The 60,369-nt window shown below is 41.9% G+C and overlaps 2 protein-coding genes across 5 annotated transcripts; one reads left to right on the top strand and one right to left on the bottom strand.

Annotated features, from left to right (window-relative positions):
• Window positions 1-3,448: 3,448 nt before the first annotated feature.
• Window positions 3,449-22,154, top strand: LOC132768067 (adenylate kinase isoenzyme 1-like). The gene is made up of 5 exons (XM_060763643.2): window positions 3,449-3,692; window positions 5,925-6,124; window positions 8,553-8,666; window positions 10,826-11,020; window positions 22,021-22,154. The coding sequence occupies exons 1-5, from the start codon at window positions 3,632-3,634 to the stop codon at window positions 22,108-22,110; spliced, it is 660 nt and encodes a 219-aa protein (XP_060619626.2). The 5' UTR covers window positions 3,449-3,631; the 3' UTR covers window positions 22,111-22,154.
• A 3,014-nt stretch (window positions 22,155-25,168) lies between these two features.
• On the bottom strand, window positions 25,169-55,457 carry KHSRP (KH-type splicing regulatory protein). 4 transcript variants are annotated; one of them, XM_060763645.2, is made up of 20 exons: window positions 55,105-55,457; window positions 42,332-42,428; window positions 41,952-41,990; window positions 41,630-41,675; window positions 41,005-41,054; window positions 39,879-39,950; window positions 38,701-38,758; window positions 36,819-36,990; window positions 36,463-36,561; window positions 34,858-34,956; window positions 34,602-34,704; window positions 33,165-33,265; window positions 32,233-32,374; window positions 31,989-32,149; window positions 31,775-31,890; window positions 30,161-30,249; window positions 29,813-30,031; window positions 28,164-28,241; window positions 27,817-27,977; window positions 25,169-25,730 (listed from the first exon to the last, which is right to left on the bottom strand). In XM_060763645.2, the coding sequence occupies exons 1-20, from the start codon at window positions 55,336-55,338 to the stop codon at window positions 25,722-25,724; spliced, it is 2,145 nt and encodes a 714-aa protein (XP_060619628.2). In that variant the 5' UTR covers window positions 55,339-55,457; the 3' UTR covers window positions 25,169-25,721. The 4 variants fall into 4 exon arrangements, with proteins under 4 accessions (XP_060619628.2, XP_060619631.2, XP_060619630.2 ...); XM_060763648.2 differs by having other exon boundaries at window positions 29,813-30,007; XM_060763647.2 differs by having other exon boundaries at window positions 27,817-27,974; window positions 55,105-55,456.
• Window positions 55,458-60,369: the final 4,912 nt, after the last annotated feature.

The raw sequence follows: 60,369 nt of genomic DNA, 5'->3' as shown, positions 1-60,369 counted from the left end.
GAATCATATCTATATCTATATCTATGGCTGGATGTCTCTTTGTCAGGAGGGCTCTGATTACATTTTCTTGCCCTGGTGAAGGAAGTTGGACTGGATGGCCTTAAATATTTTCTGTTGGTTATGGGGGTTCTGTGTGGGAAGTTTGCCCCAATTCTGTCATTGGTGGGGTTCAGAATGCTCTTTGATTGTAGGTGAACTATAAATCCCAGTAACTACAACTCCCAAATGTCAAGGTCTATTTCCTCCAAACTCCATCTGTGTTCATATTTGGGCATATGGAATATTTGTGCCAAGTTTGGTCCAGATCCATCATTGTTTGAGTCCATAGTGCTCTCTGGATGGAGGTGAACTACAACTCCCAAACTCAAGGCCAATGCCCACCAAACCCTCCTAGTGTTTTCTGTTGGTCATGGGAGTCCTTTGTGCCACGTTTGGTTCAATTCCATGGTTGGTGGAGTTCAGAATGCTCTTTGATTTTAGGTGAACTATAAATCCAAGCAACTACAACTACCAAATGACAAATTCATAATTTTTTGAGTTAAGGACATACATTGGGTTGTTAGGTGTCTTGTGTCCAAATTTGGTGTCTATTTGTCCAGTGGTTTTTGAGTTCTGTTAATCCCACAAACGAACATTACATTTTTATTTATATAGATAAAAAGGTGAGTATTAGAATCAAGTAAATACGGTATCTATTTATCTTTGGTTGGAGTTACACTTCAAACATCCCTGTTCCGACTTACATTCAAATTCAACTTAAGAACAAACCTATAGAAACCTACCTTGTCTCTAACTTGGGGACTGCCTGTGCAGGTTGAGTATCCTGTAATGCTTCAAAATCCAAAATTGTCCACTCAGATAGCTGAAATTGCAAAAGGCTTCCATTCTATGAGTTGATTGTACACACATTGTTTCATAGTTTCAGGGACAAAACAATACGGTATCTATTTATTTATCTTTGTTTGGAGTTATAAATAAAATTGTAATGTTCGTTTGTGGGATTAACAGAACTCAAGAACCACTGGACGAATTGACACCAAATTTGGACACAAGACACCTAACAATCCAATGTATGTCCTTCACTTAAAAAAATGATTTTGTCATTTGGGAGTTGTAGTTGCTGGAATTTATAGTTCACCTACAATCAAAGAGCATTCCGAACCCCAACAACAATGGAATTGAATCAAACTTGGCACACAGTTCTCCCATGACCAACAGAAAATACTGGAAGGGTTTGGTGGGAAGTGTCCTTTGGTTTTGGAGTTGTAGTTCACCTACATCCAGAGATTACTGTGGACTCAAACAATGATGGATCTGAACCAAACTCTACACAAAGACTCAATATGCCCAAATGTGAACACTGATGGAGTTTGGGGAAAATAGAATCTTGACATTTGGGAGTTGTGGTTGCTGGGATTTATAGTTCACCTACAATCACAGATCATTCTGAACTCCACCAATGATAGAATTGGGGCAAACCTCCCACACAGAACCCCCATGTGGGCCACAGCAACGCGTGGCAGGGGACGGCTAGTATTGTATAAAATGGCCTTCAGGTGACATGCCTTAGGTGTGTATGAAACACAAATGAATTCCCTTTTTAGAATTCTCATCTCCAAGCTATCTCATTATGTGTGTATCCAAAATCCCAAAACACTACTGGTCCCAAGGGTTTCAGATAAGAGCTACTCAACCTGAACTGCAGAAGACAAAGCTTGAGTTGGGAGAAAGGTCAAGGCGTGCTCGCTCCTCCAAGATTCATCATCACCTCCATACTTACCTTGTGTTGCCCTAAAGGTTCGACTTTAGTTTTCACCTTCAGCTTTTCTTTACATTGGAAGAGTCATCCTGTGAAGGAAGATCTGTTTCTTTCTCATCTTCTCTCACACCATAGACTAGGCTAGGTGTGTATTCATGTGTGTCTATATATGTATCTGTATCATCTATCTATCTATCTATCTATCTATCTATCTATCTATCTGTCCATCTTAAATTAACAATGTTGTTGTTGTTCATTCGTTCAGTCGTCTCCGACTCTTCGTGACCTCATGGACCAGCCTACGCCAGAGCTCCCTGTCGGCCGTTACCACCCCCAGCTCCCTCAAGGTCAGTCCAGTCACTTCAAGGATGCCATCCATCCATCTTGCCCTTGGTCGGCCCCTCTTCCTTTTTCCTTCCACTTTCCCCAGCATAATTGTCTTCTCTAGGCTTTCCTGTCTCCTCATGATGTGGCCAAAGTACTTCAGCTTTGTCTCTAGTATCTTTCCCTCCAGTGAGCAGTCGGGCTTTATTTCCTGGAGGATGGACTGGTTGGATCTTCTCGCAGTCCAAGGCACTCTCAGCACTTTCCTCCAACACCACAGTTCAAAAGCATCGATCTTCCTTCGCTCAGCCTTCCCTAAGGTCCAGCTCTCACATCCGTAGGTGACTACAGGGAATACCATGGCTTTGACTAGGCGGATCTTTGTTGCCAGTCTGATGTCTCTACTCTTCACTATTTTATCGAGACTGGACATTGCTCTCCTCCCAAGAAGTAAGCGTCTTCTGATTTCCTGGCTACAGTCTGCATCTGCAGTAATCTTTGCACCTAGAAATACAAAGTCTGTCACGGCCTCCACGGTTTCTCCCTCTATTTTCCAGTTGTCAATCATTCTTGTTGCCATAATCTTGGTTTTTTTGACGTTTAGCTGCAACCCGGCTTTTGCGCTTTCTTCTTTCACCTTGATTAGAAGGCTCCTCAGCTCCTCCTCGCTTTCGGCCATCAGAGTGGTGTCATCTGCATATCTGAGGTTGTTAATGTTTCTTCCAGCAATTTTCACCCCAGCTTTGCATTCATCCAGACCCGCACATCGCATGATGTGTTCTGCATACAAGTTAAAAAGGTTGGGTGAGAGGATGCAGCCTTGCCGTACGCCTTTCCCAATCTTGAACCAGTCTGTTGTTCCGTGGTCAGTTCTGACTGTTGCTACTTGGTCCTTGTACAGATTCCTCAGGAGAGACACAAGGTGGCTTGGTATGCCCATCCCACCAAGAACTTGCCACAATTTATTATGATCCACACAGTCAAAGGCTTTAGAATAGTCAATGAAGCAGAAGTAGATGTTTTTCTGAAACTCCCTGCCTTTCTCCATTATCCAGCGGATATTGGCAATCTGGTCTCTGGTTCCTCTGCCTTTTCTAAACCCAGCTTGAACATCTGGCAACTCTCGCTCCATGTATTGCTGGAGTCTTCCTTGCAGGATCTTGAGCATTACCTTACTGGCATGAGAAATAAGGGCCACTGTACGGAAGTTTGAGCAGTCTTTCGCATTTCCCTTTTTTGGTATGGGGGTATAAGTTGATTTTTTCCAGTCTGATGGCCATTCTTGTGTTTTCCATATAATTAACAATAACTGAGGTTATATCCGGACAAGTCTGGCTTGACATTTTTTCTCTGATCATCCCAGAGCCCAACAACAGTCCAGTGACAAAAGCAACTGCCTGCCCAGCTTTGCCTGCCTCAGTTCAAGGGTCTGTGACATCAGAAAGACAGCAGAGAGGAGTGATGTGTCAATCAAGCTCAAAGGGAGAGATTAGTTTTCTACAGGAGCTCAAAGTCTGCTGTGCCCATGGCCTGGGTTGAGCCATCAAGATGGGGAATTGCCAGAACAGCCTTCCCAAAACCCCCAAGCCTGTGAAGCGTGAACTCAAAGGTAACTGGCTCCTGTCCTGCCTGTTAAGCACTCATGATAGGCTTTCAGAATGAGAGATTGGCAAAGGGAATATTTTTATACTCTTTCAGATTCAGTGAATGGAGTCTGATAGCAAATTGTAAACAGCAGTTATTTTAAAGACATATTGGTGTCATAGAATCATAGGGCCCTTCCAGACAGGTCCTTATCCCAGGTTTTCTACTTTACACTAGATTATATGAGTCCGCACTGCCAGATTATCTGGGATAAACAGAAAACCTGTGATCAGATCGTGCGATATAGGGCCTGTCTAGAAGGGCCCATAGAGGGAGCTTTCGCACAATTAAAACTTGTGCGCCAGCTGCGCCTGTACCTTGGGAAGTCTGATTGGCCACAGTGGTCCACGCTTTGGTTACATCCCGTTTAGATTACTGCAACGCTCTCTACTTGGGGCTGCCTCTGAAGATTGCCCGGAAGCTGCAGCTAGTCCAACGTTCGGCAACCAGATTTCTAACGGGTGCTGGGTACAGGGAGCATACAACCCCTCTGTTATGCCAGCTCCACTGGCTGCCGATTAGCTTCTGAGCACAATTCAATGTGCTGGTTTTGACCTACAAAGCCCTAAACGACTCTGGCCCTGTTTACCTGTCCGAACGGATTCTCCCCTACGAACCATCAAGGTCTTTAAGATCTTCCGGGGGGGGGGGGGGCTGCTCTCGATCCCACCACTGTCACAATCGCGGTTGGTGGGGACGAGAGACAGGGCCTTCTCGATGGTGGCTCCCCGGCTTTGGAACTCCCTCCCACAGGAGATTAGAACTGCTCCCTCCCTCCTGACGTTCAGGAAGCTAACAAAGACTTGGCTATGGAATGCGGCCTTTGATAACTGAGTCAACTTTGGTCCACATGGAAGGAGAATGAATAACTGTGAATTATGACCAGGAATGCTTTGACGACGTGGCTATATAAGTGTGATGATGACGATATTGTATTGTAATATGTTTTTAATTGTGTAATGATGATGCATTGTGTGGTTTGTGTTTTTGTATATGAACACATGTTGTGAACCGGATCTGAGTCCCTCTTGTAGGTGAGAAGATCGGTATAGAAAACTTTTAAATAAATAAATAGAGTTGGAAGGGATCCCCCCAGGGCCATCCAATCCAAACCTTTCTTCCATGCCAGAACACCCAATCAAAGTACTCCTAACAGTCGGCCATCCAGCCTCTGTTTAAAAAACTCCAGAGAAAGAGACTCTGAGGCAGGGATCCTCAACCTTTTTAAACCGAGGGCCAGGTCACAGTCCCTCAAACTGTTGGAGGGCCGGATTATAATTTGAAAAAAACATGAATGAATTTCTACGCACACCGCACACATCTTATTTGTAGTGCAAAAAAAAAACACTTTAAAACAATTAAATAATTAAAATGAATATCAATTTTAACAAATATAAACTTATTAGTAGGTTCTTGTGGGTTTTTTCAGGCTATATGTCCATTGAAATACACAAACATGTGGACAATTTCAACAGAAAGGAGGAAACCATGAAAATGAACAAGATCTGGCTACCAGTATTAAAAAAATTCTAAAATTGCAACAGCAAAAACAGCAGAGAGGAAACAGGCAGGGAATCTAATTATCTTTCAAGAAGAGTTTGCTCCAGGCACAGTCAGCCCATTGTATGCTAATCAAGGTGGTCAGTTGAAATATTCACACCTAGCCCAACTGACAAAAGTCCTTTGTCTCACCCTGGTCATTCCACAGATATATAAACCCCTTCCCAGTTCCAACAGACCTCATCTCTGAGGATGCTTGCCATAGATGCAGGCGAAACGTCAGGAGAAATGCCTCTAGAACATGGCCATATAGCCCGAAAAAACCCACAAAACCCTAGCGATTCCAGCCATGAAAGCCTTCGACAATAAACTTATTAGTATTTCAATGGGAAGTATGGAGCTGCTTTTGGCTGATGAGATAGGGTGGTTGTTGTTGTGTGCTTTCAAGTCATTTCAGAAGGTTAACTCTGAGCGAGGGATGGGTAAATGACCTTGGAGGGCTGTATCCGGTCCCCGGGCCTTAGTTTGAGAACCCCTGGTATATACAGTATGTGTGTGTGCTATCTGTCAGAGGAACTTTGTTTGTGTTTTTCCTGCATTGCAGGTGGTTGGAATAGATGGCCAATGTGGTCTCTTCCAACGCTATGATTCTATGATCTATGTCCCCTTTCATGAGGCTCCCTTCCTTTTCCTGCAGAGAAGTTGGCAACAACCATTATCATCTTCACGATTGGAGGCCCTGGTTGCGGCAAGGGGTCCCAGAGTATTCGGATGGCTCAAAAGTACAACTTCACCCACTTGGCTATTGGAGACTTGCTGCGGGAAGAAGCCATCAGGCCCACCAGCAGAGCCAAATCTATCAGGGATATCATGCTGAACGGAGCTCTGGTGCCCTCGGTAAGAAACCCCCAGAATCTCTTCTCTCTGCAAATGTTCTCTCTGTCAAAATACAGGGCTGCATCCAGGCTTAGGACTTTAGTGCACAAGGCAGGGAAACCGGCATGAATGTTGCACCATCTCCTTTGGTGACAGTCCCTATCACAATGTGTGCGCCCCACTGCTAGTCTGCCTTCTCCTTGTGGTTAACCTGTCCCCCATCAACTCATAAATACTGGGTTGTTGCAGGTTTTTTGGGCTATATGGCCATGTTCTGGAAGCATTCTCTCCTGACGTTTCATCTGCATCTATAGCAGGCATCCTCAGAGGTTGTGAGGTCTGCCAACAGATCTCACAACCTCTGAGGATGCCCGCTATAGATGCAGGCAAAATGTCAGGAGAGAATGCTTCTAGAACATGGCCATATAGCCCAAAAAAACCTACAACAACCCAGTCATTCTGGCCATGAAAGTCTTCAACAATACATTACACTCATAAATAGTTCACAATCCTGCAATAGATTGGTGCGATGGATCCCTTCCGCTTCTGTGCCAGTATGGCAGCAGTAAAGTGACGTCAGAGTGTGGAATTACCCTCCTCCACGGCTTTCCCCACTTCCATCTCATTATTTCTAAACTGTTTATTTTATATTTGATAGTTTTCTTTCATTGCTAAAATTGTGAAACTATTCTTCGAATAAATAGTAATAATAATGGAGCCGCAGAAGTGTGGGAAGTCGAGGTTATAAGGGTATACAGAAGTATGATTGCAGAATGACTGGTTTTCAAACGCGCAGTTGCATGAATATATAGTTTTATATGTGTGTTTTAATGTTAAACATACAATTGCATCCTGGTATGTCCCCTCTATCCATGATAGTGTGACTGCCATGGATTAGCATTTTCATGTGGTAAAGTACTTACTTAGTACTTACTTACTTACTTAGGCAATCCCTCGTTGTCCGAGTGGGATAGACTTCCAAGATCAGTGTGCTAGTGGTGGGTCCATAGGTGACTGTGGAGCCCTATTCTTGACCTGCATCTTCTCCTCCAGGGAGGGCATTGGTTTCCAGACGGAAGGTTTCCAGTTGGGGTTTGCTTGATGCACCTTCCTCTTGGCACGTTTCTCTGTTTCGCCCTCCATTCATGCCTCTTCAAATTCTACAGCACTGCTGGTCACAGCTGACCTCCAGCTGGAGTGCTCAAGGGCCAGGACTTCCCAGTTCTCAGTGTCTATGCCAGAGTGTTTAAGGTTGGCTTTGAGTTCATCTTTAAATCTCTTTTCCTGCCCACCAACATTCCATTTTCCGTTCTTGAGTTCGGAGTAGAGCAACTGCTTTGGGAGACAGTGGTCTGTCCAGCAGAGTTGATGGCGGAGGACCATCTCTTCAATGCTGGTGGTCTTTGCTTCTTCCAGCACACTGAAATTTGTCTGCTTATCTTCCCAAGATATTTGCAGGATTTTCTGGAGGCAGTGCTGATGGAATCGTTCCAGGAGTTGCATGTGACGTCTGTAGACAGTCCACGTCTCGCAGGCATACAGCAGGGTTGGGAGGAAAATAGCTTTATAAACAAGCACCTTGGTATCCCTATGGATGTCCTGGTCCTCAAACACTCTCTGCTTCATTCGGAAAAAAATGCTGCACTCGCAGAGCTCAGGCGGTGTTGTATTTCAGTGTCAATGTTGACTTTTGTGGAGAGGAAATGATCAACATTTCCTAATGTTACACCATGAAGCTGTATTTCTGGCATTGGAGAGGGATTGGCTGGTGACTGCTAGAAGAGCACTTTGGTCTTCTTGATGTTCAATGACAGGCCGAGCTTCGTATATGCTTCTGCGAGGGTGTTTAGAGTGGCTTGTAGGTCTTCTTTTGAATGCGCACAGTTTTCATCAGCATACTGGAGTTCTTTAACAGATGTTGTTGTAACCTTGGTTTTGGCTTTCAGTCTGCTGAGGTTAAATAGCTTGCCATCTGTCCAATAGAGGATTTCCACACCAGGAAGCTTCCCATCAACAAGATGAAGTATCATAGCGATGTGGTACGGTTCTAAGGGCCTTACAAAGCTGAAGGAGTAGGCAAAGAATATGCATCCCATCTGAAACCCTGTGGTTGCCTCCTGCAGAATGCTGGGGTTTGTAGCTTAGAAGAGGGGCCTCTGTAATACTCAGCCAGAGGGGTCCTGGATCTCACAAAACTATAAGATCCAGAATTCTGCAAGAAAGAGGGTTTCAGATGGGATGCATCTGGATAATTGTCTAGAGTGTTGGGTATTGTCTAGATTCAAGGTTAGAAGATCGAGTCTTGATTCTTGGCAGCAGTATTGCCCAAGATCCATATTCCTGCCGAAGTAGCTGGAAGATAAATCATGTACCACTAGGATAGGTTTTCTTTGATTTTTCTGTGACATAACCATGTTTATTGAGAATGCCAACACCTTTCTCTCTACAGGGCTTCGTCATAGACCTGCTGATGGACAAACTGCAAAAAGCAGAAAATGTCAAAGGATTCATTGTTGAAAGCTTTCCCCGGGAAATCAACCAGGCCAAGCTGTTTGAGGAACATGTAAGTGATGCTGTTGGGTCGGAGGTGAGGGAGAAGGATGGTTTGACCTGTGGAGAGCTGGGAAAGATGTATTCCCCATGGACCCCTACCAGGCAACATGCAATAAGTCACGCCCGAGTTGAAAAATAAATAACTGCAGATAGCTTAGTGACGTCTTCCCAACTTTATATCTTAAAGCAGGGATCCGCAAATGAAGGCCCACGGGCCGGATGTGGCCTTCCAAACTCATGTATCTGGCCTCACCCTAAACTTTAGACTGTGGGTTGCCCTCAGCCTGAAACAACTTGAAGGCACACAACAGCAACAACAATCCTAGGTTGTTGTAGGTTTTTTCGGGCTATATGGCCATTTTCTAGAGGCATACTCTCCTGACGTTTCACCTGCATCTATGGCAAGCATCCTCAGAGGTTTTGAGGTCTGTTGGAACTAGGAAAATGCGTTTATATATGTGTGGAATGACCAGGGTGGGACAAGGAACTCTTGTCTGTTAGAACTACAATCCTAATTAACTTGACTATCTCATCACTCAAAATCAGGCCCACACTTCCCATTGAAATATTCATTTATTTATTTATTTCCAGTATTTATATTTTGCCCTTCTCACTCCGCAGGGGACTCAGGATGGATTACAATGTACATATACATGGCAAACATTCAATGCCCTAGACACACAAAGACAGACACACAGAGGCTATTTAACATTCCAGCATTTTCATGAGGGTATTCTGGCCACCAGGGGAGCTGTCACTTCACTGTCCATTTGTGACACTGATGAAGTACTTCCTCATTCTTTGCATGTTTACTGGAGATTTTTATGGTGTTGTAAATTAGCCTCCTCGCAGAAGCGGTACCTAAATTTCCTACTTCACAGATGCAACTGTCTTTCAGGCTGCAAAGGTTGACAGCAAGTACACAAATTGGTCAGAAGCTCACTCCGACCCGGGCTGGCTTTGAACTCATGACCTTTTGGTCAGTAGTGATCTTAATATAGCTGACTCCCAGCCAGCTGCACCACAGTCCCAATTTTATGTTTATGTTGGTTAAAATTGTTCTTTGTTTTAAATATTGTATTATTCTCTCATGATTTTTTGCATTACAAATACGATATGTGCAGTGTGCATAGGAATCCATTCATGCTTTTTTTCAAACTGTCTGAGGGACTGTGAACCGGGCCTCAACTTTAAAAGTTGGAGGACCCCTGCCTTAAAAGCAGCTATCTAGCCATTAACACAGTGGTTCTCAACCTTCCTAATGCCGCGACCCCTTAGTACAGGTCCTCATGTTGTGGTGACCACCAACCATAATGTTATTTTCGTTGCTACTTCACAACTGTAATTTTGCTACTGTTATGATTCGTAATCTAAATATCTGATATGCAGGATGTATTTTTAGTCACTGGAACAAATTTGGCACAAATACTCAATACGACCAAATTTGAATACTGGTGAGGTTGGGGGTGATTGATTTTGTCATTTGGTAATGCTGGAGTTGCTGGGATTTATAGTTCATCTAAAATCAAAGAGCCTTCTGAACTCCACCAATGATGGAATTGCATCAAACTTGGCACACAGAATCCCCATGACCAAGAGAAAATACTGAGAAGGTCTGGTGGGCATTGACCTTGAGTTTGGGAGTTGTAGTTCACTTACTTCCAGAGAATTCTGTGGACTCAAGCAATGATGGATCTGGATCAAACTTGGCACAAATACTCAATATGCCCAAATGTGAACACTGATAGAGTTTGGAGAAAATAGACCTTGCCATTTGGGAGTTGTAATTGTTGGGATTTATAGTTCACCCACAATGAAATAGCATTCTGAACCCCACCGATAGTATTGGATCAAACTTTCCACACAGAACCCCCATGATCAACAGAAAATACTATTTTTTCTGATGGTCTTTGATGACCCCTCTAACACCCCCTCGCGACCCCTCTAGGGGTCCCGACCCCCAGGTTGAGAAACGCTGCAGTAACAGAAGCAGGGCACGGAAATTGAATGTTCTCCCTGCAAACCCAAACTGATAGGAAGGCTGTCCAGTTAGCAAGTGCACAACGCTAGCACTAATTCAGCACTACATCCGAGCTCGAGGGTCCAGCTTGGCAGTGTAACCAAGGTGTTTGTTTCAAGTGTAACCAAGGTGTTTGTTTCACATTACAGGTAGGGCGTCTCCCCAACATGGTGATTGTGTTTGACTGCTCCACGGAGACCATGATCCAGCGGCTGCTCATCCGAAGCCAGATGGGTGAAAGAGTAGATGACCACGAGAGCATCATCCGGCAGCGGCTGGAGACCCACTACACACAGTGTGAGCCTATCCTCGCCCACTACCTCCAGAAAGGCATACTCCGGAACGTAGGTCCTTGCGAAGCTGGCCGGGCCCCTCTTTTCTCCTGTCCCTGATGAACCTAGACAGGGTAGGCCTGCCTATTTTGCAGCAGGGCAGCAAAGCTCAAGCTTGACTCCGCTCTGGACTCATAACCAGGCCGTCCCTTCAGGCAGAGATAGGGTCTCCCACTATATCCAGAGCTACCTGTGAGCTTGTTGCCACAGAGAAATGGTTTGAGGGGTTGATCACATAACATGGAAAGGTGGCTGGATGTGTATATGTCTTTAAGCTATAACCCTTAGATCAGGCATGGGCAAATTTTGGCCCTCCAGGTGTTTTGGACCTTAGATCCACAGGGGATACATTCCCAGACTTTGTGAAGCCAAAGATAATAATGAACACTGATATTTTAAATGGGATGAATGATGGGGATACTGAGAAGAGGTTATAACTTGTAGAAAAAGGCCTTGAGTGAATCAGTGACACCACAAATAAGTGAAACTGTGTTTTGTGGCTATGGGGGTTGTGCCATATTTGTTAACCAATTCATATTGTAAGGTTTCCCTTAGGCAAAGAGTTCTGAGAGATGATTTTCCACTCCCTTTCTCTGAAATATAATCAAAAAGATTATCCTTTCCAAACACTATTTATTTATTTATTTATTTGTCGTGTCAGGGCAACCAGTCAATTATATTACATTTCTAACAGAACAAAGCAAACAAACAGACAAAATACAAAATGTGTGAGTTTGTTCGTTGATTAAATGTCCTTTGACCAGTATCTGGCCACTTGGAGTGCCTCTGATGTTGCTACAAGAAGGTCCTCCATTGTGCATGTGGCAGGGCTCAGGTTGCATTGCAGCAGGTGGTTAGTGGTTTGCTCTTCTCCACACTCGCATGTCGAGGATTCCACTTTGTAGCCCCATTTCTGAAGGTTGGCTCTGCATCTCGTGGTGCCAGAGCGCAGTCTGTTCAGCGCCTTCCAAGTCGCCCAGTCTTCTGTGTGCCCAGGGGGGAGTCCCTCATCTGGTATCACCCATGGATTGAGGTGCTGGGTTTGGGCCTGCCACTTTTGGACTCTCGCTTGCTGAGGTGTTCCGGCGAGTGTCTCTGTAGATCTTAGAAAACTATTTCTAGATTTAAGTCGTTGACGTGCTGGCTGATATCCAAACAGGGGATGGGCTGGAGATGTATCTGCCTTGGTCCTTTCCCTATTGGCTGCTACTTCCCGGCGGATGTCAGGTAGTGCAATACCGGCTAAGCAGTGTAATTTCTCCAGTGGTGTAGGGTGCAGACACCCCGTGATAATCTGGCTAACAAGATCTGATTCAAACACTAGCAAGATCTGATTCAAAGTTCAGATGGGATCTGGCACCTAGTCAAAACCAAGCAGCCTAGAAAGCTACAATGTCAACCAATTAAGGAATCTGAAACAAAAGGGCTAGAAAGCAGACACCTAAAATGTCAACCAATTAATAAAACTGAAACACTCTAGTGATATAAAGTGCTCTATTGTGTGTGGATTAAGTTGACACAAATTGGATATAAACTGCGAATTGTGAAAACATATGCCACATCAAAATAATTACAATGAATTGGAAAACAATAGTTGGATTTTCAGCATAGGGTCTGACCAATGGCAACGAAATAAGATTAGTAATGATAGAAATTTTTTTACTAAATACAAATTTGCCAGTAGGCAGACAATATTGATAAAAGCTGGGCAAGTTTTTAGATGTGCTCTTGTTTCACAACGTGGTGGTGCAGCAGTTTAAACTGCTGAGCTGCTGAACTTGCTGACTGAAAGGTCAGCAGTATAATTCTGGAGACAGGGTGAGCCCTCACTGTTAGCCTCAGCTTCTGCCAACCTAGCAGTTCAAAACCATGCAAATGTGAGTAGATCAGTAGATACCGCTTCGGTAGGAAGGTAACGCGCTCCATTCAGTCATGCTGACCACATGACCTTGGAGGTGTCTATGGACAATGCCGACTCTTCGGCTTAGAATTGGAGATCACCACCACCCGGAGTCAGACATTACTAGACTTGATGTCAAGGGGAAACCTTTACCTTTGTTTCATACATCATTCTTCACTTAAACAAAAGTGTATTGGTAGTCAATCAAGATGTGTATACATACCAAGGTACTGTCTATACTTATCATACTGCCTCAACATCGATTTGTTATGAAAAACAACATTCCATTTTTTCAGTACATAAAGACTAACTGTATGCATTTGTATTAAGTCTATTGATAGACTTTCATTTGCATTTCTCTTCCTTTCACTCAGTTAATTGATGGAAAATTTTGGGAAATTCCCTGGATTTGAAAGGACTTATTGTCATGATTTTCAAAATATTATTGTTATTTCTTTAAAACTACATAAAATAAAAATAGAATACAGAATGCACAAAGACAAAACTACGAAGACAATACACAAAACTACCAGAGATATATACTATTTATTTAACTCATATTTTCAGAACCGTCAGTCATCAGTCACCCTCATTTTGTTTCAAAAGTTAATCAGGAGTTTCCATTTTTTCATTGCTAATTATTTTTCTGTACTCAAAATAGACAATTTATCAATTTTTACTAAATCATTATCTTAATAGCCTTTTTCCTTAGTAAGCAATTAATAATCTTGTGTATGGGTTGCTGTGAGTTTTCCGGGCTGCATGGCCATGTTCCAGAAGCATTCTCTCCTGATGTTTCACCCACATTTATGGCAGGCATTCTTAGAGGTTTTGAGGCCTGCTGGAAACCAGGCAAGTGGGGTCTGTTGGAAACTTGCCTAGTTTCCAACAGGCCTCACAACCTCTGAGGATGCCTGCCATAGATGTGGGTGAAACATCAGGAGAGAATGCTTCTGGAACAAGGTCATACAGCCCAGAAAACTCACAGCAACCCAGTGATTCCAGCCATGAAAGCCTTCGACAACACAAGCAACAGCTTTATAGATATCATATTCTTTTTAACAACTGCAGTTCTCCCCAACATGGACACATTTAGTTCCTCCCACTTCAATATATCCTTTCTAATACTATTTTGCATCTTTACCTAACAGGATACAATTCTTGTTTATTGTAGTGCCAACCAAATATTTGACTTTCTTAATCTTAGTTTTACAGTCTGTCTCCTCTATCAATTCTAATTGGTCAATTATCATATTTTATTCAACACCGGCATCTTTTGTCTATTAATTTAAACCTAGCCAATTCTCTTGATTTCTTTCCTTGGTCATCAAAACTCCTACAGGGTGCAGTAGATTTTCCAAGGTTATAATAAGCCATCTTAGATGGTAAACATCTTTCTAATTCTTATACTTTTAATTTTCTCATCCTCTCCTACATCTGTTCAAAACTTCAAGCACACTACAGTGAACTAAAGAGGTGACGATGGACATCCTTCTCTTATTCCTTTTTGTATCTCACGTGGGTTAGATGACTCTCATTAACTATTTAAAGCTTTTTGTACTGAATACATTGATCGAATCCATTGAATGAAACAAATCTCTTCCAGAATTCTAATTCAAAAAGTCTAGTTCAAATTGTAAATGTCATGTTGCACATCCAAAAAAATCACTGTGTTTTGTTGGTCATTACAACAGTCTAGGTATCTCAATACATTTAATAATGTATTGTCAAAGGCTTTCATGGCCAGAATCACTGGGTTGTTGTAGGTTTTTTCGGGCTATATGGCCATGTTCTAGAGGCATTTTCTCCTGACATTTCGCGTGCATCTATGGCAAGCTTCCTCAGAGGTAGTGAGGTCTGTTGGAACTAGGAAAATTGGGTTTATATATCTGTGGAATGGCCAGGGTGGGACAAATTAACACCTAGCTCCAACAGACAAGAGTTCTTTGTTCCACCCTGGTCATTCCACAGAGATATAAACCCACTAGCTGTACCCGCCACGCGTTGCTGTGGCCAACTTTCCTCCCTCTTTCTCTCCTTTCTTTCTCTTCCTTCCCTCCCTCTTTCCTTCCTTCCCTCTTTTTCTTTCCCTTCTTCTTTCTTCCTTCTCTGTTTCTTTTCTCGCTTCCTTTGCTCTTTGTTCCATCCCTCCTTGTCTCTTTCCTTCCTTCCCTCTTTCTCTCTTTCATTCCTTCTCTCCTTCCTTCCCTCTTTCACTTTTTTATTTCATTCTCTCCCTCCTTCTCTCCTTCCTTCCTTCTCTGCCCTTCTTTCTTTCCTTCTTTCTCTCCTTCCCTCCTTCTTTCCCTTCTTCTTTCCCTCTTTCTCTCCCTCCTTCTCTTTCATTCCCTTTTTACCCTTCTTTCTTTTCTTCTTTATCTCCTTCCCTCCTTCTTTTCCTCCTTCCTTCCTTCTCTACCCTTTTCTTTCCTTCCTTCTCTCCTTCCCTCCTTCTTTCCCTCCTTCTCTCCTTCCTTCCTTCACTACCCTTTTCTTTCACAATACCGAAAGGAAAGGTCAATGGGCACCAAACCGTTGCAGTATTATCCGTTGGTCATGGGAGTTCAGTGTGCCAAGTGTGGTTCAAAACCGTAAATTCCAGAAATGAGGAGTACATTGTTAAAAAAGTGAAACAGCAGCGGGCAGGAGAACCAGATGGGAGAGACCCACCTCCCACCGGGCAGGTTTGGAGGCCGCTGAAGGCAAGAAGGGTGCTGGGCCACGGCAGAAATCGAGGCCCCGGCTTAGGAGAAGATGGCGGGCCTCCCGTCTTGTGTAGTTTTTGTTGCCCCCCCCCCCCCACACAACTTCCATGCCATCCCCGGCCGTTAATGCTTACATCGGCCTGGTGGGCTTTCTCAGGCTGGGCTTGTCTGTGTATCTGAGGCAGCGGCGGGAGCGATGGGGTAGAGGGAGGCAGGCAGGTGGAGTGCGCATGCAGAGGGCGACTTGGGTGCGGGGGAAGCTGGAAAATGGAGTCCTTCCTCATCGTATTCCTCCCGAGGCCTCTGTGCATGCTCCGTGTTTTTTGGGTATTGTGCGTTTGTGTTGTTGTGTATTGGTGTTTTGAGGGTTGTTGGTCATACCTTGGGGGAAGAGGTATTAGCAGGCCAAATTTGGTGAGATTTCGTCCGGTGGTTTCTCCGTTTTTGACCACCTAAGGACGCCCTTCAGATTCTTATATATATAGATTTTCCTAGTTCCAACAGACCTCACTACCTCTGAGGATGCTTGCCATAGTTGCAGGCGAAACATTAGGAGAGAATGCCTCTAGAACATGGCCATATAGCCCAAAAAAACCTACAACACATTTAATAATGTCTCTCGTCTTTTAGGCAAAAAGCCATACTGGTTGTTGTGATTACAGTCCTGAAGAACAATTCTAAGGCTGCCTTATAACAACTTATAATTGTTATTCAATAATGGTATTGGTCTCTATTTTTTTTTTTTGTCAAAATCAAGTCTTGATCTTCTTTAGGTAGCAGTGCTACCTAAACTTCTGTTGAATTGTGTTGATTCATTCATTTGCTTCCGACTCTTCATGATCTCATGGACCAGCCCAGGTCAGATATCCCTGTCGGCTGTGGCCACCCCCAGCACCTTCAAGGTCAAGCCAGTCACTTCAAGGATGCCATCCATCCATCCTGCCCTTGGTCGGCCCCTCTTCCTTTTTCCTTCTATTTTCCCCAGCATTCTCTAAGCTTTCCTGTCTTCTCATGATGTGGCCAAAGTACTTAATCTTTGCCTCTAATATCCTTCCCTCCAATGAACAGTCAGGCTTTATTTCCTGGATTATGGACTGGTTGGATCTTCTTGCGGTCCAAGGTACTCTCAGAATTTCCTCCAGCACCACAGTTCAGAACTGTCTATCTTCCTTCACTCAGCCTTCCTTATGGTCCAGCTCTCACATATATAGGTTTCTGTTTTTTTATTTTTTTGTCATGTCAGGAGCGACTTGAGAAACTGCAAGTCACTTCTGGTATGAGAGAATTGGCCGTCTGCAAGGACGTTGCCCAGGGGATGCCAGGATATTTTGATGTTTTGCCATCCTTATGGGAAGCTTCTCTCATGTCCCCGCATGGGGAGCCAGAGCTAACAGAGGGAGCTCATCCGTGCTCTCCCTGGATTCGAACCTCCGACTGTTGGTCTTCAGTCCTGTCAGCACAAGGGTTTAACTCACTGTGCCACCAGGGGCTCCTATAGGTTACTACAGGAATACTATTGGTTTGACTATGCCAAATTATCAAGAGATATTTCCAGTTAGTAGCCTTTAATCTTCCAGTTTACTTATGTATCTACTCTGACGAAATGCATTCCACTTTTTGTATATTTGCCCCAGGAGACAACCCTTTGCATTTCAGAACATTTAAAAGAGGGATTTCTGGCAAATGACACTCACCTGGTTGCAGCATTCAAATCCATGGGAATTCAGCCTTTTGGGTTAGTTTGCTTCCCTTTGAGCAATGTACTCAAACTATCACATCCCTCCTTACAACTTATTTGCTCTCAAAGAAACACTGAGGAAAACATACCAGCTCCCTTCACACTCTGTGTATATTTAACCGTTGCAATGCCACTGGTGAGTTTCTTGCAGTGTTTTAAGTTATCTTTTATGGTGGCACAATTTTAATTTTGTCTGATTTGTGTATGTGTTGACAGTTTTACCAACAAGCTCTAATGTAACTAAATTTTTGAAATAGGAGTGTATGCAGATATCCCGCTCTTCCAAATTCTGCTTTGCGTTTTAATATTTATTTATTTATTTACAGTATTTATATTCCACCCTTCTCACCGATTACAATGTCCGTATACATGGCAAACATTCAATTCCATAGACACACAACATATATAGACAGACACTCAGAGGCTATTAACTTTCCAGCTTCTGGCCACCAGGAGAACTGTCGCTTCCTCATTCTTTGCATACTTGCATACTTCCTGGAGATTTTTTATGGCCTCGTAAATCAGTTAATTTAGCCTCCCCACAAAGTGGTACCTAATTTTCCTACTTGACAGAAGCAACTGTCTTTCGGGTAGCAAAGGTCGACAACAAGCTACACAATTTTGGTCGGGAGCTCACTCCGACCCGGGCTGGCTTTGAACTCATGACCTTTCGGTCAGTAGTGATCTTAATGCAGCTAACTCCCAGCCAGCTGTGCCACAGTCCCATTATATAATTAATATAATATTATATATTATATAATATATTATATAATAATATTATATAATATTATATAATTAATGCTTGCCAACTACCAATTTTGTATTCAATGTTTGGTTATTTCTAGCTTTGTTAATTATGTTACTTGGCTGCTATTATATATGGCAGTTACAAAGGTGTAATTTGGAGTTATGCATTTGGGAATGCCTGCATTCAGATCTCTATGATTCTAGGTTGCCTCAATGGGAGTATAGTCTCGATCAGTGGTTCCCAACCTTTTGAACACACTGACCTCTTTTTAGAATCAATTTCTATGGCGGAGTCCCTTAGTCTTACAAGTTTTAATGGTGTTACAGGGATAGGAAGAGGAGATAAATAGTAAGGGGATGTAAATAAAGAGATGTATTGTTTTCTTATTTTGATTCTATTTTTTTTCTTATTCTTTAATCAAATTCTGTTTTTATTTATTTTATTTTCCTGGAGTGACTGCAGAGCTGCTGGGAAATGCAGGCAGAGAGCCCAGGTTGGGAACCACTGGTCAAAATCTAGACTTTAGATCACAGCTTTCCAAATGTTTCATTTTGGGGATACACTTTTTAGACATGCATCCTTTTATGATGTGGAAATTCAGTTTCACAGGCAAACCAGGAGTTAAATCAACCCCTTATAAGGGTTTCATATAGTGTGTATGTGTGTGTGTGTGTGTAAACATATAATCTAGCAGTCTCTGACTTACAAACATCCGACTTACAAACAACTCATAGTTACAAACGGGGGTGAGACAACTGGAAGTGAGGTAAACCTACCCGTATGAAGGGAAATTCACTCGAGTTATTATGGGAAAAGGTGTCTCCGCTGAAGCTTTAGCATCAATCCTTGTTTCCATAGGTAAAGGTTGTTCCCTGACATTAATTCCAGTCATGTCTGACTCTGGGGTGTGGTGCTCATCTCCATTTCTAAGCCAAAGAGCCAGCGTTGTCCATAGACACCTCCAAGGTCATGTGGCCAGCATGACCGCATGGAGCGCCGTTACCTTCCTGCTGGAGTGGTACCTATTGATCTACTCACATTTGCATGTTTTCGAACTGCTAGGTTGGCAGAAGCTAGGCCTGAAAGCAGACGCTCACGCCGTTCCCTGGAATCAAACCTGCAACCTTTTGGTCAACAAGCTCAGCAGCTCAGTGCTTTAACCCACTGCGCTTATTTATTTATTTATTTATTTGGGGTTCTTTTACCCCGCCCTTCTCACCCCGAAGGGGACTCAGGGTGGCTTACAAAAGCAAAGGCACAATTTGATGCCTGCATCATAAAACAAGTAAACACAAAATTACATCAAATCACAATTAACAACAGTTCATACATTAATTCATACATTATTCCCATAAAATCAATAAAAACCCCATACAAACCCAATTTCTCCTTTTACATGTTCAGCGTTCGCTCATTCGTAGTTCTAGTTTCCTGTTCCACTTCATCATTCCTGCTGGTCTTACTCGCCTGAATGTCTGCTTTAATTGCTGGAGTGCCCAAAGGCATGGTCCCACAACCACATCTTCGCCCTCCTCCTAAAGGCGAGGAGGGATGATGCTGCCCTGATTTCCCCGGGGAGTGAGTTCCACAGGTGAGGAGCCACCACTGAGAAAGCCCTGCTCCTCGTCCCCACCAGCCTCACTTGTGAGAGTGGTGGGGTCGAGAGCAGGGCCTCCCCATAACAAGCCAAATTTTTCAAAATCCAATCACAGGGACAGAAAGTGTGGTGAAATTTTCTGAGCAGGGGCAAATACAGCAAAACAAACACCACAGGAGTGTTATCTTTTCCCTATTTTATCCAAAACCTTCTCTCTCTCTCTCTCTCTCTCTTTCTTTCTTTCTTTCCTTCCTTCTTTCTCTTTCTTTCCTTCCTTCCTTTCCTTCTTTCTTTCTTTCCTTCCTTCTTTCTTTCTTTCCTTCTTTCCGTTCTTCTTTCTTTCCTTCTTTTTCCTTCCTTCCTTCCTTCCTTCCTTCCTTCCTTCCTTCCTTCCTTCCTTCCTTCCTTGCTTCCTTGCTTCCTTGCTTCCTCCCTCCCTCCCTCCCTCCCTCCCTCCCTCACTTCTTTCTTTCTTTCTTTCTTTCTTTCTTTCTTTCTTTCTTTCTTTCTTTCTTTCTTTCTTGAGTTATGCTCGGACAATGTACCTATTCTGACTTACATATAAATTCAGATTAAGAACCTGCAGAACCTATCTTGTTCAAAACTTGTACATACCTGTAAAAGTGTGTGTGTATGTGTACACACACACACATGCGTTCCATATAATATTTACTGTATAAACAAATTTTGATTCTTTTCCATTACACTTCCCTTACTACAGTAGCTTCTTATGTAGTTTCCTCTCTAGCCACTCCATGTGGCTCATCACGAACATCATTGTCAACTCATTTTTTTCTTGGTAAGAAGCGTACCCATTTAAGCAGTAATCACTGCCACTATATCAACAAATTGTGCAAATTATAAAAGTTATAACCATACCAACAATTGAACAGTAGTAGCACTCCACCCAAGTTGTGATCAAACCTCCCTGGGGGTTTTTTATACAGAGGCTGTATGGCCATCCAGAAGGGCTTTGACTGTGCTTTTTTTTTTTTTTGGCCTGGCTAGAGGGTTGGATTAAATGCCCTTTGCAGCTCTCTTCCAACTCTAGTCTAGACTGCCTGGTGGAGTCTCCTTCTCAGAGGTTTTTGAAGTGAGTGTCGAGAGAGCTTTGACTGTGTCTCCTTACTAGGCAGCCTTTGTTTGTGGGGCAGTGTGTATCATGACACACGTAGGGACTACAGGCGAAACACTAGTGTGTCCCGAGTTTGGAAAGTTCTGCTCTAGATCGAGGGAAGTGATAGTCCCACTCTGTTCTGCTTTGGTGAAAGCTCACCTGGAATAACACTGTGTCCAGTTTTTGGCACTGCAATTCACTGCGGTGAAGTTTTAGTATTGAATGGTTGAGTTGTTAAAGTGAGAAGTATGGAACGCTTCACAGACAGTCGGTCAATGCGACTTATCAACATGCAGTCATTGAATTCTTGACAGGTGTCACGTCAACATCTTTAAACTTACTTGCCCAACGACGCACAGTACTCACATCAACACAATCACTATAAACAGCTTGCATTCTCGGATGAATCTCCTTTGGGGTGACACCTAATTGCTTCTCTTGTCTTCTAAGGCAAGAAGCAGATCTCGTAGAGCTCCTGCCCACAATTTGTATTCGCCTTTAAAAGATAACAGATTTCCATGCAGTCACGCCAGCCACATGACCTTGGAGGCATCTACGGACAATGCTGGCTCTTCAGCTTAGAAATGGAGATGAGCATCAGCCCCCAGTTGGACACGACTAGACTAAATATCAAGGGGAAACCTTTACCTTTATGCTTGTTACTGTACCCCAGGAACAGACTATTGGAGTTGATTTTCCTCCTAATAATGAATGTTTCTCTGCAAATCAGAATTTTCAGGCTTAAACACTCTGAAAGAGCCTACAAGACCCAAAGAATTGAAGAAAATCTATACTACAGGCTGCTGCATCACAGCTTCTCTAGGTGCATTTTTTTTTTGTTTCCAGCTCTTTTTAGGCCCGAGGGCCTCTCAAAAAACCTTACCAAAAATAACCTTAAGTCAGATAAATCTTCACATGGGCACTACCTATCACTGAATCTCCATATTCAGAGGCGTATTTTTGAATGCCAGGAGGAAAGCTAACAGGAGGTAGATCATTGCTTTACTTATATTCTTCCTCAAAGTATAGGACAGAAGGGACTAAATCCTATTGTTACTGCTGACTAGTGCAACTAGTTATAGTTTCTGTTACAACTCATGCCTTACACATTGTGCGAGCCTAGGGATCCTCTGCAAGCAATGGAAAAGATGGGCAACGGTCCCAGATGAGTTGCCGAAGAACCCTTTCTTGTGTTTTGTGATTACAGGTCATCGGAGAGGAGCCCCCAGATGTTGTCTTTGACAAGTGCTGCAGTGTTGTAGACGATGTGCTAAAGGGAGCAACCTCAAAGGCATAGCTATTTAATTCTACATCAAAATAAAGGCTTTTAAGTTGTCGGTCCATTAGGATGTTTTCCTTAGAAAAGTGTTTCAGTGCAGATTTTCACTTACACACATAATTACTTGGTGGCTTGCAGCTTTCTTTGTGAACTTCAGACACCTTTAAAAAGCCATTTCGAATGTGCTGGCTCATGCACATGTACAGGTGTCGTGCAGAAAAATATATGTGCATGTGTTATGCCATCCTTCATAGGCGAGGGTTAAAGCAGGCTGGAGGATACTGCAAAGAAAGTCCTTGAGCTTTTTATAAATCCAGGGACAAATGCATGAGTATCCAATAGGATGCAAAGAAGTATTTTTAAAACAACTTTTCACATCATCTTTACCTCAGTCAGGCTCAAGAGCATCACATGTCCATCCCAGGAAGAAGGCAACAACTCCGCAATGTTTAGATAGGAAGAACACAACCAAAGTCTTCACTGTTCAATTTATCACAAAGTATTGCATCAAAATATGAACCTGTGTTGCTTAGAATTGACTCAGTGGCACAGCTTGGAAATAAGATGTGAAAAGTAGCATTATTCATATCTTTTTTAAATGGAGCAAAAGGCACATTGATTTGACGCTTGTGTTAGATGTTAGTACTGTTGCACAAGCAGTAGCATTGACTCAATTGTTTTAGAAATGTTACTTTTCAGAAGATGTTCTTTGAGAGCATTGTAAAATCACTCTATATACTCAAGTATAAGCCTAGTTTTTCATCAACTCTTGTTTTAGGCTGAAAAAGTCCCCCTCGGCTTATACTCGAGTCAAGGTTTTTTTTATTATTTTACTCTGTTATTATTATTATTATTATTATTATTATTATTATTGCATTTATTATTTTACACTATTATTACATTTATTATTTTATTTTATTTTATAAGTGTTATAATTAAATTTATTATTTTACCCTGATTGTTATTATTCCATTTATTATTTCACTCTATTATTATTCCATTTATTATTTTACTGTCTTTATTATTATTGGAAGGATACATAAGCACATTTATATTGAAGAAGGCCAGGGCAGTCTTATCTTAAATTACAATTTTATATAAATATTCAAAAACATTTAACCTACTGATGCCTCAATTAATGTAATTTTATTGGTATCTATTTTCATTTTGAAATGTACAAGTACCTTACGGATTTCTCACCCTCGGCTTATACTTGAGTCAATCCGTTTCCCCAGTTTTTGTTGTAAAATTAAGTGGGTCGGCTTATACTCGAGTATATACAGTAATATTGAGATTAACGCATTGACATCTCATGTAACTTGTTACTCATCAGTAATGGGTTACTATTGAAAAACAACAACTGAGGAGTGTGTTTTTACTTTTCCAAAATCAGGGCATGGCCATTAACAGCTGGACTCCAAAGCTGCCACTATATCAGCTCTTATGCTGTGGCCAGAGGCAATCCAAGTGAAGTAACCTGTACAAAGAAGGACCTCCCTTTTAAGGTTAGAAAGATCTAAGACTACTTCTAGAACAGTGGTTCTCAACCTGTGGGCCCCCAGATGTTTTGGCCTTCAACTCCTAGAAATCCTAACAAGATTTCTGGGAGTTGTAGGTCAAAACATCTGGGCACCCACAGGTTGAGAACCACTGTTCTAGAACTTGGGGAAATGATTAGAATATTTCATCTTGCCACAGAGATAGCTGTAACCAGATAGCGATTTTGGCAGTCTCTACAGCAGGGGTCCTCAGACTACAGCCCTTGGTTTGGATGTGGCCCGCCAGAGGTTTTGCCCAGGAAAGGGAGAAAGAAAGAAAAGAGGTAGGAAAAAGAGAGGGAAAGAAGGAGGGAGAAAAGGAATAAAGGTAGGTTGGTAGGAAATAGGAAAAGAAGAGAAGGGAAAAAGGAGGTAGAAAAAAGAGGGGGAAGGAATAGAAAAGAAAAAGCAAGAAAGGTAGGTAGGAAAAAGAGGGTAGGAGGGAGAAAAGGACAAAAGGTAGGTAGAAGAGAAACGGGGAAAGAAGAGAAACGAAAAAGAGAAGGAATTCAGAAAGTGGTGTTGAACCTTGGACTGTAGCTCTAAACCTACTGCCATGATGGTGAACCTATGACATGCGTGTCAGCACTGACATGCATGGCTATTTTTGATGACACGTGGCCACATGCGGCCACATACAGAGAAGTACACCTTATAAGAGCCAATCTAATTCCATCTTTAAATTTGTAAAAGGCTCTACAAATTTAACATCTGCACGTTTGAGCATTGTTCACTCCATAACTCAGCATGGAATATACATTTTTCTTATTTAAATTAAAAATATTGCAAAATTATGGGTTTTTTTTCTCAAAGTTGACACCCCACCCAAGTTATGCTCAGGTTTTTGGCAAATTTTGACACACCAAGCTCAAAAGGTTGCCCATCACTGACCTACTGGGTTCCTTTAGGCAAGTCATACTCTCTCAGCCTTAGAGGAAGACAAAGGCAAATCACCTTTGAAGAAATCTTGACAAGAAAACTGTTTGGATTGCCTTAGGGTCATCCTGAGTCTGAAATGACTTGAAGATATACAACAACAACAAACTATAGTCCAGCCTCCCGACAATGTGAGGAACTGTGAACTGGTCCTATTTAAAAAGGCTTTTGTAAACTGCCCATCCCGATGTAATTTAAGACAGCAGCTGTTTCAACATTTTTTGAGCTGGGTCCAAAAGAGCCCCCAAAGCGAGCCAATTCCACCTGAGCCATCCCACCAACCGGCAGCTCATCTTTGCACAGCATTAGCCAAGGCTTTCAATGCGTCGCTCCTCCCCAGATCCCTTTGGCGAAAGGAGAGCAGCTCCTGGGGGCCCTACCTTTGGAAACACACACAGTTGCATCGGAGACTTTAAAACAAAAAAGCATTTTATTCAACAAAAAAATGCACAAATGCCTGCTCAAACTATAAAAACACAGGAAGCTCTTAATTCATGACCATTATCAGGCTTTTACAACAGCTATATTGTGAACAAACATCAGCTTCAAAAAACCCTATGGACAGAAAGAGAAAGACAGACACCACCCAGCAGACACAGGGGGATGTTTTGTTATCATTTATTTGTGAAGTTAAAAACGAGCGGTAAAAAGTAAAAATTGAGCATACAATTGTTTGTTTCCTCTTGAACAGACAAAAAACACGACAGATCAGTCCCAGCAGTGGAGAAATGGAGGGGCGGGGAAGGGGTTGTCTGAAACACCGACACCTTTGTCCGAGGAATGTTCCAACTCTAACTAAAAAGCAGAGTGACTTTTCCTTGTAAAGTTTATTTTTTAAAAAAAAAAACAAAACAAAAAACAAAAGAGGAAGTGTTACCCTGAAAACTGAGGTGTGTGTCAGGCAGGATGGGGTCTGGCGGCGGCAGCGGTTTTAGTCGGCTATCTTCTACAGCTGCTGGCTCAACATTAGGGGTCTGGAGGTCTGGATTTATTTTAAAGAGAGATTCTTGAAGGCGGCGGGGCCCAGACGTACTGGGAGAATCCCAGCAACCAGAGCAACAGGCCAGCTCCCTTCCCACCCCGTCACTTCCTGCAGCAGCCACCTCTCTTTCCAAAACAAAAAGGTTCTCAGAGATGGGGAGGATCACATTCAACTCACTGAGCCTGTGAGAAAGAGAAGAACACGATGGAAGGCCTGTTATTCAAGTTCAAAGCGGCAAGCACGAGGGACAAGCCTCAAAAGGGATCCCATGACTCCCTGCCAAGAACTACATGAAACCAGCACTCCTGACTGACCTCCATTTTCAACCCCACCCATAAACCTTTCTTCATTAGTGACTTGGATGAATGCTCCAAAATTGGTTGTATTTGGCCCAGCTTACTCCTGTAGTTGGACCTCTTCAAAACTGCAGCATTTGCTAAGGACACAGAAAGGGCTTCCACAACACTGTCCATCTCCGGGGTTTGCCAACAACAAGCAGTACAGTGTGAACTACACTGGTTGTGATAGACTTGCCTGGCAGTGACTCAGTGCCTTCTGCAATCCCATAACCACAAAACACACACACACACACGGTTTGCGATCAAGCACAACATTCCCCCCTCTTGATATAGTTTATTAATGAGCTTTAATGCAATGATAATAAATTTGAAAAATATTAAGCCTTCTGTGATGTATCAAAAACTGAGACTTTATGTGAAACCAAATAGGAAACGATTCCAACAGCAGGAGCAGGACTGGGCACATTTCTTAACATTTTACACAGGCTACAGATGTATGTATCTTAATCAGGATTCACAAGACTCATTTGTTTTTGAATTAATTGTAAATAAAAACAGTCTTGTATTTAATGTATTGCCGAGGGCTTTCATGGCCGGAATCACTGGGTTGTTGTAGGTTTTTCCAGGCTATATGGCCATGTTCTAGAGGCATTTTTTCTTGACGTTTCACCTGCATCTATGGCAAGCATCCTCAGAGGATGCTTGCCATAGATGCAGGCGAAGCGTCAGGAGAAAATGCCTCTAGAACATGGCTATATAGTCCGGAAAAACCTACAACAACCCAGTCTTGTATTTAATGTAACTATATATGCTAGTAGCCAAAGACAGCAAAGTCACCCTGTGCTCAGAGCTTACTTGTGATCCTAAAGAACAGGGCAACCTGGAGTAACCTGCTCTCTCATGTGCTCAATGGTTCAATTGTTCTCAAAAAGAAATGTAGTCATGGTTGAACATGGTTGAAGAGCCCCACAACAGTCTTTTTTTTGTTGAAGCCTGACCAATTTTTGAATTTCTCCCTCAAAACTATTGTTCTGTTCTCCCTCTTCAACTTCTTAAAAAATCAAGAATTTTCTTGTTTGAAAAATACATATTCAGGATGAAACAGAGATTTGAAGAGGGCTTCAACAGCCTTCAGTTTGTATTAAAAGTGATTCCCAGATGTGTAATAGGAGGACTAATCAGATTAAAAGCATGTGTTGCTTAGTAATAAAACGACTCTGAAAGGGGACAAGGGGAATTCAAATCCATCCCTTGGTGCTGTTCACAAGCACACAGTTCATAAAACTACAAGAGTTGATATAAGATACCAATCTTATGGTGGAAAACAATAATGTGTAAAACTAATTTCTCTGGTGTCTGGCTTGGCTTTAATCCAATCTGAAAACAATCCTGACCAAAGAAACATGGTTCCTAACACGGAGTTAAATAAGCCAATGTTTGTCGAAGGCCTTCATGGTCGGAATCACTGGGTTGTTGTAGGGCTATATGGCCATGTTCTAGAGGAATTTTCTCCTAACGTTTCTGTTGGAACTACCTCTGAGGATGCTTGCCATAGATGCAGGCGAAACGTCAGGAGAAAATGCCTCTAGAACATGGCCATATAGCCCGAAAAACCTACAACAACCCAAGCCAATGTTTGGATTCAAAACTGCTATCAGAAAGGATTTTTTAAATTATGGAACAGGTACTATGTTGCTTGTTGGGAAAGGGAAAGGCCACAGATTAGCAATGGCACGCTTCCAAAGTTATGCTTTCATCTTTTACTTTCTGGGGAGGGGTGAGGCAGGATGGCTTAGTCTTGCAACTAAAATGACCATGGTACTTGCTCTACTAAGAAAGAACAATGTTTTTGATGTTTCACTTTTTCTCCTGGGCCAAGAGTGGAGCAAAACAAAAAGTCATATAAATGTGGTTGGGGGGAGGGGGGGAATCCAATGTAACAGCCACTCGATTAGTTTCTGTAACTCACCTGCTGTCCCTGCTGTGTGGGTGGTGGCACTGGTCCACCAGCGCCAGGCGTCTGTCCATAGTAGGCAGCTTGTTGTCTGTAGTATTCTGCCCAGGCTGCGCTGTAGTCTGGCTGAGGTCCTGGCGGTGCGGTTGGCCCTGCCCCAGTAGCTACTTGGGCTGCTTTCAGAAAGAAAACGGGGACTGACACGGCTGTCTTACACATGTTAACTCAGAAGATGAAAGCCTCCCTCACTGAGCTCCATGAGACTCAACTGCAGTTTAACTGTGCCAAGCACAGCAGCCCAGAGCACACAAAGGAGGCACTCCAAAACTAATGCTATTGCCAAGATCCTCCTCTTAACTCACCTTGCTTCTTATAATATTCCTCCCAGGCTTTTGTGTAGTCCTGCTGTGGTGGAGCTCCGGGCTGCTGGGGCTGCTGGCCTGTAAGCAGAATCAAAGGAGGATAGGATCCTGAGCTTAACATGTCTGCTTGGGGCCTCAGATCTTCCAAAGGTAGTAACGGGGCTCAGAATAGCCGTGACGTTTAGAGACCTCCTCAATGAGCGTCATCACAAGATGGAAGGAAATTCAAGTGATACTAGCTATGCCAAGCCCACGACTTCAAGCAATGACAAGGTGATGCCCGCACTGCTATTCAGCCCTGCAGTGCCCAGTGTTGGAAAGACATATGCCCTTTCGTGCAGGAGATTTAGGAAAGCCAATTCAATGATGATGAGGAAATATTCACCAAAGGGAAGTACTGCAACAAGGAAAATGAGCCTGAAAGGGAATTCCTCTGAACTGCACAATTTACAAGAAATCTGAAGTCAGGCAAGAGTTTTTTTTGGGATTGTTCTGTACTGTAGATCTTACCAAGCACAGTACAACCATCGAGTACCAGACCCCCGTAGCACAACTTGGAAACCAGCTTTCGAGAATTTCTCAGCTCTCCTAGAGGCAGCTTTGGAAAGGACGAAGGCAGCAGTAGGGTGGGGAGATTGCCTCTCTTCTTGATGCTGCTCATGGAGCAAACATAATGGCAACCTTCCAATGACACTACTACAGAGTGGCAGCATCTCAATGGATCTTGGCCGGCATTCACTGCTTGCTTGTAATGGACATTACCTACCGGACTGTTACTTGCACTACCTGCACCTGAAAACCCTTCCACACAGCCATATAAACCAGCATATCAAGGCAGAAAATCCCACAATATCTGCTTTGAACTAGGTTATCTGAGTCCACACTGCCATATATTCCAGTTCAAAGCAGAAAATGTGAGACTTTATTCATGTATGTCGCACCGAATCCCCTTGGGGGAGATGGAGCGGGGTATAAATAAAGTTTGAGCAGGGTATAACGTTGTTGTTGTTATTATTATTAGCTGTGTGGAAGCGGCCTGAAACAGTACGTCTAATATTTATTTAGGTCCTCCTGGCCTGCAAAACCTGTGGCCCCTCGGGTGTTTTGGACTTCAGCTCCCAGAATTCCTGTCCATTGGAAAAGCTGGCTAGGGCTTCTGGGAGTTGAGAGTCCCAAACACCTGGCAGGCCGCAGATTGTGCAGGCCTGTTTATAGTATGCTTTTACCAGAAGTTGCCAAAGAGTCATGCTGAAAGACCTAGCAAATTGCTAGAAAACATCTCTCTAGGAATGTTATAGTTCCTCCAGGGCAACTATGGAAACTTCCAGTAGAAGTTGTTCATTTCAATAGTATTACTTTCTTGTTTCAACAGTACATTCAGGAAAATATTCTGATAGACACAGGGGTCATATTGTAAGTCCAAGTTAAAAGGAATAGGCCTAGCCCCCATAACAAATATTAAGTAGTTGCAGAAATATTGAAAGAAAGAAGAAAAAACCTCAAGGCATTTTAGTCAACACCGTATTTATTCATCAAGGGAGATTTGCGAGAAAGAGGTTGTTCAGTTTGTTTTTTTCTAAACCTTTGTAACCCTACCATTTGGCTGCTTCTTCGGCAAAACAGGGTGAACATTGATTAAAGTCAGTTACCTAGTTTCTTGTAATATTCCTCCCAGGCCTTGGTGTAGTCCGACTGTCCTGTGGGGGGCGGCTGCGGGGGTTCTCCTTGCACAGGGGGCGCTGTGGGGGCTGGCGGGGCTCCCGGAACGGGGCCAGGCGGCTGCTGGTAGTAATGCGAGTAATAAGCTGCCCACGCAGCATTGGGGTCTGCAGCGGCGGCTTTGCCTGGAAGGGGGACAGGACCGAATGCTACACGGTTTCAGTACCTTGCCATTATGGCTCCACATTTTAATACAACCCCCTGAAAATCTCAGATGCACAACTGGATTATTCAACCCCCCTACTGACAGTCAGTATAAAAACCTCATAAATACTCACTTGGGTCATGAGGAGCAGGAGGCTGCCATTGCGGGTAGGCATTTCCCCAGCCTTGGGGTGGATACTGTGGAGGCGGTGGCCCTCCAGGGCTGTACAAAAAAAAAGGAGGAAAAGTCATGGGAGGGATTCATACAAGCCAATGTGGAACCAACCAAGGATCAGAAGTTAGGTCAGCTGAGTAAATGGTCCTATAAAACAACTGCTTGGAAAAGCTGGAGCTTTAAAAATGTACGGTATTTTAAAACACAAGAGTCAAAGGACAATCAACACAAGACAACTTCCTATGCTCAGAAAAAGAAGAATTGGGATAGGAAAGTGTTGGATTTCATTCCTGGATTGCACAAGTCTCTTGTGTCTTCAAGTTTCCAGACCGCAATGAGTAGGTACACTAGAAATAGGATAAGGCTGAGGGATTCCTTTCCCCCACATTCCTATGCAGGGTTTCCCAGAAAGAGCTTTGTCTTTACTCCACCTGCTAGCAAATGTCTCCTCCCCCCCCCCCCCCCCATGGAATCTCTGTGAGAGAACTTAATTTTTAAAGGTATTTTTATTGTCCTGGGCTGGTGGGCTGGGCTGGCCATTTGCCACCACTGTCTCTTCTGCCTTCCTTCCTTCCAGTGAAGAAGCATTTTGCCTCTCTTAGACAAAATGTAGCTCCAAGGATTTTTTAAAAAATACCTTTTACCCTTTTACAAGATTTAGTAAGCTAGTTAGCTCCAAGATCTTTTTTATCAAGATTTTTTTTGTTACTTCAATAAATATTTTTGAAACTACAATCCTGAGCCATCAGTAAGCTTATCCCAGTTCGCCACACATACATTTCTGCTGGTTATAAAGTTTACTTCTGGTACTCTGCTATATTTCTGGTGGAATCGCCCCAACTGAGGGTTATTTTTGGGCCTAACAGCTCTGATTCCCCAACAGAAAGAAAAAAAGACACTGCTAAGCATGTAGTATGTCTTTCTTAGGCCAGGATCTGTAATGGCCAGGATTGGGTCTATGCCGTGTTACAGAAGAATAAGTACATATTTAGACATGTGGCCTTGGCCTTTGTAAGCCGCATCGAGTCCTTCGGGAGATTTTGCGGGGTATAAATAAAGTTAATAATAATTAATAATAATAATAATAATAACATGCTAACTTGAGAGTTATAATCGGTATAGCATTTACTAACGACAACAAAGTAATTAATAAAAATAGCACCCCTTAGCAACTTACCTCCTTATGGTGATAGTAATTTACAAAATTTCTTATTTATGAAGTTATTAACGGGGCGATCAATCCTAACCCTTATGACAAAAGCCAAACCACAAAAACCAGCTTCTCCACAAAATATGATTTACAATAGGAAACACAGCAAAACCCACACACCCTTTCTTGGCAAATGCCAGATGACTTTTAACCTATTCTTTGTATAATTCTTTAAAAACATTAATCCCTGTTTCTCTAAGTGGATGCAAAAATAAAAGGAGGGGCCTTGTGTTTCAGCTTAGTATCACCTCAGATATTCCAGAGGCATATGGATTTTAAGTTCCCTGGTTGGATTACATTTTTTGCCAGTGTTACTAGGGGAAAGGTAAAATGACCAAAGCACTATGCAAACATGGGACTTACTGCGGTGGTGCACTGGGTGGCCCTTGATTGAAAGGCCCAGGGTTGAAAGGGCCCATTGGTTGTGGTCCAGGAGGCCCTCCAGGCCCAGGTCCTGGGCCTACGGGACAGAGAGGACCCTAAAGAAGGAATGAAATGCCCTTCATGTGAGAAATGCCACCTCCAGAACCCCAGCACCCCTGAGAGATCTGCAATGCAGAGAAAGGCAGCCAGCTACCTCAATCTTTTCCTCAATGAGCTGCTTGGCATGGTCAATTTGCTGAGGTGAGCCACGGATGATGAAGAGTTTGAAGTTGGGGTCTCCGTTGGGTGGTAGCTGCCGGGATATTTCTACAAAGGCTCCCGTCTGCTGATTTATGGCCTTCACGTTTTCTCCACCTGAAAGAGTGGGGCAGTACCAGTTGGTGACTTGATTTTAGACCAATTTAGGCAATGTTGGGGAGTATGGGAGACAGACTCACCTCTGCCAATGACTAACCCACACTTATGCGTGGGGATGGAGAAAGTCATCTCTCCTCCAGGAGGCCCCCAGTTACCCTGCCCCCTGCCTCGCCCTCTGCCTCCGGGAGGCATTCCTGATCCTGGCGGGCCTGGGGGGCCACTCTGCAAGGCAAGCAAACAAGGCTGATGAGGGGAGGAAACTGGAGACAGCCTTCAAAACAACCCGTGGGAACCACATGCACGTCCACAGGTACACAAAGGCACACTTTCATTAAAGTAATATGATTCCCAGAAGGTGAGGTTTGCAAACTGCAAACAATGGAAACCTTGGATGCCGAAGGAGGTCCTGAATGAGGAGATCGCGAATAATAGACAACCATCCCCAAAGGGCCTCACTATGTACCATTTCTTGCAGTGTGCAGCCAGAGAGAAGTGCAGAATACATTCTAAGGCAGCAGCAGTGTTGCTCAAGAAGTTTGGCTATGCTCTGACTCAATTAACCCTGAATTCCAGAGTCTTTTCCAGAAACATGTACAACATGCCGGAGAGCTATAAACAAGGCAGTATGAAAAAGATCCCCTTTAAGAGGAGTTTGAAAATATGCTGGTGTTGGTGGTGGCAACTCTTCAGGAAAATGTAAGAATTAAATATTTATAAGGAAAGGACATCTCTTTCAAGGATGAACATCAGATTTATGCTTAGACAAGTATTCACAAAAGATCTCAATTAGAATTATAGAATCAAAGAGTTGGAAGAGACCTCATGGGCCATCCAGTCCAACCCCCTGCCAAGAAGCAGGAATATTGCATTCAAATCACCCCTGAATACCAATTGATTAAATTGAATATGCTTTTCCATCTAACTAGCCAGACACAACTAAAAGATTACTCATTTAATACAGTTCTTGGGCGTCACATAAGGAGTAAAATAAACTCATGTAAGCATCTCATACCCGGAGACTCTGAAGAAGATCATTGATGATCCTGGCAGCATGTTCACATCTGTCAGGAGGACCCATGATATGGGCAATTTTTTCAGGACCCGTGCCATCATCTAAAATGAGCAGGGGGAAAGGGGATCGTCAGATTCAATGTTTCATTCAGAGTTTTAGGATCAAGCTACTACTTGAGCCACTGGAGGCAGCAACCAGTAGCAATTTATTTATTTATTTATTTATTTATTTAAAACATTTATATTCCACCCTTCTTACCCTGAAGGGGACTCGATAAACATTCAATGTCGGGACACAAATTCATATACACATACATAAACATACATGAAAATACACCATTTAAAACCGTCCTAGTCATCCGCGTCAAATCTAATTGGCCTAGTAATCTTTCCTATTGCCACTTTATTGCCCTGTCCCGAAAGCTTGTTCCCACAGCCAAGTATTTACCATCCTTCTAAAGGACAGGAGAGAGGGAGCCAACCTGATCTCACCAGGAAGGGAGTTCCATAGCTGAAGAGCAATCACCGAGAAGGGCCTGTCTCTCGTCCCCACCAATTGAGCCTGTGACAATGGCAGGACGAAAAGCAGGGCCTCTCCGGAGGATCTTAATCTCCATGATGGTTCATAGGGGGAGATGCGTTCAGACAGGGAATTTGGGCCGGGGCCGTTTAGGGCTTTATAGGCCAAAGCCAGCAATTTGAATTGTGCCCGGTAGCAAACTGACAGCCAGTGGAGCTGGTGTAACATGGGAGTTGTATGCTCCCTGTATGCCACCCAGTTATTAACCTGGCTGCCTCTCGTTGGACTATTTGAGGCTCCCGAGCAGTCTTCAAAGGCAACCCCACGTATAGTGCGTTGCAGTAGTCTATCCTAGATGTAACAAGAGCGTGGACCACAATGGCAGCAATTTATCTTCAATAGGGACAAACATTCACTCAGCCCTACCCATCAGCTGCAATAAACCATGCCAGTTCCATAGAAGATAATCATGTTAATCAGGTCGCAGGTTCGAATCCGGGGAGAGGCGGGTGAGCTCCCTCTATTAGCTCCAGCTCCTCATGCGAGGACATGACAGAAGCCTCCCCCAAGGATGATAAAACATCAAAAATCATCCAGGCGTCCCCTGGGCAACGTCCTTGCAGACGGCCAATTCTCTCACAACAGGAGCGGTTGCTCCTGACACGACAAAAAAAAAAATCATGTTAATACAAAGAAGTACAAGAGGAAAGGACAGATACAGATTAACACCATTTTTCAGTAAATGGGGACCACAAACAGTGCTGACTGATACAAACAGAATAGGCAACAAGCATGCTACAAGGGTATAGCAAAAAAAGTGAGACAAACCACATGCACATTCAATAGGCCTGGTGTTTCATCATGCAATGTAAAGATATGTCTTGATGAAGGAGGAAGAAACAATACAAGTTGTCTCACCTTGCTTGAACTGTATCCGAACTCCAGCGTCATTTTGTATTTTCTTAATCATTTCGCCACTACGACCAATAACCACCCCAACAGAATGCCTGGGCACAGGGACCTGTACAAGTGAGGTGATGACATATATAACTAGGAATAGCTAAGAGTAAGGTAGGCAAGCAATGTTAGGACCATGAGCTTTTGCTCTATCAAGTTAGGAGGGTTAAGATCTTTCTTGAAACTACCCTCCCCTTGCCCCAGCCAATGCTCTTACATCAATTCCTCCGCCAATCCTGGAACCGTACTCATTCCGGTCACCAAAACCTCCCTGGTCCCGCTCTCGTAAGATGTCCATTACCATTTCACAGGCTTGCTGTAAAGAAAGATGAACATGGATTCTGGAATGATTTGGGTGCCTTCCACATAGAACTTCTTAAAACTCAGGCAGGTTACTTAAAGATTTTCAATGAAAACTCTCTCTTTTACATCAAGTACTTGAAGATGTTTGGATTCAAAAGCATGTGATTAAAAAAGGGGAGGCTGAATAATTCAGAGGAAGCCCACAGTATAAAGAAGAGTAGGAGATTTTAAGATGGTTGTGTGTGGTGCGACCTGGGGCAATAAAAATCACAGAATGAAGTATAAGGAGAGAGAAAAAGGATGCAAAGGACTGAAGGAGGAGGGGGGCAACGTGGTATGAAGGGTGAGGCAGCAGTGGTTTTGGACAGTGATGCATTGAAAAGAGGGCAAGGAGAATTTGTAAGACATTGCGGGAAGGCACCAAATCATAAACTAGTTGTTTATATGAAGGGATAAATAATTTTAATGATATTGTATAATAGGAGTAGTCTGGCAAGCAAATAAGAAAGATCAATAGAATGGTGAAAATTTGTTGTCGAAGGCTTTTATGGCAGGAATCACTGGGTTGCTGTGAGTTTTCCAGGCTGCATAGCCATGTTCCAGAAGCATTCTCTCCTGACGTTTCACTCATATCTATGGCAGGCATCCTCAGAGGTTGTGAGGATGCCTGCCATAGATGTAGGCGAAACGTCAGGAGAGAATGTTTCTGGAACATGGCCATACAGCCTGGAAAATTCACAGCAACCCAGAAAGATGAAATATTAAAAATACTGTATTGCCATTTTGCAATGTATTATTCTTAATTGGGATATTTTATTATTGTTCAATCTTTTGTTGCTGTCAGAACCATAAAAGACGTTTTAATCATTCTTTGCATAAAACAATCACTCTCTATGTAAAGGATTTAATAAACCCTTTATACAAAACAAACATAATATAGAAAGTTTTTCTATTTGGTTTTTATTTAGGAATGTCAGAAACAGAAGTAAGTAACCCGATTGTTTAAGAAATGTCAGCTTTTAAAGGCATGCATCCTGTTTACCAGTAGCTCTCAAGGGAGCTTGCATTACAAACCAAAGTAAAAGTGGAACTCTTGGAATAAAAGGCATTATGTTTGATAAGGTAATAGAAAAATGAGGCAGCCGTCAACACTTCCATAAGGAAGACAACTTCTACAAAACAAGAATCAACTCCATTGCATACATTTCTTCAGTGAGAAATACCCAATTCAGTTATATATACAGCCAAAAGCCAGACAACTCAAAAGTGCACTTAAGACATCTCTCAGCAGATCTCATATCTCCTTCAAAATTATTACTATAGGAAATTAACTGCTTCATTAAAAGTCCATAAATGACAACCTGTACTTTTTAGATGTGCTATTTGTACCTCGGTAATATAAAGCACTTTAATTATATTCCAGGAGCAAAGAAGGAAAAGTACAGTAATCGCCCATTCACTTTCCTCAAACAGACTAAGGGAGTCAGTCAACCTCAGCTAATCCAGTAGTATACTTTACCTGTACTTTGTAGGGGTCACCAATTATCCGAAGAGGCTTATCTACATTTGTGTTTTGTGAACCGTCCTGAATTAAAATCATTTTCACTCCAGCTCGCTCCTGTGGAAAAGAAGATTGGGGGGGGGGGGGGGGGGGGGAAGACAAGTTAAAGGAGTCATTATTGCTCATGGTTCTTACACACTCCTCCACTCAGATATAAATTAACACAATCCCTAGATTTTAGAAAGCTCTAATCTCTGGAGCTATTTTTAAGAGAAAGTCATCCTTGCTCTAGAGAAGGCAGAAGGGCATCAAGAAACACATGAAGACCAGCTTTGAGGGGGAAAAGCAAGACAGAGATTATATGTAGCCCAAACCTGCAACTGTTTGATGGTCTCTCCGCCTTTGCCGATCACCAGGCCTGCCTTCCCAGCTGGGATCATGATTTCCTGCACTGTACCATTTTGCCCGTTGGCGTTATCGTGGAACTGGCCGGGTGGCCCACCACGCCCTCGAGACACGATGTCATCAAGCATCATTTTTGCCTTTCTGCGGAGAAGGGGAAGCCAAGTCGGCACAAAAGTGAGTGATGAGATTTGCAGCCTGTTCCCTGACTAAGAGATTATTAGCCACTGACATGGAACTTCCCTGACTGCCTTCTGACCTCAAGTCATTTGTAAGTGGGAGCATCCTTCCACAGCACAGGTAACGGGATCTGCTCTAATTCTGAACGCAAACACTTAAATACTGCTCTGGCCAGCTGGTCATACCTTGGTGGATGGTACCTTTCTGCAATGCTCCCAGATGTATATGCACCAGTATATGTCACCAATAAGACACTAGTCTGTGTCTATATCTGTCTTAAGTTCCAGAGGTGGGGGACACTGAGGATGTTTCCTACTAAAGGGCTGTAATTGTCAATATCCAATGAAAATTTCGGTTCGATTTCCAACTTCAGTAAAGCTAGATGTCAAACCAAACTGCAACCCACATATGTAGTTCCCTCATTTGTTTGGATTGGGCACATTTCTATCTCACACCCAAGGTAGCTTCCCTTTCAATTGTGTGAGAAAAATAATATACTATAGACACATGAGTATGTATGTGAATACACACACACACACTCTCTCATGTATAAATGGAGAGCAGGTTTTAGGGACAAAATTATGACTTTTGATGGATACGTTTAGGATCATTCTACGGAGAAGGGAAAGCACCAATATTGACTCAGCATTTTCCAACCCAGGCCAGAAAATACATTACGGGAAGAGTAGAAAAGGCCTGTGCTTCTTTTAAGGTTCTCTCAGAATGGACTATGCTCTTGCCTATCTATTCAAAGAAAGGGATGGTTTATTTTTCTACAAGAGTTAAGCTACTGTACTGACACTGATCTGTGAATAAGCTGAACCAGGTTTTATTGGGTTGATTTTTTAAAATAAAATTTATAGACTTAGGTAGGTAGGTAAAGGTAGTCCCCTGACATTAAGTCCAGTCATGTCTGACTCTGGGGTGTGGTGCTCATCTCCATTTCAAAGCCGAAGAGCCAGCATTGCCCGCAGACACCTCCAAGGTCATGTGGCCAGCATGACTGCATGGAGCGCCGTTACCTTCCCGCCAGAGCGGTACCTATTGATCTACTCACATTTGCATGTTTTTGAACTGCTAGGTTGGCAGAAGCTAGGGCTGACAGCGGAAGCTCACGTCGCTCCCCGGAATCGAACCTGCGACCTTTCGATCAACAAGCTCATCAGCTCAGTGCTTTAACCCACTGCGCCACCGGAGTGAGACATGAGTATATAGGGTAACCATTATATCACTAAAATGGTAATCAGAGGATAAAACAACTTGGTCCGTTTAAAAATACATTGCCAGAGCAGGTGGCGAAAACAGAATAAAAGTACATTTGCTTGCCTCCTAAACCTAAGAAGAGGCCAAGTCAAAACACCTCTCTGGAGAAACCTCAATTCACATGCCTCCATTAAGAAGGCCTTGCTGTTCTATGATGGTTTCATGGTAAAAACTGCAGTGGTGCAATTCTCCCTTTGCCTTCAGGCCTGTATTCATCACTCCAACTCACTGCCAATTAGCTCTTAGCATTTACTAAATGAACCCCTACACAAATGAAGCCCTGCTAGCCTGCACAGCACTCCTTGGATTATGTTGTCTGGCCACTGGACTTCACTGGAACACCAGCCCCCTGCCCTCTTGTTTTATGTCTTCTTGAAATGACACTTTGACAAAAGGCAAGTGCCTACTCACTGCACAGATTCTGGTGATCCTGTCAGAGACACACTCCGCTCTGGCATACCTCCGCTGTCTGTAGGAACAAAGACAGGACATCAGGAGAAAAGACTCTTTGTACACACGCATCTCCCCAGCGTGAGCCAGCCCTCCCTCCAATCATAGATCAGCCTAAATCCTCTTCCAAGCTTGACTAGTGCAGACCTATTAAAGACAATATCACAGACAATATCACATTACTGGTATTGAAAGTGCCCGCTTTGCTATCGTGCTGCTGTCTCCTGCAGAATTCTGGGAAATGTAGTTTAGGGTGGAATTCTCAGCTAAAGAGGTCCTCGCCTTCCCTAAACTACATTTCCTAGATAACAAAGTGGGAGCGCTTGCTTTAGAACGGTAATGTGATATTATTCTTTATCTAACTGTTTGCTCACCATTCCGTAACTGATTGAATGTGTCTATACAAATTAGGACTAACATCATCTGTAAGGTTTGAATGAACTAACAGATATCAAAGAAAGGTCCTTCAAAATATACAAAGTAAATAGTGGCTTGCATCTCCTTAGAGCGAATGCTATTGATTAAATTGGATCATTCAGTGAGTAACAGCATGCAAGACTTGCTAGTGCAGTAGCTGAAATTTGAGCATGCAACTGTTAGGAAGCCGCATTGAAGTTGTTGAACTACAGGTCTCATCATGCCTCACTAATGAGAATTCCAACAACAGCTGGAAACCCATATAGTCTCCACCAAAGATTTATTATTGATATTGCTGAACTGAAAGTAAGAAATTCCTGCTAATTACTTGAGACCAAGAATATGTACTTCAAGAATGTTTTACAGCTTGAGCATCCTTATCTGGAATTCCAAAATCCTCTTAAAATTGTCCACATGAGTAGCTGAGATAGTGACATCTGCACTTTCTGAAGATTCAGTGTACACAAACTTATTCATACTTAAAATATGGTATATAAAATTGTCATTTTATAGCCTGACTGTCATGCATGTAAGGTGTACATGAAACATGAATGAATTCTATGTTTCCACTTGGGTCCCATTCCCAAGAAATCTCATTATTTATATGTATGAAAATACAGACATTCCCCTCTCCAATCCAAAACATTTCTGATTCAAATATTTTGGAAACTCAACCTGTATCGAAATTCACCTTAGGCTGTGTTCCTCCACTTTGTACCTACCTGGTGAGATCTGTACTTTGCACCCAGAGTCCTGTTGTATTTTGTTGATCTGCTCCCCTCCTCTTCCTATGACTGCAAAGTGAGGAGAGGTACACTAAGACACTCAAGATAAAAATGAAGGTGTTACTCTATAAATTGACAACTTTTCGCTTTCCTTCCTTTTAACAGATGGGAGGGAGCATTTTGATTGGGTGGGGGAGGGGGGGTGTTCAAAAAGAACAGGCAGGCCCACAGCATATAGAAACTCATCATAACTCCTTTTGTTCCCCTTGCAGACACACGACATTCTGTAAATTAATCTGAGCACAAAAACAAGTAGGAAAAAACTGTAAAAGAATACATAGTTCACTCAATGTCACAGCTTATAGTATACATTCGGAAGAAGGGGGGACAGAATTGCTCCTCTTATAATTCATTTCAAAAACAGGAAACAAAGTACTCAATGGTCTTGGAAGCCACAGAAAGGTATTCTCAAAGAACCAGAAATGTCTGACCAGCGTTGCAGCCAAAACTTCTCTACTAAACTTTCAGCACACTCTAATTTATAACCAGGGCCTTGTGGAAACAGATTCTCTCCAGCTTAGTTAATGCTCTGCTTCAGGCAGTGTTTTGCAGCCACCATTCCTTCTGGCAAGGGCCTACCTTCACTCACAGAAAGTTGATAATCCAATGCAAAGGCTGTAAGCAATAATAATAAAAGAGCTCTGAAAATCTGCAGCACTCTTAGCCTATGAAGTGTCCAGAATCAATCTGTGCTGCCCTTGAAGTCCTGCTCTTTGTGGAAACAGCTCACATGACACCAGCCTCAAGATGCCCTTCTCAACAAGCCCCTATCATTGGAAAAAGATAACTTCTGCCTAACTGTTTCAGAGTGGACCACATCCTCCCCCTCCCTCCCACCTTGTGAGCATGCACAGCCCAGAACACATAAGACTAACTCGAATGCTTGTAATCTCAGAAAATAGACAAAAGGGATCAGAAACCAACCAACCTGCCTGAGCCTTCCCCGTGGGAAGCTCAGCCTACAGGCATTGAGAAGTCAGGAAGGCACTGGTTAGTAAAAGTAAAGTAACAGACTTTCCACTACAGCAACAGCACGTTTCTCCCCTCTCTGTCTAATACTCACTGAGTCCCACCATGCCATCAGGTACTCTGTACTCTTCAGTCACTGTAGACCTGCAAGGAAAATGGTCAACAGCTTAAAGTAAGGAGTGGGAGGGTTACAGAAATGGACCTGATGTTTGCCAGCATCCAACAAGAAAATTTTAAAAAATGGAGAGATCTTCCTGCTCCTGGAAAGTCAGACAGGAAGGTGGCTGAGCAATTACGCACTGCTCTGAGGAGATCACCATTCCCCAGGTCAGCCTGGTAGGACTTGTAGCCAACTCAAGTGGCCCAAAGACCCACAACAGCAGCATTTGCACACAAGGCTCTTAGGACATAGGGCCAGAAACAAAAGCCATGAAACCAAAAGCTACATAAATCATCCTTCATTAATCAGCACAACCTTTCTCTACATAAATAGGACACATAAGTGCCAGGAGTGACTCAATAGTCTTCTAACCATATGTCGCTCACCAATCTGGATGCTGACCTGCACCTAACAAAGGCAGCCTTCTTGATGTGTGTGTTTGGGTGCATTGCAATACTGCCCCCTTGCAGGCAAACTGCACTCACAAGTTGAACATTTTGCATTTTGTTCACCATTTCAACTCAAGCATGTTTGGGGAGAAAGGAAACAGCTAATTTACCTAGGAGGAGGATGGATCGGTCCAAGCTGAGGCGGCGGTGGCATAGCTAAAAAACAAAACAAGAAGAGATTGTGATATTGTCAAAGACAAGCTGTAAGTACACTATAATTCTCTTTTTAAATATATGTATATATATATATAGAGAGAGAGAGAGAGAGAGAGAGAGCGCCACAACAAATTTAAATGCAAGTCTCACCTTCAATTCCATAGAGCCCTCTAAATAGTTTACTTCTTCTCTGTTTTTCAGTATTAATATGAAAAGGAGTAAAACTATTATTAACACAGATTGCTCCTCAATTCTATAAAACTAAACTTTACTTACGTTCTGGCTGAGGGGCCATCTTCTTGCTTTCTGGCTGGTCTGTGAAAACAAAAACAAAGAAATTTATCTAAAAGACTGCCACCACACTTCTCCATTAATTTAAATCCATTTTCAACTACAGGTAGAATTTCATGACTTTTCATGATTACTATATATGTTAATGTATTTACATCAGTTTACAGGCAATTGGGGAAGGCAGCTGTTGTGTTTCCCTGCATTCATTTCAGTGAGATCTATTGAGGATGGTTAAACAAACCCTGACAAAGTAAATGGAACCTTCAGCCATGCTTTAAGGAACAGGCTCTACAGGTACTAAGTCTGGTATATGTACTCAGCAAGACACTGTGTGCATGTGTACAAACTGAACAGTTGTACATTACCTCCATCCTCTAGTTGTCGCTTTTGACCACCAAACCCAAAGTCAGGGGTAGTGTTGTTCACTGTTGTGGCGGAGTCTCCCCCAATTTTAGCAGCTATCTGAAAGCAAAATTGACACTACAATTACTGAAGGGAAAGCATTTCAAAAGCCACGTGGAAAGAAGAGCAAAGAGGCATGCACACCTCAGGAACATCACATTATCAAGTACATAATGCATGTCGTTCATCTGCAAAAAGCACTCTCTTCAGTATGAAGTGGCTTGTTTAAAATGTCATAAAGCCTCAATACAACAATTCAAACTCACTTAAAAATACTGAAATAGGGTCTACGTGAGGCAGCCCTTAAGAAGTTGTTCAGGAACATAATGTGGGAACAGTTTACATTATTTCACCAACTGATCTGAGTCTTCCTACCAAAACATTAACCACACTTGTACATTTCAATCTTTTGTGCAATACTGTGCTGCCTTTTCATTTTAAACTAATTAATTTTACTCTTGTTGCAATAAAATCAAGAAAGCATTATGAAATATCCATTCATAATTACAGAATTTGCAACCTGCTTTTAACATGTTTTAAGACAAAATGTGGCAATGGGAAACACTTCTGTTCAGGGTTTCAATAATTTCAATTTGTACCCTCTAGTTCCCTCTACACCATATTCAGTCAGCTCTCCATGTCCATTGAGTATGGTCATCCATACCGGCCTGATCTGCTTCACCTCTGTCTCAGTGGACAGCTAATACCCACATAGAAAATTCTTATATCTATGTATGTTCCTTCCCAGTAGTCAGTCACTTCATCACATCGTCCTTCTCATGTCACTTTCATTTTTTTCTCTTATACTTGGTCACTCAATTTTCCACTGAGTTCATATGGTGCAGTTTGGGGGGTAATTTGTTCAGCTTTTGTGCTCCCTTGCTGCTACCCTGACCCAAGCAAGGTTTACGGAGCATAATCTCTGGAGGTCAGCTCTCCTTAACCGCCAGCACTGATTCCTTTTCCACTTTAAAAATAAGAGATTTTCAAAGAGCCACTTTTGTCATTGTTACAGCTCTCAAATTGACTTTTCCATAAAATATAGTGAAGTCAAACAGCTGGTTATTCTATATTATTATATTATATATTATTATATTATATTATATATTACGAGAAATGAATGTGTGCCAAATAATGCAAGCAATTGATCATCAAAGTACCAGCCCAATTCCCCTCATCATTGTGCTCAGGCTTGCAGAGTCTTAGCAATGGGAAGAAGAAACAGATCCCACTCTTGTGCTCATGTAGTGAATGCTGTTAAAGCATTATGCCCACTACAACTGACAAGACAGAGATGGGGAGAGAACCAGGACTCTACTCTGTACACCATCGAAATGGTTCTTGCATTGGAACCACTATCCCAATTGGATATTTATCAGTCAGTCACCAAATAAATCAACATTGAGTGCTCTATTCATACAAATGGAACAGCAATATTAAGTATCAAACTAGAGTCTATTAAAGTAAGTTGTGGGTAGAGAAACACAGCAAGAAAAGTAGGCAAATAATGCCAGGATATAGAGTCCTGACAGCAAGGAGTAATAAGGGAAGAGTGGCAAACAAACTGGGTTTAAAGATAAAAGGAGACTTAGGCTGCACCTACACTGTAGAATTAATGCAGTCTGATGACACTTCAATTGTCATGGTTCAAAACTATAGAATCACAAGAGTTGAGTGTTACAAGACTTTTAGCCTTCTCTGCCAAAGAGTGCTGGTGCCTCACCAAATCATGTTTCCAAGACTTCATTGCATTAAGCTGTGGCAGGTAAAGTGTCAAACTGCATTCATTCTATAATGCAGATGCACCCAAAATTGGGAAAGGTGCAAGAGGGAGAGAAAGAGAAAGCAAGACAAAGAAAACACTTGAAACATCAATGCAAATGTTTAAAGGAATACAACCAATAGGAAGAATATATTAGTAAAGTTGATAATTCAAGAGACAGGAAAGCAATTATGAGAAAAGAGAAGTGTGCATACATTTAAATACCAAATGAAAAGCCAATTTTAAATAATTGATTGTTAAGAACAGCTGCAGTTTAGTGGGTGACTTTAATGCACTAATTGATAACCACGTTGGACAATTCCCATGAATCCATAAAGCAAAACAATTAAAACAAACCAAGACAACAGATATAAGTTAATGCTGTAATATTTTGCCAATTTTAACTCTAGTAGAACTATGGTAGTGCTTAATATCATAACATAAGAATTGCATATTTTTAGCTTCTATCACATGCTTAAGGAGCCACTTCTTTTTAAAATCAAAGGTACTAAAAGCCATAAAATAAAATTAACCTCCCCCCCCCCCTTATATATCTCTCTCAGAGTTAATACATTACTTTTTACGAATAAATAGACAATAGAGAATTGGGCAAATGAGTAAGAGAACAGATAGTATTGAGGAAAATTCCAAATGAAATGCAATGTGATTTCAATTATAAAGATACTGAGGTTAGAAAGTTATTAATTGGGAAGCTTGCCATGTCCTTTACTAAGAAAACAATGCTATAAAAGATGGAAGTGACACTTATCCAAAATTATACATGCATAGGGCTATGAGGAACAAATCTAAATACACAGTAAAAACAAAACCTGCAGTGGTTTAATAAAATTGGACTAGAACACAAAATGGGGGTGTGGTCACATACCCTTTGCATTATTCCTTTCGAGGGGAGGCATATAATAGATACCTCTCAAGAAAAAACTCCAGATTTAGAAAGAATTTTCTAAGTAAGAGTAAGGAAATCAAAGAAAAAACTTTTTTTGCCAGCTCATAACCCCCCTGAAGCTCATTCAGACTCCCTTGAGGTCCATGGTGGGCATTTTAAAGGGAGGGAAAGGAGTAATCGCTTAAAGATCATAGGAAAGCTTCTCAACATTGTGCTTGTGGGCATCACAGTGTCAGATGTGTCTCATGGGAGTGCCCAAATCTTTCATTTCTCCTCATTTATTTTATAATTCAGGTCACAATCTTATGGCTCTGGTACAATACCATAGAGCTGATCAGATCTGTTCAAAGCTGAGATTTCAAGACTATTCTCTTGGCTTCATCTGTGATGGCCATATTTTTTAGTTTAGGGACAAGTATATTATAGGAGTGTGTTGAAAAAGAGATCGAGAGGGGAGGGGAATGTACATCTGGGCTCACAGACTTAGAATTGCCATAAATATTTTCTTCCCAGTAAGCACAATTGGAGGAAAATATTCTTAAAAAGGAAATGAATAGCTGAAAATAGCCAATTAAAAAGGATAAATGGAGCCTCCCCCCAGAGCTGTTGTCTAGCCAGTTTGATTTCATCAGAACACTGGAAATGGTATTTCTCCATTTTCACATCTCCCACCTCAGTCAGACTGCTCTATTAGAAGAGGTAAGACAAAGCTAAATTAATGAATGTGAGAAATTAATGAATGAAAGAAAACCCAATTCCTGAGTCAAAAGGATTGCAGGGCTAAATATCTGCTTTCCTTGGTGTGGAAAAGGCATCCAAGAAGTTAGAATGAGTAAGGGTTTTTTTTAACTTTAGAAGTAATTAGTTCTGAAGGAATTTTAGTTTAGTAAGAGTTATATACAATTCATTCATTCACTTTATTAATAGACCCCAGTTAGAAGGCATTGATATGAGGTCTAGGAGATATGCTTAACATAGGCACCTGGTAAGGATGCCTGACATCAGACTCCTTTCCTTTTATGCACCAATTTGTTCATGATTAAAACAAAATGAATGCTAATATCAAATCAAGTCTTATAAAACAAGAACATTTCATTACATGCTGATGTTGTGGCATCCGGCATACAAATAACCATTTATCTGCTATAACAATATATCAAGATTAGATTACTTTTAAGTACAAGAGAATGAAAGGGAAAAACAAAAGTGCTTCTCTGGTTTAGGAAACTAAACTGCAAACTATTTCTGTTTGATTCAATTTCAAGAAAAATATTACAGAATAAGCAGAACCTTTTAATATTGTCATCAACATCAAAATAATATACTTGCAAATACTGAGATAACAATCTCCCACATCATGGAGACCTGCTGGAGGACGTAGAGATTCTCTCTAGGGACCCCTAGGTTACCCAGAGCAATTCTATGGTCAGCTTCCAAAAGATGATGACCATAGAATTGTCCTGGAGGAACTAGACATTCCTAGAGAAGCATTATCTCCTGTAAAAATGAGAGGACTTTTTCATCAGCATTTTATGGGTGTGCTGTGCCCTGACCCCCACTGGGTGTGGAAGGTTGACTATACTTATTAAATGGAGCATGCTGCAGAAGTCACCTATTTCAAACCTTTGAGAAAATGGTTGAGATGACTAGCCCATCATACACCATCAAATATGGTCCTGAATATATTACATTGATAGAGGGGTCGCTTGGCCAAATCTCTTGAATATTTTGTGCTATGAATATTTTCTTATTTATTATTTGTTTTCTCCACAGCACTGAAAAGCTAAAACACATTATTACATTTTTTTTTGTAAAACAAGCACTATTCAAAGCATAGATATAAAGGTTACTATCTAAAATGAGGTGTTTGATATGTTATCCATGACTAAGGAATACTGGAATAACTGGAGGAGAAATGTAGGAGATCAAAGGACAATGTTGGTCTGGAAATATAAGTCAAAGAACTTATTCCCTCCAAAATAATTTTAAAACATCATCTACAGGTAATTGTTACTGAATACAACAGAAACAGGTTAGAAGGAGTAGACTGCCAAAGACATGAGACCACAAGTGTTTCCAACCCTTGAGAGTGAAGGTGTATTCTTCAAATGGCTGCTGCAATGGAACAGCCCATCACAAAATACTCATAACACAGATCTATTTCTTATTGTCTGATTCATCTCAATTGGCTTAACCTGCAGGTTGCCTCAGCTGGTACGGTGTATTTTGCAACCATCCTAACTTCTCTGTTTTTAACATCATCCCAGCTCTATCCTAGTGGCCTCAACGCCACTATATTCCTAATACCAGGCAGTGGCAATGACGTCTGTACTCTTCTTTTACTGTCATTAAAACAATCAGAATAGTTCTATACATGAAGCAGAGAAAACATCTGTCTCATGGGAACCCGCTGTTGAAAAGTGGATATGATACAGCAGATGGTGAGAGATGAGGACAATGGGCGATGACCTGATAAAGGTTACACCAATGTAGAGACACTAGGCTGACTTAGATGCAACATCAAACCATAGCTCAATGCTACACAAACGGGCCTGTAGATACACCCTTTGTCTCATACTGTATAATTCAGCTCTTTAGGAGCAATTCTCATTTTTGTTTTGTCTGGGAATGAAACTACCGTCTGCAACAAACTTCAGAGAAATCAAGAATTAATTCATATGGCACCAGATCATGGTTAGATGCTGCTCCTGAACTGTCCTGCTATAACCTCAAGAACAGCAGCAGGTCCAATGATAGTACAAGAATTACAATATAAAAACGGTATCACATTTCTAGCCAATATAGACTATAATAGCTGAAATGAGGTGGCTGATCAAACAAAGGGCATGCAGAGGGCAACGAGCCTGAGACAAGGAAGTCAATAAGCTATTTAGGTATCAAGGCACACAACTGAAACAGTAAGGAATGGGTTGCAGTGACTCCCATCAGTTAACCATAGTCAAACCTGACAGATGATACTGTGAAAGAGGTAAGACAAAAAAACAAACAAACAAACAAGCACACTAAAGTATGATAATATCAGTATGAAGCATGGAGTCTTCTTTTTCTCTCATGAGTCTGCACGGGTCAAACACCAATGACTGTGCTTATGTAAGATCTATTAATTGGACTTCAGCATTCAAAATAGGATATGCTACATGTTTTAAAGATTGCTTCTGAGAACTTGAATTTAATCACAGTGCTAAAAAACTGACACATTGGTTTATTTGTCCCACAATGATGACAGGGAGTATTTGACAAGATGATAGCATTCTAGAAACATCTTTTAAATGACAGTATTCTAATCACATTGTGTCACCCAAACAAAGCTGTTAATGGGGTTCACAAACATCAGTTTAAAAAAAAACCCCTCTTAAATAGTAAAATTGTTAAAATATTTCCAACAGTAAAAAAAAAAATCAGTATTATAATTTCAGGGACCCTTGGGGTATAACACTGGCTAAGTTGGTTTTCCACCCTGAGATAGCCATAACTATCCAAATGCAAATCCTAAACTGATTTTTACAAGGGATTTAACATAGGTACAAGCAGAATTTAGAAACCTATACAGTTCAAGGTCAGAAATGGTTATGTGTTTAGATATTGTTAGACACACTATACTGGTATCTATGGTTGGCCAAATGTTTTCACTTCAAATGAAAGCAGATGTTGCAGGAGTCAATTTTCTGCAATGTCATATGATACATCAACTATGGTCTCTTTTATGGAGTACTTCGTCAAAGTAGCAGTAGCTGAGAAATTATTGAAATTATAAAGCATTTATCTCACCTTATATACTACCTAGAAGTTCCTTTTTAGCAAAAATTTTTACTACAGAGCTAAATAAAACCAACATAACTCTTTGGTGCTCTTTTCTGCATGTGGGATGCTATATCCAAATTTAAGGACCCTTCCACACTGCTATATAACCCAGAATATCAAGGCAGAAAACCCCACAGTATCTGCTTTGAAGTGGGTTATCTGAGTCCCCACTGGCTTATAGCCCAATTCAAAGCAGATAATGTGGGATTTTATTCAGCTGTGTGGAAGAGGCCTTAGGTATCTGATGGCTCACACCACTGCAAGATTTTATTGCAATAACTTTGGTTTAGTGGGCAAATGCATATAAAGGTCTACACACAACTCAAGGAAACGCTATAATTACAATAATTATACCTTCCTTCAGGTGTCTAAAGCACTCGTGTTTCTGATGTTTTCAAAGAAAACAAAGGTCCAAGATGGGATACTGTACCAGGTACAGTATACAAAGATGTCATTCATATCCTAAAGCAAGAATTGCACCGAACAATTGCCATCATCTGCTCCTTCCTTATTCCCATTCATGCAGTCCTTTTCTTGTATAGTGCTGCAAACCCAGACAAGGAAGGATCACTGCCACAGATCAGAATTTTACAAGGAATCTGGCTGCATCAATCTGGGAAAATAAGCCAAATACTACTTATGTGCAGCAGTCTCAGCTTTGCTTACTTAGCAGGTGAATGCTATGTTGGAAAAGCACAGATCCTAAAGAGTCAACTTTACATCACAGTATAATATGTAAGGGCCATCTTCCCCAGCCCAGTGATCTCCAGATGTTTGATTATAGCCCCCATCTTTTCCAGCCTGTGTTCTTTTGGAAAGTTGCAGGTTGCCCACCTGTTCTCTTCAAAGGAGAACCAGCGTGGCATAGTGGTTTGAGCATTGGACTATGACTCTACAGACTGGTGGTCACAAAACCCACTCTTTTACCCTCAGAAGAAAGTAATAATAAATGCCTGAACAAATCTTGGCAAAAAAAATCTTGAGATGAAATTCACTTTAAGATCGCCATAGTTTGGAAATAACTCAAGACACAAAATAACTCTTGGAAGACCTGTGGAGGAAAATACAATACCCATTTTCTGTTTCCACGTGCCACCTCCTTCTCCTCCAGCAACAACTACTTAGCTCCCTCAGGCCCCTTCCACACAGCTGAATAAAACCCCACATTATCTTCTTTGAACTGGTATATATGGCAGTGTGGACTCTGATAATCCAGGGCCCTTCCACACAGCCCTATATCCCAGACTATCAAGGCAGAAAATCCCACAATATCAGCTTTGAACTGGGTTATTTGAGTCCACATTCTGCCTTGATATTCGGGGATATAGAGCTGTGTGGAAGGGCCCCAGTTCAAAACAGATATTGTTGGATTTTCTGCCTTGATATTCTGGGTTATATTGCTTTGTGGAAGGGTCCTCAGAAGCTGATTTATAACACAATTAGCAATGAAAGCAACTGCACGCAGTCCCTGAGTTACAGACATCCAACATGCATATGACTCATAGTTAAGAACAGGAGTGAAACAACAGGAAGTTGGAGGAAATCTACCTCTAGGAAAGAAAATTCATTCCTGGAAGAGTTATCATGGGGAAAAAGGTGTCCCCACTGAAGCTTTCTCACCAATGCTTCTTTCCAATGGTCACAGAGACAGAAAATGAGGACACAGACAGCAAAACAAACATTAAAGGGGTGTTAACCCTTCTCTGTGCCATCCAAAACTTTAAAAATTGGCTGGAGTTAGCACTTTAAATGTACCTGCTACGTAAAAATTCAATTTAAGAACTAACTTACAGAAACTATCTTGTCAGTAATCCGGGGGCTGCCTGAACATGAAAGTATTTGAACAGGTACTCCATAGTGGTTAGTAAAGACATCTGAACATAGGTGTTCTAAAAGAACACTGTAACTTTTCACTTAATCGTATCAGGATGCTTCCCAAGATACTTACCATTAATACCTGCCCCCTTCCAAATTATAAGACTGTGCTTTTAACAGCGCATCAAATTTTCTACTTTTTCTGGGGGAACCTAGACTTCATCTAGGCATGCAGAAAAATAACACAGCAGAATCTTGAGATGGCAATATATATCATTTCAGGTTGCCAATGGGGCCCAATTGTTTCAATATCTTCACTGCTAAACTGACAGATACACTCCTTACAAGTTCAAAAATGCTGTGCAAAGAAAGAACAGGTAGGTTTACCAGAGGCTTCTTCCTAATACACATTTTCTATTTACAATGATAAAAATATTTTTTTCAATAGCTTTCAGCTCAATTAAGACATACGGGCAAAACAGAACAAACAGTTCACACCCTCCTCTGAATGCAAGGGGAAAGAACAGCAGAACTTTTAGCTGCCAGTCTTGCATTATAGCCACATTTCGTATGTAGCCATAAAAACGATATTTACATAAGCAATGGAACACCATCCAGCAGAGAGTATGTCAGCTTAGAACATCTCCCTAATTTCTTCATCTGTGCTTCAATTTAATAACTTTGCAAATCACATTTAAAAACAAGGTCCAACATTAAGAAATGGGCTCACATTACATCTTGCAACTGGAATTGGTAAAACCCATTCTTTCTTTTTTCTGATATAAAAAGCAAGTCCCAATTTTCTCTACACATTTCATAGGAAGTGATAGCAGAATGACAGCAATGATTTCTGGATGGTTTGTATGTAAGTTGGAAGAGCTACATTTTTATGTGTAACTTCAGCCTCCCTCTCTCTCTCTTAATTTTGGACAGCATAGGGAAGGGTGAAAACCTCTGTGGTGTTTGGTTTGCTGTGGGTGCCCCTCTTCAGAAGATTCCCCCACTCTTTCTGTCCCTGTGATCATTGGATTTTGAAAAATGTGGCTTGTTGTGGAAGCAATGATTGGTGAGAAAGCTTCAACAGAGACTCCCTTTCCCCATGATAATTCTTTCGGGAGTGGATTTCCCTTCCTAGGGGCAGATGTCTCTCACTTCCTGTTGTCCCAGCCCCATTCTTAATTATGTGTCATTTGTAAGTAGGATGCTTGTAACTTGGGGCCATGTCTATACCTCATCTTTATCCCCTCATCCATATTCTACAATATCAACAAACACAAGAAATTCAATGCAATCTCTGCATTCTTATTCTTATAAACTCTTCTTGCCATGATTAGAACCACATAATCAGAGTTGGAAAATACCACAATCACTTGCCATAAAGGAAAAGCACAAGCCAAAGCACTCCCAACAGATGGCCATCCAAGCCCTTCTTCAAAACCTCTAGAGAAGGGGCCTCCGCCACACTCCAAGGCAGTGAATTCCATAGCTAAACAGCAATTATGGTCAGGAGTTTCTTCCTAAATATAATTACTATAATATAATAAATATTATTGTTATAATGTTTTAGATCAAGTCAGGGAGTGCTGTGGTTTTTAACGTTGAACATGTTTAGTGGTTTTTAACCGGGAATTTTCAATACTATTTCTATTTAATCTTGACTTAATGTTTGCCTATTTGTATATTTTAAATTGTATGCTGTTGCTTTTATGTTAAGTTGCTTTGAGTCTCCTGCAGGAGAGATAAAGCGGGGTATAAATAAATAAAATAATTTTATCCATTTATATCCAATAAGACTCAAGTTTTATTTTTTATTTATCATGTCAGAAGCGAATTGAGAAATCAGTTATAATGTAAAAAAAAAACAACCACAAAGTTAAAAATTTGGCATTATACTAAATTTCCTTTGATGAGAAGCTGGCTACTTTGAGTGCCTCTGTAAGATTTTATATGCATGATTTTACATGCTTTCATGGCTTTAATTTGGATTGTTTTTAAGATTAATGTTGTTTAATACTGCTTCAATATTTGTAGATTTGTATTGAAATGCTTGTAGTTGTGAGCTGCTTTGCATCTCCGTATGGGGAGAAAAGCAAGACATCCGCAGAAAATCCCACATTACCTGCTTTGAACTGAGTTATCTGAGTCCACACTCAGATAATGTGGGATTTCCTGCCTTGATACTCTGGAATATAGGGCTGTGTGGAAGGGCGCTCAGACAACCCAGTTCAAAAATTGTGGGATTTTCTGCCTTGATATTCCAGTTCAAAGCAGATATTCTGGGTTATATGGCTGTGTGGAAGGGCCCCATGTTCAAAGCAGGTATTGTGGGATTTTCTGCCTTGATATTCAAAGGCCCCTTCCACACTGAATACAATCCCACAATATCTGCTTTGAACTGGAATATATCCCAGGGCCCTTCCATACAGCCATATAACCCAGAATATCAAGACAGAACATCCCACAATATCTGCTTTGAACTGGAATATATCCCAGGGCCCTTCCATACAGCCATATAACCCAGAATATCAAGGCAGAACATCCCACAATATCTGTTTTGAACTGGGATACCTGAGTCCACACTGCCATATATTCCTGTTCAAAGCAGATAATGTGGGATTTTCTGCCTTGATATTCAAAGGCCCCTTCCACACAGCTGAATACAATCCTACAATATCTGCCTTGAACTGGAATATATCCCAGGGCCCTTCCACACAGCCATATAACCCAGAATATCAAGGCAGAACATCCCACAATATCTGTTTTGAACTGGGATATCTGAGTCTACACTGTCATACGTTCCATTTCAAAGTAGATAATGTGGAATATTATTCTGCTGTGTGGAAGGGGGCCCAGGATCTGATCCCAGGTTTTCTGTTTATTCCAGAATATCTGGCAGTGCAGACTCATATAATCCATTATCATATAATCATATAATCCAGTTTAAAGTGGAACACCTGGGATCAGATCCTGGAGTATAGGGCCTGTCTAGAAGGGCCCTCATGTAACCCAATTCAAAGCAGATATTGTAGGATGTCTGCCTTGATATTCTGGGTTGTATGGCTGAAGGACCCTATAGCTAAATCTATATAAATAAAAATGTAATGTTCGTTTGTGGGATTAACAGAACTCAAAAACCACTGGACAAATTGACACCAAATTTGGACATAAGACACCTAACAACCCAATGTATGTCCTTCACTCAAAAAAATTCATTTTGTCATTTGGGAGTTGTAGTTGCTGGGATTTATAGTTCACCTACAATCAAAGAGCATTCTGAACCACGCCAACAACGGAAGAACTAAACTTGGCACACAGTTCTCCCACGACCAACAGAAAATACTGGAAGAGTTTGGTGGGCAATGCCCTTTGGTTTCTGAGTTGTAGTTCACCTACGTCCAGAGATCACTGTGGACTCAAACAATGAAGGATCTGGACCAAACTCTACACGAATACTCAATATGCCCAAATGTGAACACTGGTGGAGTTTGGGGAAAATAGAATCTTGACATTTGGGAGTTGTAATTGCTGGGATTTATAGTTCACCTACAATCACAGAGCATTCTTTGATGGTTCAATTCAACAACTGAATTGAACCAAACTTGGCACACAGTTCTCCCATCATCAATAGAAAATACTGGAAGGGTTTGGTGGGCAGTGCCCTTTGGTTTTGGAGTTGTAGTTCACCTACATCCAGAGATCACTGTGGACTCAAACAATGATGGATCTGGACCAAACTCTACACGAATACCCAATATGCCCAAATGTGAACACTGGTGGAGTTTGAAGAAAATGGAATCTTTACATTTGGGAGTTTTATTTGCTAGGATTTATAGTTCACCTACAATCACAGAGCATTCTGAACCCCACCAACGATTGAATTGGGCCAAACCTCCCACACAGAACCCCCATGTGGGCCACAGCAACACGTGGCAGGGGACAGCTAATCTATATCTAAAAATGACTAAATTAAAAAAAATCAGAATAAAAGTTAAAAATACATATTCTTAACGGTTTGGAAACCAAAGCGTTAAAACTACTGAAATGCCCCCTCGACACAGCTGAATCAAATCCTACATTATCTGCTGGGTTATATGGCAGCGTGGACTCAGATAACCCAGTTCAAAGCAGATTCTGTGAGATTTTCTGCCTCGATATTCTGGGTTAAATGGCTGTGTGGAAGAAGGGCCCAAAGAGAAATCTATTGGACATAAATCAATAAAATTTATGTAACAGTGGAGTGTGTCCACTCTCTGGGTGTAGGCCTCAAAGGGACTGAGGGCCATTCGCACATTAGTGTGAAGGCAGCCTGACACGGCTCCAACTGCCCTGGCCCAATGCTGTGGGATCCTGGGAGCTGTAGTTTCTGCTTTCCCTCATGGCTGGGCCTCCCCGTCCTCCTTCCTCCTCCTCCTCTCCCCGAGTTCCCTCACCTGCCGGGCCCGCTGGACCGCATCGGCGAAGGCGTCCTTGCGGATCCCACCTGGTCCCGGGCCGGCCGCTCCTCCGGCCTGTCCGCCTCCCCCGCCGCCTCCTCCACCTCCTCCTCCTCCGCCGCCGCCGCCGCCTTGGTTGGGAGGCCCCGCAGGCCCGGCTCCTCCACCTGCTCCCGCGCCCGGCGGCCCAGCAGACGGCGGCGGGGGCCCGGCGGCGCTATAGTCCGACATGGCGGCAGAGACGAAGGCTCAACGCGGGAAGCAAGGCCTCAAGCGCGCGCTCGCTCCTTCGCTCGCTTCACCCCCCCCTCACTCACTCACTCACACACGCAGGCACGCACGCGCGCGCGCACGGCACGCTGGGAGCGCGAGGGCTGGGCGGGACTTTCCCAGCCACCTGCCCGCCTTCTCTCAGGAGGCCAATCGTCCCAGGGTTCGGTGACAGACAGCTTCGAGAATCCAATGGGCATGAAGACAAAATAGTGGGGCTAGGGAAATATAGAAATCAAATTGCTGGAAGAAACATTAACGACCATAGCTATGCAGATGACACCACTTTGATGGCCGAAAGCGAGGAGGTGCTGAGGAGCCTTCTAACCAATGTGAAAGAAGAAAGTGAAAAAGCTGGGTTGCAGTTAAACATAAAAAACCCCAAGATTATAGCAACATGAATGATTGACATGGCTACAATATTGGCAAATCAAAGAGAAGTATCAATTGGATAAAGAAGTAGGGTTCTCAAATGGTAAAGACTTTTGGGATAAAATACTAGAAACAGAAAGGAAACTAATAACAAAACTATACAAACAACTTAGAATGGCAATTAGAATCTAGAGAAGACAAAAATTACATGAAAAGATGGAATGAAAATTTAAGGAAATTTGGAGGAAAAGATTAAAATGCACATACGCCACCGACCTTAGGGAAAACTGGATCAAAATGTCACTAAGATGGTATCTAACCCCCCCAAAATTAGGGAAAATATATAATAACACAAGTTCGACCTGTTGGAAATGTAAGAAGAAAGAAGGTTCCTACTTTCACATGTGGTGGACCTGTGAAAAAGCGAAAGTCTATTGGAAGAAGATACAAAAAGAAATACAAAATATGTTAAAAATAAAATTACCAATGAAACCAGAGCTGTTCCTATTGAGAATGTACGATAACAATATAGAAAAAAATAAAGACAAAATACTAATTTTAGCGATAACGGCCGCAAGGATGTGCTATGCAAAAAAATGGAGGCAAACAGAAACACCAGAAGAAGATGAATGGAGAATAAAAATGCTGGACATTAGTAACTTAGATAGACTTACCTTTCTACTATTGAAAAACAAGGAAACTAGAAGAAAAGAAACAGACTGGAAAAACGTCACTGAATACTTATGGAAAAGAAGAAAGAGACAATGATCTAGAGGGAAAAGGAGAAATTAAGAAGGAAAACCAAAGAAGAGGGGAAAGAAAACTAGAAGAGAAGAAAAATAAAAATAACTTTTTTTCTTTTTCTATTTTTATCTCTTACATTGAGATAAGACTGAACAGAATGAACAGAAGATTTTCGGAAGACACCAGGAGGTCGGGATACTCCTATTTTTGGCCTTTTATTTTAATCTCTCTCTCTTTTCTTTTTCTTTTTCTTTTATCTTTTTTTTACCTTCTTTTTCTTTCTCCCCCCCCCCCTCTTTTCATCCACCCCTCCCATTTCTTCATCACCTTTCCACTCCGCCCCACTCTTGCCTACCCTTTCTTCTCTTCCTATGCTAAGCACTACTCCCTACTTTTTTCTTTTTTTCTTCTTCTTCTTTCTCTACTTCCCCCCTTTTTTTCTTTTTTTGCCTATATACATACTTGTATGAAAAACTTCAATAAAGATTTTTTTTTTAAAAAAAAAGAATGATTGACAGCTGGGAGATTTATTTATTTATTTACTTACTTTATTTCTATACCGCTTTTCTCTGCCCTCAGGCGACTCAAGGCGGTGAACAACATCAATACAAAACATCATGAGACAAGTATAGGGCAATTAAAAACAATTGTAACAAAAATCATTAAACATCCGTATAACAATCATTAGTGCCTCAACAGTAAAATCAGAATCCAGTCTCATCATCCATTATTCCGTATTCCTATGTTCAATTACACTGTTTAATCAAATGCTTGTTCGAACAGCCAGGTCTTCACTTTCCTCCAAAACGCCAGCAGGGAGGGGGCCGATCTGATATCTGTAGGCAGGGTGTTCCACAGCCGAGGGGGCACCACTGAGAAGGTCCTGTCTCTCGTCCCCGCCAAGTGCGCCTCTGATGCAGGCGGGACAGAGAGCAGGGCCTCCCCAGATGATCTTAGTGTCCTAGCCGGTTCATAGGAAGAGATGCGTTTGGAGAGGTAAGTAGGGCCAGAACCGTTTAGGGCTTTATAGGCTAACGCCAGCACTTTGAATTGTGCCCGGTAGCAAACTGGCAGCCAGTGGAGCTGGCGCAACAGAAGAGTAGTATGCTCCCTGAGTGCCGCTCCTGTTAGCAACCTGGCTGCTGAGCGCTAGACCATTCGAAGCTTCCGAGCAGTCTTCAAAGGCAACCCCACGTAGAGAGTGTTGCAGTAGTCTATACAGGATGTAACCAGAGCGTGGACTACCGTGGCCAAGTCAGACTTCCCAAGGTACGGGAGCAGCTGGCGCACAAGTTTTAACTGTGCGAATGCTCCCCTGGTCACCGCTGAAACCTGGAGTTCCAGGCTCAGCGATGAATCCAAGATCAATAGAGGGAGACAACTTGGAGGCCGTGACAGACTTTGTATTTCTAGGTGCAAAGATGACTGCAGACACAGACTGCAGCCAGAAAATCAGGAGACGCTTACTTCTTGGGAGGAGAGCAATGTCCAATCTTGATAAAATAGTGAAGAGCAGAGACATCACACTGGCAACGAAGATCCGCATAGTAAAAGCAATGGTATTCCCCATAGTCACCTACAGATGTGAGGGCTGGACCATAGGGAAAGCTGAGTGAAGGAAGATAGATGCTTTTGAACTGTGGTGTTGGAGGAAAGTTCTGAGAGTGCCTTGGACCATGAGAAGATCCAACCAGTCCATCCTCCAGGAAATAAAGGCTGACTGCTCATTGGAGGGAAGAATAGCAGAGGCAAAGATGAAGTACTTTGACCACATCATGAGGAGACAGGAAAGCTTAGAGAAGAGAATGATGCTGGGGAAAATGGAAGGAAAAAGGAAAAGAGGCCGACTAAGGACAAGATGGATGGATGGTATCCATGAAGTGACTGGCTTGACCTTGAAGGAGCATCTATCTTCCTTCGCTCAGCCTTCTCTATGGTCCAGCTCTCACATCTGTAGGTTACTATGGGGAATACCATTGCTTTTACTATGCAGGAGCTCTGGCATGGACTGGTCCATGAGGTCTCGGAGAGTTGGAAGTGACTGAACGAATAAACAACAACAAAAAGTATATTATATGTAGAGTGCATTACAGTATTTCAAATGGGATGTAACCAGTGAATGTACCAAAGTAGCCAAGTCAGATTTCTTTATTTCCAACTATTGGGTGGTCTGAGCGCGAGGGATGGAGATTGAAGGCTGAATCAATCAACCTGTTCACTATTCTATTGGATAGAAGATTGGATACAGCATCTTCTATTGGATACAACATCTGTTATAGAAATCCCATATGCTGATGATAATGTGGTCTGTGCTCATTCAGAAGACCTACAAGCCACTGTAAACGCCTTTGCCAGAAGCATACAAAAAGCTCGACCTCTCACTGAACACTGAGAAAACCACAGTTTTCTTTCAGCAGGCATCGGCCAATCCCTCTGCAATGCCAGAAATACAGCTGAATGATGTGAGCTTAGAAAATGTTGATCATTTCTGTTACCTTGGCAGCCACCTCTCCACAAAAATCCACATTGGCACTGAAATGCTACACCGTCTGAGCTCTTTGAGGGCAGCATTCTTCCAAATGAAGCAGAGAGTGTTTGAGGATTGGGACATCCGTAGGGAGACCAAGATGCTTGTTTATAAAGTGATTTTTCTCCCAACCCTGTAATACGTCTGTGAAACATGGACAGTCTACATATGTCACACTCAACTCTTGGAATTATTCCATCAGCGTTGCCTCCAAAAAATCCTGCAAATCTCTTGGGAAGACAGTAGGCTTGGGCGGTTTCGTTCGTTAATTTCGTAATTTGTTATTAATTCGTATTTAAAGTAGCTTACGATCCAATATTGAGCCATGCAGGAATAGTGTGAGGAGTAAATTAGATTCAAAACAATTTTTTCAATTTATTTTGTAATTATTTTGTAATTATTTTGTAATTATTTTGTAATTATTTTGTAATTATTTTGTAATTATTTCGTAATTATTTTCGCATGTCTGGTGCAAGTTTTATAGTTGTTGTTTGTTTTATCACACCAACAGTCAACAACACAGGGAGAGGGAAGCTTCAGAAGTTCCCCCTGTGCCATTTTGAGGTTTTTTTAGCATATTGCGCAATCGTGTCCGCCATTAACGAATTGATTCGTAATTATATGAAATTTCGTATATTTCGAAATTTTTAAAAGGAAAATTTTGGAATTATTAAAAAAAACGAAACGCAAGGGCCTCCTAAAAACAAAACGAGTCTGTGTATATGTGCTATGTGTGTGTGTGTATTTGTGTATATACGTGTGAATGTATTTTTTTGGCTTTTAAAGTTTTTTCTGCTGTATTTTCCAGTGTTTTTATGAGTGATGGTCACTGTTGGCTTGATAAGTATATTGTGTCAAAATTTCGTGTCAATTCGTCCATTGGCTTTTGAGTTATGTTAATCCCATAAATGAACATTACATTGTATTGTCGAAGGCTTTCATGACCAGAATCACTGGGTTGTTGTAGGTTTTTTCGGGCTATATGGCTATGTTCTAAAGCAGTGGTTCTCAACCTTCCTAATGCCATGACCCCTTAATACAGTTCCTTATGTTGTGGTAACCCCCAACCATCAATTTATTTTCATTGCTACTTCACAACTATAATTTTGCTCCTGTTATGAATCATCTTGTAAATATCCAATATGCAGGATATATTTTCATTCATTTGGCACAAATATTCGACACGCCCAAATTTGAATACCCGTGGGGTTGAGAGAAGGATTGATTTTGTCATTTGGGAGTTGTAGTTGCTGGGATTTATAGTTCCCCTACAATATCAAAGAGCATTCTGAACTCCACCAATGAGGGAATTGAACCAAACTTGGGACACAGAGCTCCCATGACCAACA

The sequence above is a fragment of the Anolis sagrei genome, chromosome 2 (assembly GCF_037176765.1).
Source record: "Anolis sagrei isolate rAnoSag1 chromosome 2, rAnoSag1.mat, whole genome shotgun sequence".
Classification (NCBI taxonomy): domain Eukaryota; kingdom Metazoa; phylum Chordata; class Lepidosauria; order Squamata; family Dactyloidae; genus Anolis; species Anolis sagrei.
The sequence above is the reverse complement of the archived record's forward strand: the minus strand, read 5'-3'. Positions and strand labels throughout refer to the sequence as shown.

Excerpts from the sequence above, each read along its gene's own strand:
- LOC132768067 (XM_060763643.2), top strand. The coding sequence starts at position 3,632 with ATGGGGAATTGCCAGAACAGCCTTCCCAAAACCCCCAAGCCTGTGAAG. Across the intron at positions 8,667-10,825 it reads CCAAGCTGTTTGAGGAACAT|GTAGGGCGTCTCCCCAACAT; the intron begins GTAAGTGATGCT and ends TTCACATTACAG. Across the intron at positions 11,021-22,020 it reads AGAAAGGCATACTCCGGAAC|GTCATCGGAGAGGAGCCCCC; the intron begins GTAGGTCCTTGC and ends TTGTGATTACAG.
- KHSRP (XM_060763645.2), bottom strand. The coding sequence starts at position 55,338 with ATGTCGGACTATAGCGCCGCCGGGCCCCCGCCGCCGTCTGCTGGGCCG. Across the intron at positions 36,991-38,700 it reads GGATCACCAGAATCTGTGCA|AAAGGCAAAAATGATGCTTG; the intron begins GTGAGTAGGCAC and ends CCTTCTCCGCAG. Across the intron at positions 32,375-33,164 it reads ATCTTCTTCAGAGTCTCCGG|AGTGGCCCCCCAGGCCCGCC; the intron begins GTATGAGATGCT and ends CTTGCCTTGCAG.